This window comes from Corvus hawaiiensis, chromosome 4 (assembly GCF_020740725.1).
Source record: "Corvus hawaiiensis isolate bCorHaw1 chromosome 4, bCorHaw1.pri.cur, whole genome shotgun sequence".
NCBI classification, from domain to species: domain Eukaryota; kingdom Metazoa; phylum Chordata; class Aves; order Passeriformes; family Corvidae; genus Corvus; species Corvus hawaiiensis.
The window spans coordinates 77,126,985-77,196,346 of NC_063216.1; the positions used below are offsets into that span (position 1 = coordinate 77,126,985).

The following is a 69,362-nucleotide window of genomic DNA, read 5'->3' on the forward strand; positions in this document are numbered from 1 at the left end:
TTCACATTGATTTAAAATATAAAACACCACCTGAAGAGCTGAGCATTGACTAACAAACTATTGCAGGGTGTATCTACATAAATGACTACACTGAAAACCTCTGAGGGTTTCTTATGGCACCAAGAACTCTGAAGAAGTTAGTCCCAGGGATTAAAACATCCCAAAATGATAAAGCCATGTTGTTTTATTTTAAGGAAGGAGATGTTGGGGATCTTCCATTTGAAGTTCTGGCTAAAACAATCTTGCTTTGATCGCTGCTACCCCAAAATTGCAAACCTGCATGAGACTGTGGAGTAGAAACTCTCCTGCAATGGGCTGTGAAGCCAAACCATGGCAATTCCCTCAGTTAATCAATACACAAAGTGCTGCTGTGGTTCTGATCTCAGGCAAAGCCTCATACGCTCCCCTCATCACAGAGCCCTGCCAGATCAAACCCAGGAATTCAATAGGAAACCCACTCAAGCACGGCAGAGCTGCACTTCTGAGACAAAACAACGTTAGTGCTGAACTGTTTGATGGTGGCAGCCCCACTAAGCAACAAATACGCTCCTGTCCTGGGAACAGGCCCTAAAAATAGTAATAAAAATCTAATTTGAGGGAGGCTGGGAGGATCCAATTGGAAACAAGGAGTTGGTTTGCAATGGACCAGTGCTTGGATGCCTCACTTCTGCAGGCTGGATCCCAACAGCAGAAACCATGACCTTGTTCCTCGTCTTTGCCCCAAGGACACACAGCCAGAAGCTTGGAGGTGAGCGATTGTAATGGCCCTCAGGAGGAGAGCCTGAAAGAGAAAACTATTTTCATTTGCATTGCTCCAAATCTGGTGAGATATGAAGAAACTTCCTTTCTCAAATTATATGAAAGAGAATGGAACTGTTTGTCCAACTGGATTAAGGCTGGAAGCTCAATGACATATCAGGATGGTGACTTACGCAGGTGAATCTGGGAAAGTATTTTCCTCCTTTGACTCTGTTTTTCCTCCTTTTCCTTGGTATTTGATATCCAGATTTTTTTTTCATGAGGACAGGGACATAAATAAATCTCATCTTCTCCTCTCTTTCGATGCCATGTGGCCCTCCCCACCTGTTCCCAGGTGTATCCCTTGGGAGCATGGTCTGCAGCTCTGTTGTCCCTTCCAAGATGTCTTTACACCGCAGCAACTTCCTTCTCAGCCTTGCCCTGCCACCAATTGACACCCCAGCTGATGAAATGCCTGAATATTTTGGTTTGTGCCCACTCTGAGGCCTCTTCACTCCACTTTCCTGTCACCTGGACACGCTTCACCTCTTTGGATGCCGTTCTGCCCCGTGTGCTGCTGTCCCTGCCCATCCCTGCATCCCCCCCTGCCCACACGTGCACGCTGCTACAGTGGCAATGAGATGGAGATTACAGCCACTAATTGCACACAAACAAGTGATTAGGGGGACAATCGCAAAGCACACCCCACCCTTGCACTAATTCTTCATTCCCTGCATGGAGTAATGCCCTTTTGTTTCCCTGGATAAGTCCCTAATGATGTTAGGGGGCATCCAAAGAACACGGTGGCACCAGGGTGAGCTCATTAATGAGATTAGCCGAGTTTTAATTTAGATGAAAAGCAGGCAAGGCAGGGAACAAGGCCTGTTATTATTTTGCATTATAAAAGATGGGTTTGGGAAGCAGGGAGGTATGGAGGCAGCTGGATGAGGGCTAGGCTGGGGACCTTGTGGAGGGAATGGCAGCAGATGCCCTGGTAAGTCATTCTGTATTTCTATCCTAGACTCGTTGACCATCATATACCTTTAGGCTGAGGTGAGACAGTACGTTTCTACTTTATTTCTTTTGAGTAGAGCTGTGATTTGACTTGGCTTCCCCGAGAAGTTACTGGGTGTGTGTGTGAAGCTGGTCTGGGTGCCCAGTGGGATGCTCCTGGTTTTGAGCTGAGAGAATTACTGGGGGATGTTTGTCTTCGTGGCTGGGCAGTGACCACTCTGTGCCTGCAGCCTTTTTTTTTTCCTCCCAAGGCTTTAGTGGTAATCCTGATCCCTGTGGCTGGTTTGGCAGAGGTGAGATAATGAGCTGTTGCCTCACCATGAGTTTAAAATGAGCCAGAGCCTCTCCCTGCTTTTTTCCCTAATGCAGCCAAATTTCTTCTCTTAAGCCAGCACCGAGGAGCATCTCCAGAGAGAGTCTAAATGCAGTATCGACAGAATCTGTTGTATTTCCTGCCATAAGTGAGGGTCTCTGAAGTGCCTGTGGCCAGGGAAGTTGCCTTTACCTGCAGCTTACCCACTCCAGGACCTCCATGCCAGGATATCTGAGGATGCACTGGCCAGCCAAACCTGGTGCACAGGGTCCTGGAGCAGGAAAGAAGCTGTGACTCTTCAGGACTCTTCCTTTAAGAAGTATGCCTTTAATGAAGAAGGCAAGTTCATCTGCTTTCCTCTCTCTGCTGAAACACAACTCAGCTTCCCAAAACAATCACTCATGACTCGTTTCCCATCTCCCCTCACTCTCCCTATGCTTCCTCATTAGCTGTGGGCATCCCTACCTCCACCACAGATCTGGGATGAGTTTATTAACCCACATTATCCCTTTGCTTTGCAGTACTGAGAGTCTGGACACCAAGGGAAAAGTCTAACCTGTGCCAAGCTATTCCCATTTGGCAGCTTTCTGAACAGTTCACGGTACTTAGAGCAAAGAAAAAGAAATAAACACTTTGTAGGTGTAGAGTGGAACATTTGAGAGATCCACTGGAAGCAAAACTCCTGGAAAATGCAGGAGAAAGAGAGAGACAGACATATCAAGCAATACTTTAGCTGTACTTGCAAACTGTGGATGCCACCAGAAAATGGAAGGCAGGAGGTGACTCTATTTCTGTCAATTGCTGGTTGTGAATTACTGGAGACTTTTAATGGTCTGCAGTTAGCCCAGGCAGAAGAGGCCAACTACAAAACATCAAGAGAGAAATCTGAAGAGCCCTTCACTCTTGTGCAAAAAATGAAACCTGGGAGGGAGAGATGAAGTGTTGCCTCTTTTTCCTGACACGAGAAAGGACAAAGAAGAACAGTAAAATAGGGGAAAGATGGTGATTTCCTCTAAATATGAACAAGTTCTGTCCCCTTTGACTCGGCAAGGCTACAGGAACCACAGCATTTCCTCAATAACCCTGGACCACAGAGACAGGCCAGTCCTTTGGGGCTGACATTAATTTTAAATAAGCCTCTGTCTCCGTGCCTCTCGCCTTACAGACACATTGCTGTTTACAAACTCGATTTCTTTTCTTTTTGAGCTTTTATTTTTACAGGAATGGGGCTGTGGGAAGGGGTATCCAGTGTGCTGGGAGGTGTTTGTCTCCACTGGCAGGGAGGGCTGAAAAGGGCGAGTCAGATAACAGGGTCACTGTGGATCTGGAGACAAAGGCATGAAGTGCAGTGCATTGATTTTTGTGTCTGTGCTTGTTAATGGCACCTCCATGAGCATGATGACTCTGGCCTTTGCTCGTGCCATCTCACCAATGATATAATATTGCTTGCCTGGTATAAGGAATAAGATCCTCTGTGAGAGTTATTGATGAAGAAATGAAGTTCCAAGGAGGTTCAGCAGTGTTTCTGATGACCCTTTAACCTCCCCCCCCACCTCAAAACACTATGTTGGAAAAGCCATAAAGGATTTTTCTATATTTTTGATAGAAGAGATGAGAAACGCACAGGGCCCGTGCCTTAGCTCCAAAATCATCCACCTGCAGAATGGCAGGGAATAAATATAATTTGTAGCTCTCATCTTGATACAGATCCATCCTCTCCTATAATGGAGACCTTTCTCTAGCAGAGCTGGTTAAATCTGAACTAAATCTCAGCAGGGAAATTTCAGCCACTTCCTGTTTCTCTTCCTGCTGCAGCTCCCAAATAAAAATATTGAAGACACATGCTCGACTTGCTCTTCACTGCTCCACAAATGGGATTTGGGAAGAGGAATGGAAAGCTGTTGGGGCAAGAGCTTGGTAGGAATAAATATCTGTTGGGATGGAGAGCCTGGCACAAAGATTTCCGGGGAAGATGATGCTCAGTGACTGTGGTACCTGGATCATGGAAGGTTCCTCTGTCACACGTCCCCCTCTGGACTGGCTGCAGGCTGGAGTAGATGTGAGACAACACCAGAGTGCAGAGGGGTCAGAATAACACCTGAGACTCTCTGGACATGACAGAGGAACCAGAGCACAGAAAAAACCCACCTTTGAGCTTTAAACAAATGCCAGTTTTGAGGTGACAGCTCCAGCTGAGTCATGTTTATGGGCTTGAACACCACTCAGAGACCAGAAGTGATTGGAAAGGCCCGAAAGACTCAGTTGGACTCTTCCAAAACACATGGAAAACCCCTGCTTTGACATCAGATGTCAAACTGACATTCAACCTGACCTGCCAGACCTGAAATACTCTTCTTGGAAGCCAATGCATTTTTTGGATCTCACAAGAAGAGGAAGAAGAATGACAACCACAGCATTGTAGAAATGCTTGGAGAAGTTTACAGAAGATCAGGGTAACCCAAGTTCTTGTTAATAGATCCCTCAGGGTGGACTAGAGGGAAAAAACACTGAATAAGCAGTGTTTGTAAATATATTAATGTAGGGCTTATTTTAGAACAATTTGCTTACAGAGGAAAGCAAGTGTGTGGCCATTTTGGCTGTTATTATCTACAGTAATATGAACTATAAAAGCCTAAAAATATCACTTAAGAAAAATGCATAAGAAAGAGAAGGAAAAGATGAGAGTAGAAAGATCCCACCACGTGCAGGCTCTGTAATGAGCCTTGGTTGTTGCAATTTCAATGTCTGTTGGTCAAAGTTGTCACTAGAGACTGAATCAACCAGATATTGATGGAAATCCCCAGAACACAACCTCTGCTGGGTTTATATTCACTCAGGTTCAGGTGGGATCACCCAGGTACCTCCCCTGGGGCAGGGAGTTTCCCACTGGATGATGGAAACTTGTGGGTCAGGGACACCTGGATGATGGAATGTTGTGGATCAGAGGACGCTTTGGGAAGCTTTGACACCTTCAAAGGCAACACAGCTGCCTCTTGCATCAGCCCAGTTGGCTCCACTGTGTCCCATCATGGCCCATCAGCAGCATCAGCACCTTCAGGCTCTGCGTGGATGTCCTGGCACTGCCCGGGCACGGGAGTTATCACAGCTGAGTTCACTTGATAAGGACAAAGAGACAAAGTTCCCTCCTCCCAGGGTTTGCCTCTTTCCTTATCTGGTCCAACACCAGCTGCAGCCTGAGCTGGGCTGTGCTCACCCCTAGGTGGGTGCTTTGCACCTCGGCAGCTTCCCCTGAATGTTTGAGCCACCAGCATCCCAGTGTCTCTTCCAGTGTCACATTCTTCTCCCTAGACCTGGGAGGACTGGACAATAGTATGACATTTATCTTATCCCAGGTTCCCTCCACGCTTCAAATTCTGTTTGTAGGTGTATTTGGGGAGGGGTGGCTTCGGTGGTCGCAGATGAGCAGCGGCTTCTTTGCAGTTTGCTACAGTGGGCAACAGCCCTTCCATGATTTTAGCAACGTGTAAGCCATGAACCATTTCAGTCTCACAAGAGATGGACTTTTCCAAAACTCATGGAGAACCTCAGGTGAATTGGCACCCATTCGACTTGGCCAGCCAGTCCTAAAATACACTTCTTGGCAGCCAGAGCATTTTTTGGATCACACATTAAGGGGAAGAAGAATCTGTGCTGCCAGGGGATGATGTGGGGAGTGCTCACACCCCCTGGCCACTTGCTGATGGTAATGGTGCAGGAGAGAAACAAAGCAAGAAGAAAAATCAAGCACATGTATCTCCCTATCAGTATGTGCTTGTTATTGTCATCATTGGCTTTCTTGTATTTCAAGACTTGTTCTTTTGTCCTGAAGTTCCCTGTGATTCAGGGATAATCCTTGCATTACAAGAAAAAAAACCCTGCTTTTTTTTTTTTTTTCAAATTGACAGAGATTTTTAGGCTTTATCCATGATTCATGGTCTGTCCTGCCCTGTCTCTAGAAGCCAGAAAATATTTGTCCTAGCATAGCCTAATGGTGAAAATCTAGGATGCAAATAAAAGAAGCCCATGTTATCACTTTGAATCTTTATTTAGTCAATTTTAAGGCAGTCTTTTGATGTTGAGGGACATGGCCCTTAGTTTGGGATGCTGGCCAGGCTGTTGGAGTTGGCAGATGGCCTGTTGGCTCTGCTGGCTGCAGACTGACCTGCCACACCAGGTCAGGAACAGCGAAACACACCCAGGCTGCCTGATGTGGTTTGGGAAAATTCAGCAGGCAACACTGCTGGGGTTTTAAGAGACAGAGAAAAGGGATAAAGACAGCAGGGAGAAGATGCTTCTGTTGAAGATACCTTCATAGCAGCTCTGCTTTAATAGCATTAATTGATGTTTGACTTCAGTGAGAGCAGAAAGATAGAGATAAATGAATGAGCTGTAGAAAGAATGATCCTTGCTGGAGCTGCCTGGTAGGGAGAGACAGGGAAAGCACGAAGGTTAAAAGTCTAATGACAAGCATCCTTAATGATTGCTTCTCCTGTATTCCCTCTGGGTAACATTTCCTGAGTCTAAATTGTCTTAAAACCACTCTAACGTGGCTGAAACATTTCTAAATATAATTCAGCTCAACTAATGCTAAAGAATATAATGGAATTTCAGGAAAGAAAATCAAGCACAGTAAGTTTTTTAACCATTACGTGTCTTTCAGAGCAGGCCAAATGGTGCATGAATTTGGGTAAATAAAGGAGAAAAAAATCTTTTTTTCATGTTAGCTGGAGTGGAAGTTCACCTGTCTGCAGCAGCACACAGGCTCCCTGCAGACCGTGTCTCCATGGATCCATGGAGAGCATGAACTCCTGTGCTGTGGCAATAACAAAAACCTCGCCTATAATCCTGGGGAAAAAAATCAAGGCAGCTTGCTGAAGCAACACTGAGAGTTGCCACAGATGGTGATTTTTCAGTGCTGGGCAAACAGATCTGTCTGTTGGTAGCCACAGGTGTACAGGGGAGGCGGCATCACCCCTTCTCCAACAGCCCGAGCTCACCGGCTGCTCCAAAGTGATGTGGAGAGGCTGCAGAAAATGGCTTAAAAGCACAATTAACTTTCTGTAACAATAGCCTCTTTATTCTTCATTATGAAAAGGCCTGAAAGGGAATTTGTTTTCCAAGATAGATGTGAAATGAAGCTCTATCAGAACAAGTAACCTTGCAAGCCAGACACAATAGGCAGTACCTACCCACCGCTTCCTCCCTGGCCCTCCCCAGGCAGTGCACAGCAGCTTGCTGTAAGCCTGGTTTTGTCTGCTCCCCCTGCTTATAAATTACACTCATTAATAATATTTTCGTTTCTTGGAAAAGCAATAAAATAGTAAATGTGCCTCTGCAGTTGCTGCCCTGCTCAGGGCCAGGCTCCGGCGTCTCCCGGGCAAGAAGGTCAGAGCGGTGGGATGGATTCACACTGCTGGGTGAGAGGCTCTTTGAGCTGCCACCTTCAGGTAATGCTGCTCTCTCCCTTCCCTGATCTTCCCAAGTCCAGGCCCAAAGACGATCTGTAACTTAAAGAGACTCACAAATAGCACAGACTTAGGGTGTGAGTACAAAATCCACCTGATGGACCTATTTGTGCATTTTTACTGCAGTATTTGAGCAGTTAATGCAGGGAGTGGCCAAATTTTGAGCTTTGGCTCAATTTTTCTGTAGCAGATGTGAGAGAAGACACCTGAGACAGCTTCCCTTGTCCTTGAGGGACTTCAGACCCCAATCTCTCTAAGCATTGCTACTCAGGTCTGTTTGCACTATCCTACCAACAAATGTGAGGGTGATGCAGCTGCTTTCGGTATCATGGAAATGTTTTCCTTATTTCCCTTTGGAAAGCCTAGAAGTGAGACCAAAACTGGAATGAGAAGGATACAGGAGAATAAGAATTGGGATTGCTAATTTTTATGTGGGTTTCAGAACCAGGAAATAAAATTCACTGCAAACATATGGGGAAAAAACCAACAAAACCTTCCCCAAAATTAACCAACTCCCAAATAATGTCAGTCAAGAAAAGCTGATAACAGAAAGTTGGCAGAGAACCCTTAGGCACAAAATCCAGTGGGGGAGTCTCCAAGCACCAAAACTGGGTGCTGGGTGCTATTTGCAGAGTAACCAAAGGCTGTGGGTGCCTCACAGAAAGGCTTTTCTTAGGAATTAAGGTAGGCAAAGCAGGAGGAAAGGATTTGTTTTCCCAAGCTTTGTCAGAGAGTCGATAGCAGAACAGAGATGTGAGCTGTGCTTCCTGCTGGCAGCAGGACACTGGACACACCTCCCTGGGGAGTAGGAGGGGCTGGTGGCAGGTGACCCAACTCCAGACAGTCCAAGTAAGGGGCTCAGTGGAATTTAAAGGGAAGGACATGGTAAAGATGCTGTGTTCCCCCAAGTCAAATTGATCAGGAAAAGGTTTTTGGGGAACTTGTTGCTCTTACAAGGCAGGAAAGGGTCACACCTTTTGACTGCAGCATAACAGGACTTGGCTGCTGACTCCCTGATGTCTGAAGATCTTTTCAAGGTCTGACCTGTCTAGAGATCAGTAAAAAATAAGGTTTGCTCAGATCTGAGGCTGCTCTCTCCAAGTGTGCTCCATCCCCCAAAGGCAGTGGTGCTGAAATGAGAGATGCAGCTCCAGGCACATCTGGGGACACAGCTGGAGCTCTGTAGCCAAGGACAGCCCAGGGCTGGGGCAGCCAGATGAGGATGAGCAGGAGAACAGGACAGAGTTCACTGGAGCAGTTCCTAAAGCAGCCAGCTGAACAGGGTCAGAGCATTGCTCTGTTTACAGCACTGGTTTTGACCGAAATCTGCTGAGCACTGCCACGTTCCGTATCTTGAGGGATAACACAGGCTAAGAGCATCCCCTCAGCTGGGATGGGCAAGGCTGCCTGATTCTGGTGTGGGGAAAACCAGTTCAGTTATATGGATGAGAGCTGTGCTCCCTGGCCCAGGAGATGATCCCTGGCCTGTTTTATTTGGGAGCACAGCCCCAGTGTGACAATGTCTGTGCACCAGCCCTGGCAAGTCAGCAATCAGGTCACTCTGCCTGCGTGACTGCTCAGCTCAAATCACTGCTGGCTGCCCAGGGCATGCATTCCTAGAGCAAGGAGGACTTATTAAATCCTCCCAAAGCCCATGGGTACTCAGATCCATCTTCTCTGGGCACAGAAATAAATCCCTGCTCCCTCCTGCGGGTAATTACTTGCCTGCTCAGGCTCCTTGTACATGCATGTGCAGTCGTGATTTGCATGTGGCCAAGGCTGTCAGTCCTCCCTGTGACTGTGCAGGTAGAGCCAGCAGGGAAACACTGGCTGTGGCTGTCTCCAGGCTGGGTTCCAGCTTCTCCAGAGGTGGCTGCTCTCTGTCAAGGCTCAGGAACAGCCTCAGGGCAAGAGGTGATGCAGGCAAGAGGGTAGGACTGAGCAGGTGATCCCCAGCCAAGAGGTAAAAGCATCTGCAGGAATTTAAATGGGAAGGGGGATCTCAGAGGATAGAGGGGAGAAAAGAGCAGGTAAAAAAGCATGGGGAGCAACAAGATTTATTCAGCTGAGGCTGTGGCGGGATTCAGGCAGGATCCTCACGTATTACCATATCTAGAACCCTGGTTAGTGGATATTTATAGTTTCTTCCTTAAACCTGAGCTAAACTAAATAAGGAATTATAAAGGTGTGTGGATTTACCTAAACTACGTGCCCTGTGGAAAAAATTATGATTTCTACTCACCTTGTAAAGATCATGGGCTTTCTTACAAATTGTTTCTGTAGTGACCACAGCAAACCAAGAGCTGTCCCTAGAGCCAGCCCTGCAGGACCCCATCCCTGCAGGGTGTGATGGGGAAGCTGTCCTGGTTTCAGGGATTGATATCTGAAGCAGGAGGGCCCCACCAACACCTTTGCAATCTGCGTCAAGGCAGGGAGAATTGCTGTCATGTTCAAGCTGTCTTGGAGATAAACTGAGTGGGTTTATTATAAACCTCCTGTATGACAGAAATATTGCAAAAAGCATCTCTCCTCTCTGAAGAACAGGCACACATAACTTGGTGGGGCAGTTCTTCTTTCCAGGACCTCAGGGCTGCCACAGGTCTTCCCAGTGCTCCAACCTTATCCTGGCCTGGTGGGAGATGTTCCTTGGGCAGCTTGTGGACACCCCACATCCTGCTTTTCTCTTTGCTGCTCCAAAGTGGGCTGAGGTGCTCACTGGGCTTCACCATTTCTGTTTGCTGGGCTCAGTGTGAGTGCTCACCCAGCTTCAGGACCAACAACCAATCTGTTTACTGTCCCACCACCTCCCAAATTTCCCAAGTGGAAATGACCACAAAAAACTTTCCCTGTTTCAGATATCAAGCGTGAGCCAGAAAGGATCTGCCTGGGGACAGGACGGAGAAGAACAACTGTGAAGTTTACAGGGAAAAGCATCCAAGACAAGTTGTCCCAGCTGCTCCCGCCACCCCTCTGCAGAGCCAGGTGATGTTTCTCGTGAGGTGACCCAAGCTGCAGTTTCACAGGCACTATGAACAGGCTCGCCAGGCTCCCTCCTGCTACGGCAACATATGGTGGTGGGAGGGTGATTGCCTGGTACAATGTGATTTTCAATGAAATGTCTTGCAGACAGAAGAGTTCCAGGTGACTAGAAGTAAGCAATCATCGTGCCAATCTCTCAGCAAAAAAGGGTCACGCGTTGAGTACGGCAACTTGAGGGAATAAGGCAGCTTTTTATAGCGAGTAATATCTCTTCTGACAGTGCAAGTGAACTGCTTCAAACCACACTTGGCTGGGAATGTGCAAAGATGAATGGCTTTGTCTCTCAGTAAGTATTACCAGGAGCACTAGGAAGGATGAGAAATGGTCTGTAAAGTAAGCAATAGCTAAAAATCCTCTTCTTTCCTGACCTTATTGTAAAGAAACCTTTAGCAGTGCGGGGAGGAAAAAAAAGAAGTGTAACGAGGTGTCCCTGAGGGGAAAGAAAAATCCACCCTACAGGGAAACCTGGAAGCTTTTAGTAAGGAGTCATAAGGATTAGGTGTGATGAGCTGGAGTATCACAGTCCACACTGGCAGCAGCCTCATCTTTCCCTCCTGTAAACCTCATGCTTTGGTGGTGGACTGAGGCTTGGCTGGGTCTGGGAGCACGGTGTGAAAGGTGTTTGTCCTTCCAGGAAGAGACAGCTGGAGACAACTGCCTAAATAAATAAAACAGGTACAGGGGGTCTTTTATCCCCCCCCTTTTTTTTTTTTCAAGCCTGTTCAAGGTTACACTGAGAAACTGAAGCCATGTGGGGAAGTGACCACAGATTCCTGCAGCTTCACAGTCTAACTCATTGCTGGTCATTGTGTCTTAGCATGGTTCAGAACCGGGAGATGGGGAGGTTTTCCTGGTCTTTCATAACCTGGAGTTCAAACTAATGGTGCCTTCAGGATTTCAGGGAAGTGTTGGCTTCTTCGCAGTTCTGGGAAGACTGGAGAGAGAGGCATGTGAAAATGCTTGTTTAAATTGGGATGGGTTTATTTCAGGGAATGATGCACTCTGCCTTGTGTCTTCCCAGGGGCGACTTTGCAAGGATTGGAAAGCATGAGAGGATCCACCTTTACTCTACAAAATGCTTTGTTCCCAGACTGGTGCCTTTCATGAAATCAGGACTGGGAGCCATGTTTCTCCACAGCATTCAGGTGCCTTGAGTGCCAAACCCATTGTTCTTCCTCAGCCCCAACACCTGCACAGTAATTAACCCCGCTGAGTCCCCACCTGTAACCAGCCCTCTTTGGAAAGCCATCAACCCCTCTCCCAATAACATTTTCCTTTTGCGTGTGGGACTGTCACAAGACCTCTCCCTCGCATTAAAGTGTTTGTATTCCCAGTACTTTTGGAGCGTTTTCCAGGGGCAAGCCCTTCTAGCAGACCTAATGTACATTACTAATGTACAGAGTTTACTAATTATTGTCTTAATGCAAACTGGCTGACTCAGTCTGCTTGTAGGGGGAAAAAAATCTTTGGTGATGTTATTTTTCTGGATTAAGCAAGAGGGGAAAAAGGTGTGAGAGAGAGGAATTAGAGACACCTCCAAACAAAAGTCGTGTGTCTTGCACCGTGGCTGCCTGAGCATATGGTCTTTTATGGGATTCCAGGCCCTGTCAACTCAGAAAGCAAATGTTCCCTCTCTGCTTAGGCTGAGAGTGAGTCTGCTCATCTCTGACTCTGTCACCGAGGCATCTGGCAGGAGTGATGAACTCTCTATCTCCTTGTGTTAAACCTGAGGTTATTGGTTGTTTTGGTTCTGTTATTACTTGTTTTTCCCTAGGGGGAAGAAAGGAGCAGGGATATAACTAAAAGAAGTGATAACCAGATGTTTGGTATTTCCATTCCAGCTCAGGCTTTGCTCAGATGGAGTTTCCCTGCTGGTTTAATCAGGGAAACAGTCCCTTCCACCCTCATATCCAGAACCAGCTCCAGCAGTTGTGGGTCTGCTTGTTTCCTTCTCCACAAGTGCATCCCAGATGTGCCCGTGTTCTGCACACAGAGGCAGAACATCTGTGCTGGAACAAGGAAGGAGAAATGATGATGTTGTTGGGTTGTCTTGCATGCTGAGATCCTTTCAAATGTATGGGGCAAGGGGAATTTTGTGGGTCTAAATTAGGGGCTGAAGGACTTGGAAGGGCAGGAATCACTCACGGTTCTCAAACCTGATCAAGCAGATCCTTTTCCTTTTTGTCAAGACAGTGAGCATAGGACATGATGCTCTTCTTGCTCCATCCCAGTGCTTGGATGATGAGGATGATGCTGAAAGTCGTGGTCTGAAATCCAGAAATCAGGGATGTGGCAGCTGTCAGGGGGATGTGCAGAGCTGCAGTCATGAAAATTGGCACATGAAGGGTCAGCCAGAATTCATGGCTGTGCATTATTGCCTCCCATAGAGGTGTGGCCAAACTCCTTCTTGTCACTTCCACACAGGTTCCAACCACTCTCTTTTAATCCTTCATTATCTGAGCCACACATCACCAAAACTTCCTGCAAGCTCCTGGTATTATAAATTATACAGATTATTATTATAAATTTCTACTCCACATGAACAAAGCCCGGGTGGACTTTGAAGAGTTAATGATACATTTTTCTTTGGCATAATTGATGTTTACTCCTTTTTTTAGCTTGAGATCCAAAAATACCTAGAAGGCATACGGGACTTTAGGATCTCCTTTATACCCTTAATTCCTGAAGATCATTGCAATCAAGGAGACTTTAAATCCCCAGATAAGTCTCAGAAAAGGGATGATGAATAGATAAGAAGCAGCAGTGTATTGCAATAATATTCATCCATAAATCTACCAGGGTACTTAGAGTGAAGAGCTTGCAAAATAAAAGTGAGGTGGGAGGAGGGGTGGGCATTCGGCCCAACACAAAAGTGTGAGCAGTGCCCTGTGGATGAATCTCACTTTTCTCATTAAAAACAAGCAGTCCCATGACACCAGAAGGGGAGTTCGGTTTCCAGAAGAACTGTGTGACTTCATTTGGAGTGAACCAAACACTTCTTTATCAGCCTCTCCTCTGCCCGATTGCTCCTTCTCCTCCAAACCTGTAAGATGCTTCATGATATTTGGATAAATTCAGCCAGGGTGTTTCACAGCTCTTTGAAAGGAAGATGCAGAGACAACTGAGAAATCATCCCTTAAAAAATCAGAGATTTAAGGCTGCCCTGCCTCTTTTTCACCACCTCCCTTTAAGGGAGTTTGGAAACACGGGTTTAGGGGAGCTTAGGAACATTGGTTGTCTTCCAGGAGGGAGGAAAACAGGCAACACTCTCAAACCCAAGCACCTCACATTAAGGCATTAGGCATTTCCTTGGTCCCTCTGAAGCTCCTGGGTGGGAAATTAGGACCAGGCCTGGGGGAGCGTGTGCTGCCCATGGGGTCTGATTTTCAGAGATGCTACAGAATGGAGAACAAGAATACCTTCTTTATTTTGCCTCCTGGAGCTCTCAGACCCAGACAAAGAGATTTTGCAGCAGTAGATTTGTCTCTTGGCTGTATCTTCCTTGACTTTGTGAGGCCACTCTTTAGGGAGAAAGGCTGAGTTTCCTCGGGGATCACACAGCACTGACTACAGTGAGATGCCGTCATATTTCTCTGCTATAATCTGGGATTTCAGGCACAGGAAAAGTGGTGCCACCCTACTGTTTTGCCTGATAAAATACTGGAGTCAGAAGTCAGCTCATTGCAAAATAAATCAGTAAGGAAACCCAACAGGAGAGTTTGGCTCATTGCGATTCCATGGTTTGTTTTCCTGTCTTATATTGGAAAGCCTGGTTTTCCCAAGGGCAGAGACTTACTTGCTTCAGCAAAATCTGTAGGACACTGTGTGTATAAAGTCCAAATCAGCTCTGTCTGTCTATCCCATTAACACCTTTCTTTTCCACTGTTTTTGGTGAAACAAAAATGACCTTTCAAATCAAAGACTTCTGAAGCCTATTGTGGAAAGCTTTTACATTTCAAAATTATTTCAGCTTCATAATAAGGACTGTTTTTTCCTTCCTCAATCTTCTGCTTCCTGCTCAGCACAAGGAGTAATGTTGTCTCAACTTCTCACACCCTTTCAAAATTTTTTATTGTATTAGGTTTTTCCTTTCCAAGTCTTCCCTCAAACCCTTCCTGGTGTTGGAAACAGTTAAATTTAAAAAAAATCCCAACCAACCAAACAAGAAAGTGAAATTAAAGTTTGCTAATTGAGAACTTCTGCAAAAATGGAGATGTTTAAAAACTTTAAGTGTTGCAAAATATAAAATTCAAGAAAGAACATGAAGAAAAGCTAAAGCAAACAAACAAAATGCTTAAATTGTTTTAAGTGGTTTTTAAGATCAGATGTTTCCCACTACCAACACTGAAAACAATGGAAAGACGTCTGAACTTTTCTTCTGGTAATTACATTCTTATCATCAATGTGGGGCACTGAAAAATATTCTGGCACTGCCTTCCTGGTCTATAATGGGAAGCATTAACTCAGCATAAACTCCATCAAGTTGTCTGAATTCACCAAAACCTTCTCAATATAATCTGGAGGGACCAACTTTCCCCTGGGTAAAACCTTCATCCTTCTATTTCCCAAATTCCTGTGAATGTGTCTGCAAAGGTGGCAAAGAATCTCTTAGAAAAGTTAAGAAAACAAACTGAAACTAAAGAAGGACCCCACTGGCACTGATGGACATGTGCACTGTTACCACCCTGTAATTTATAATTTACAGGTTTCTGTGAATTTGACACGATTCTAGAACTGTTGTTGTAAGCTAGAGGGGGAGAAAATGGCTGAATCCAAACTGAAATAATTATTTGTGGGAGTCAGAAAATGAGCGTGTCAGTTGTTTGAAGAGAGTATCAGAAGCATGAAATATAGATCACCAACGCTCTGTAGCTGTGAGCGAGTTGTCCCTGCAGTGTTCTGTCAGACTGCTGCAGAATATCCTTGAAATCTTTTCTTTCCAAGAGGCAACAACAGCTTCAAAACCTTTACTGGCATGTCCAAGCTCAGGATGCAAACCTTTGCCTGAGGAAGTTGCTTCCCAGAGAGGTTGTGGATGGTCCATCTGTGGAAGTGTCCAAGACCAGGCTGGATGGGGCTTAGTGGATAGTGGGAGGTGTCCCTGCTCATGGGAGGGGGTGGGACTGGATGATCTTTGAGGTCCCTTTCAACCTAAAATATTCAGTAATTCCATGATTCTCAGCAAGGATCAGAGGTAGGGAAGGTAGAGAAGTTGGCTTGGACTGCAGGTATGCATGGAAAGCCCAGGATATAATTTTCAACCTTTTCAATTCCTCTGTTTTTGGATTGAGATGCAGCTCTGTCTCCTTTTCTTTAGACTCCCAGTGTGTGGGAAGCAGGTATGGGCTTGTGCCCAGGGCATGTTGACACCATCGCTCCCACTCCCAGGTCACTGAGTCACTTTAATGCTACCTGGGCAATTTCATAACATTTTGCCACCTAAATCCGTGGGATCCTTGACTTTTTCACACGGAGCTGAGAGGTGCCATTCTGGTGAGGGTTGGGCTGGAAACCAAACATGGGCAGATGAGCTTTGCTGGCCTTGTCTGGGAACACTCTCCTTAGTTCTTCTTCTGGAGGCAGAGTGATCTTCACAGCAGCTGACCTTAAAAAAGGGAGCCTTGCTGGGGAATTTTCAACTTTATTAATCACTGCAATAGCATAAATGCCATGGCCTGGTTTTCAGCAGTGATGATAGGAAGTCTCTGTAGGTGGCACTTTTCTCAGGGAAATGAGGATGCTGCCTGTTCTCTCTGTCTGTCTCTGTCCCAGGCTGCTTTCTGAAGGGTTCTTTACATGAGGATTCATTGCTCTGTGCTCAAATGAATATTTAGGTCAGGCTTCTGCTAATAAACCAGAAAGACTTTCTTGTTTCCCAGCTGTTAATTTAAAAGGTAACACCAGCAAAGACCATTGAAAGAAGATGTGAAATTTATTCCCTCAGGCTGGTTGGGAGAAATTTGGTGACTGGATTTGAGGGGGGTAAAATATTTCACACAAGAACTTAAGGGAACGGAAGAAGATTCCCAGTCACTGCATTCTTCTTTCAGACATGACCCCTGATTCAGAATGAAGAGAAGAAATTTTAACCACTGTGAGCCATGAGCTGTGAGCCTTCCTGCTGAGCCATTTAAAGAGATGCCTCTGCTGATGCCTTTTATTTCTGCAAATTCCCAACCATTCCAAAATGCTGTTTCATTTCTAGAAGATCTCTAAACCTAAAGTTATCTTCCAGTCCTTACCAGGGGGAGATGCTCTCAAGCCACAAGAGACAACCACTCCATAACCCAAACCCCAAGCCATTGATTTCTTCAAGAGTTATCACAGAAGAATCCCAGCACTTAACAGAGATTAGGAACTAATGAGGAAAAAAATATCAATCACAATGCAAGTCAAAACACGTTACTTTCGTTTTCCAAAGAACTGAGAAAAAGATTAACTTTCCGGCAGAACTTTCACTTTCTTTGTGTCAAAGGAAAGCTCCTGACCCAAAAGTCTATTGACGTCTTCCTCTTTGTTGGCAAACCAGAGATCATCACTTTAGGGAGCCCATGCCGCTGAAACGAATATAACAAATTCCCATTAAATCAAATGGAGTCTCTCCATGGCTTTGGACAGCAAACTAACTGCTGGAGCTTGATCTTAAACCTCAATAATGTTTCCAAAATGAGCTTCCATGGCAGGGCTCTGTCAGCAGGGCTGCAGCTGTGGAGAGCTGGGGGCTGAGTTAATCACCAAGGAGGGATTCAAAGAGCCATCAGGAGCAGAGATTTTTGTCTCCTGGGTCGGCACAGGCGGTCTCACAGTGAGGACCCATTAGTGATGCAGCAAGACATTGATAATGACTCTGAGCCCTCCTGCAAAGCTGTAAAGCACTGGTAAATGTTTGTGTGTGGCAAAATCTTGTACCTCAGAGGAGAAATTAAGGGTTTTTCTTTCTGCTTTCTGCAAAGAGAGGTGAAATGAGCTTCTGTTGCATTCAGTGGTCAAAACTGAGAAGTGGCTGTCCTGATGTGAAATCATATCTCAGATGTTGCACGTGTGAGAGGTTCTGGCAAGTTCAGGTGTGTTTGAACCAACTGAATCAAATGTGCAGAAAAGTCCTGGTTGAGACTGTGGGAGCTGCTCTTCACACACAAAGTGAAAGAGGAGCACAGCCCTAAGACTGAAGTGGAACTCAGGCAGGCAAGAAAGGTTTATAGATAAAGAGGAAAGGAAAATCACTTTGCCTTTTTTGTATTAATGGAGACCTGAGGTTCAGCTTTCTAAGCTCTTAAAGAAACCTGAAATTTGATTCTCAAAGCAGTTGAATCCATACCACCTGTGAGACAAACCCTCCTGGTCATAAATATGGAGTAATTTGAAAAACTTTCCTTCACGTGATTTGTTCAGGGACAGTGATATTTGTGCAGCATCAGACCTCATGAATTCTTTTACTTCCTTACTGAAGTGAAAGGATTCACAAGTGAAGTGGCTCCTACTCAGTTCTGTCCATAAACCAAAGGAGGATTCCATGAGATTTCCCATTATCATTGTCAAGTGGTCTCAGAACGGCACACAGGTATTGGGATTGCTAATTTGCCATTGTTAAATCCACTGATGCCATAAAGATTTTTTGCCTTTTCTTTCATACCCGTTATACCTTTTTTACAACTTCTGTATTCTTTGTGCTTTTTGCCTACATGCTTGGACTTGTTTGTCAAGCTAAGAGACCAAACATTTTAGAAGCTTCGTAGCTTAGGGATCAGTGTGCCCCAGACCCCAAGGTCCTCTCCAGAACACATTCTGTAAACTAAGATAGAACCATCCAGGGGAAGGCTCCCTGGGGAGGGGGGCTCATTCAAACTTCTAAATGGGGAATCTTTGATAGATATGCTAATTAGTAAAACCTATAATGATATACCAGATCTTTTGGGGGGGCATATATTCGGTGGGGTGCATTTCGATGCATATGACCTGGACGTGTGCACCTAAGGATCCTTAAAATAGATACCAAGGTAAAATCCCTTTTCTCCTTCTACCCGTGTTTGACTCTTGATTTTAAGACCAGGAAAAGACATCACCACCAGCCTACTGCAAACCTATAAAGTACAAGTCTCAGAATCTGGTTGTTCTCCAGATGCACTGGTCAGGCCAGATCTGGGCTGGAATTGTCATGTTCTGTAATTAACAGCTCATTAAGGGACTGAACCCACCCAGAGAAAACCAGCTGCTCTTTCTACACCATGCATTAACCCCAACCCTAAAGACAGTTATGGCATTAAAGTTCCTTGGCTCACAAGGAGCAATGACCAGATTTTCCCTTTACACTGAGAAAAGACTTGGAAGAATGGAATTGTGTGAGACTGGCATAAACAGCATCTGATGGAGCTGAACCTCAACCCGTGATGGGTGTTTGAGGTTGACCCTTGTTGATTTGCAGGGCTGGGATGGTCTGGCTGATGGCTACCTGTCTTTATTTCCATTTATTGCATTCTTCTAGCAGAGTTGCAACTCCTTTTCCTGATGAGGAAGAATCCTGGCGTAGCTCTGAGAATTTGCCCGAGTGGTTGTAAAATTTTGCATTTCCTGATGAATTTTGAAAAACCCTGTCAATCCCTGTCCTTTCCTCTTGTTTCTGATTCTCACTTCACAATAAATGCAGGATGAAACCAGAGGAAGCAGCAGCTTCTGGAGTGGCTTAGAAACCTTTAACCAAGAGGAAAGGTTAATGGAGTAGAGTTAATGCAGTGGAGTTTATTTTTAATAGAAAAGAAGAGACTTTGAGATGACTTGGCAGAAATCTTCAGCCTTAGGAAGGAAAAAGATGATAGTAGGTAGTTTTCTCTCTGATGTCATGGTTAATAAACTCAGGATATAATTTAAAGCTGAGATTATTTGGGAGATGTGCCACGTCAGGCAAAGGGAAGGAGATATAAGCAGTGGGTTTCTAATAACTCAAAACCTCCTCCACTCTTGGGTTAACAGTCCTCTGGATTCTCAGGTTTATTTGTTATCCAGTAAAATCCACAAACACTGACCTTGGTTCTTCACATAGCTGCATTAATAAATTGTTGAAGAAAGACAACTCTGTAATTATGCCAGAGAACCTTTCTGCAGGTAGGTGAGTACTTGGTGCTCAAGATGAAACAAGGTAGCACACATTAACATTTCTGTGGATATATTATGCTTTTATGTTTTCCTGTGGCTTAGATTCTTTTCCTTGGTAAATAGCAGGAATGTGGAACACCTCGAAACATGGACAGCATCAGTCGTTGGTTTGTAAACATTTACAGAGAGCTTGGATGGCAGAGACTGAATAAGCACAAAGCTTTTTCTTGACCCAGTGAATGAATTTGTAACTTCTGGAATCTTTTTTTTTTTTAAATGTACCCTCCATTCAATCAATTTGCAATTAACTCCAGCCCTGACACTTCTGGCTGTTTGAGCCAGCAGTACATCTGTGTGCTGGAACCCAGTCTGCTGGGCAGCAACCACGTAAAAATTTGCTGCTTTTTGAAAGATAATTTGGGAGAATATTGGTGCCTCTTCATGGCTTGGAATGGATGAAAATCATGTCCTGTCTCAGGGACCTCATTCCCTGAGCTATCCCCCTGGAAGCTGGGTGGGAAAACCTCTCCTGAAGTGCATTAGCAGTTTCCTCAACACTTAATGTGAGCTCTGTGGGTCTGAAGTCGGGCCTGGTGGCATCACTGTGCTTCAAGCCACGCTGCTCATTAGGTAATCTCAAGAGATGACGCAAAGCTTTGGAAGCTAAATTACCCCTTAATTAAGAGAACTTAAAGAAATGTAAGAGCTCTTAGCTGCTCTTACCACTCAAGCCATGATTAAAATGCTGCATCTAGCACTCGATAACCCTGTGCAGTGAGGTGGGTTGGTGCCAGCTGGCTGGGAAGCAGCTTTGTGGAGGAGGAGCTGGGGGTTTTGGCAGCACACGAGTCAGCAGTGCATCCTCGTGGCAAACTGTGCTCAGGGAAGTGTTCACCAGGAGGTTGAGAGAAGGGACTCCTCACCTCTGAAGCAGCAGTCGTGACACCACTTCTGGAATGCCATGTCCTGTTCTGCACTTCCCAAAACAACAAAGCCTGGAGCATTCAGGAGTGAGCCCTGCAAAGTGTCACCAAGAGGTTCAGGATCCTGGAGCACATGGTGTGGCAATGGCTGAGAGCTGGGTGTGCTCAGCATGCACAAGAGAAGGCTTGGTGGCATCATGTTGCCATCTGCAATATCCAGTGTGGCCCTGGAAGAACCAGAGGTGATGCACATGGGAAACTCTTATTGGATGTAATGGCAAAACAAAGTCACCCTGTGACTGTTGAATCACTGAAATGGGCTTCCCAGAGAGGTTGTTGGCTCTCCATCCTTGGAGACATTCAAAACTCAGGTAGACAAGCTCTGAGCAATCTGATCTATTTGGCCCTGCTTGAGCATGGGCTCTTTTCCAGCCTGTTTATATTATATTATATTATATTATATTATATTATATTATTCTTTAAAATCGACTGCTGTCTCATGCAGCAGATTTCTCTTTTTATCAGCTGACAGAGCTCTCCGGTGAGGTTATCCTAACCTGCATCAGGGAAATTGAATGGACTTAATCAGTATATCTTTACTAAAAATGTATTTTTGTCTGCAACAAGCCAAGCAATGAGAGAATTGATTCTTCCCAGAGAGGTTGTAACCTTCAGCAGAGTGTGAATAAAGAAAATCTGGGGGAAGCGATCTCTGGATCTAGAAGACAACTGCTCTCGATAGACTCGGATATTTAATTTTTTTTCACTCTCTTAAATCAGGCCAGCTCTTGCCTGGGGCTCTTTTTGAGTCGTAGCATACAAATTGCTTTGGGGGCAACCATACCATGGAATTTCTGTCATGAGGAACACACAGAATGATAATAAAGGCAGTGACTGGAGGCAGGGAGATTTTGAGTCCGTGGCTCCCAGGCTTCGAGCAGGGTCTCCAAGCTTGCAGCAGCCTGGCACTGCAGAAGGAGCAGACAGACACTGAGCTATCAGATTGAAAACTGTGCTGTTCCATGAGTGATACGAGCATAAGATGGGCTGTGGAGGGTCAGACAAAGCTTCCTGCCTCCAGAAATGGCTAACAGCAGATGCCTGGGGCACAGTGCAAGCATGCAGCAGCACGGAGCGATGCCTCTCCAATATGTTCTGCATGTCTCCAGCAGGTGGATTAAGGGGATCGAGAATTGCTGTAATCTTTGTCTTTAGAAGCCCTTGATTTCACTTCTCCTCTGTGAGTTGCTTTTTGCAGTTCCTGGGAGTACCTGGGCTTTGCTACAGGCCATGTGGATGACCTTTGCTTCTGGTCAGCCCCAAAATGCCACAGGACAATGCTGTGGAGTTCACGAATCTTTACCTTCTCTTCATCTTCTTCGTGCTGATCCAGCAATACTCAGGAGGTTGTATTTACTGGAGTTTGATCCAAGCACCAAGCTGGAGATTGTGGAATCACAGAATGGTTTGGGTTGGGAGGGACTTTGGAGATCATCTCGTTCCAATTCCAGTTCCAAGAGACACCTTCCACTACCCCAGGTTGTTCCAAGCCCCGTCCAACCTGGCCTTGGACACTTCCAGGGATGTAGCATGAATGTTCTTGAGGGTTCATGGAGGTTCCATGGTTCATGAAGGTCCACCTGAGGTTGCTCCTGAGGCCAGCAAGGAGGCTGGAAGGTGCCTTCAACCCCATTTTGAGCTATGGCACCACCTGGGGGCTGAGAAAAATTGTAAATCACGGAGGGAACAAGTGAAAGTGACCTGTCAAGAGTTGCTAAAATTTGGGCTGACATCAGCGCTTCTGGAGCTAAGATACCATCCTCTAGGGAGAGGAAAATAGGGAAGGCAAGGCTGAGAGAGGTCTTGGAAGCTGGATCTGACTTCACTGCAGTGAATAGGCCACTGCCACTGTTGTGGTTATTCCTCTCAACATTTTTTTTTTGCCCCTGCTGCTGTTTAAAATGACGGGAAAGGGACTTGCCAGCTCCTGTTCCCAGTGTGAATGCACTTGCTGTCTTATTCCGTGTTTCCAGAGCAAGTGCATAATGATGGACCAGGGTTCAGCTCACTGAGAGTTTGTTACAGAGTTGGAGCCATTATTATGAAATTACCAAATAAAACATACATTTTCATTCCCACTGGTAATAAAAATTATCGAGGTACCTCTCCTGGGACAATTATAATGAGATAATGCAGAACTCCTGACTGATTCCAGGGGCTGTAAAAAAAAATAAAATCAAAGAGCATTCAACAAGACATTAGTATATGCCTTGGCTCCAATCACTTCCCTGTCTCATGGGGTAATGAAGTTATCAAATTAGTTTTAAAAAGGTGAAACTTCCATTTTTCAGCCCATCTGACAGGTTCTCCCCTGAATAATGTGATTACAATGAGGTGCACAGGACAGCATGAGCCTTTATTGCTTTTGGTCTAGACACTACAGGACATTAAGAAATTTTGCCCTCTTGTCTCCACGGTGTAATGTTTATACTCAGAGTGTCCAGGCCAATCAAGTGATAAAGAACAGGGGTTTAGGTTTTAGGGGTATTTTTTTCCCTTCTGCACACCCCAAACATAAATACAACCGTATGTTCCAGCCTGCATTTGCAGAAATGAAGCATAAATGGCCTACTGGGTTATATAGCTCATCTGTTTCCCATTACTGCTCTGCAGCAAATTACATTCTTTCCAAAGAGCGATGCCGGCATGGACAGCCTAACAGCCTCCTTTCCCGGGGATCCAGGATGGAGGTCATGAAACATATTCAGTGCTGCTCTAACAGCCAGTTTGTCAGCCTGGCATGAGCAGAAACCCTGCCCTGAGATGCTCTGGTGGCATTGGAGAGAGCAAAACGCTCTGAGAAGATGCTTCAACCATCTCTGGAACAGCTCCCTGCCTTTATTGAGCATTGAGAGTTAACAGGACACCAGCGCTCCTGATTCAGGCACTCCAGTCACGTTCCAAAGGCAGGGCTTTGCCCCAGGGCTGAAGCCTCCCACAGTGTTGAGTAAGAGGAATATTTTTCATTTTTCAAGCTTTGCCGTCTCTCCATTTGCTGGGAAGTGAACCCCAAACTTTCAGGAGCAAGAGCATCATCTCCTGCGGTTCCCAACTGAACGGCTCAGTGACCTCCGCGAGAGCAGGAGCACATCCTGCATCCTGCACAGGTCAGGCTCAGCGGGGAGTGATTTACATACCCCTGGAGCAGCGAACAGAGGCACTCGGAGCCCCTTTGGGGAGCAGGGATGGTCCCACTGCCTGGCCCGAGCCGGCTGGGATAGCCCAGGTAACACCCCTCTCTGAAAAATGGAAATGGGCAGCAAAGCTGAGCAGCCTCTGCGTCCTCCCGAGCGACCTGTCAATACATCAGCGCTGGGCACCCCCCCGCCGTGATTCCAGCCACAGAGCTGTCTAATTTCCTTTGTAAAAGAGCCCCACAGGCAACAAATGCACACGCAGAACAACTTCTGTATTTACCTTGACACTACATGAGTCACAGCGCTAGCCTCTTGCCGAGCAGCCGTATACATTATCGTCACTTTGGCATCTTGGTTGCTGCTCTCTCCTATTCTCCTTCTGCTCAGCAGAGCAGAGAGGTTGTTTAGGGTCCCCCCCAGCCCCCTCATGCCTGCACTGCTTCCCTGAAAACCATTACCCAGAATTCCAGCTTTCCTTGAAGCAGCACTGAACAAGCTGTGCTGTGTTTTCCCCCTCCAGGCTTTTTTTTTTTTTTTTTTTTTTTCCCTTTTAGCAATTCTTGCAGGAAGGAGTAATTTATCCAGAATTAAAACATCTGGTTATCGTGCTCCCCGGGTAAGTCAGCATTGAAATAAGAGGGAAACAAAGTGCCTGGCTGTCTCCATCATGGGAGAGGAGGAACATGACCCGTGTCTCCATAGAGCCACAAGGTGACAGCTGACTGTGGAGCTCTGTGGAGTGGCCAGGCTTTGGGAGCAGAGGCAGGAGACACACACACACAGCTTGCTGAGGCTAAAAGTAGAAGGAGAAAGTGATAATTTTTTTGAACCTTGCATTTCTTAAGGATCATCCAGTTGCACCCCTGCCAGGGGCAGGGACACCTTCCACTATCCCAGGTTGCTCCAAAACCCATCCAACCTGGCCTTGGACACTTCCAGGGATCCAGGGGCAGCTTCTCTGGGAACCCTGTGCCAGAGCTTCACCACCCTCACAGTAAAGACTTTTATTCCTAATGTCCAATCGAAACCAACTCTTGTTCATTTTGAAGCTTTTCCCCCTTGTTCTGTCACTCCAGGCTCTGGTAAATAGTCTCCATCCTTCTTGACAACTTGTTTCTCTTCTCCAGACTGAACAAACCCAATTCTCTCAGTCTAATTCTGTAATTCAGCTGCATGGACAGAGTACCTGGAGAAGTGCCGAGATGCTGATGGGGGGTGGACTTTACAGTGAAATCACCTTTCCAAGTCTCCCCAGATTCTGTTTCTCCCCTTTGCTCAGGAACCCAGACATGGGAGAAGCCAGCACTGCCTCATTCTCCCTCCCTGAGGATTTCCCAGCTTCAGTCAGGTGGGGCAGGAAGAACCACCACTTCCCAGTGAAAACAGTTCCTTTTGCACCAATTTTCCTTTGCAGGTGATGACCAATTCTCCCCATGACTTTGCACAAATACTGCCACTAGTGCAGAGGGGCCTCTCCAGAAGGATTAAGAGGAAAAGCCATGACCTGGGAGCCGGGGCAGAGGAATTAGGGCAGCTCTGGTGAATGTGTGATTTCCATTAATTGTTAATGCAAACCTTTGAAACTATCACTGTTGTGAGCGGTGCAGGATGCTTGGATCACCCAGGAATGGCTTTTGTTACGGATACAACAGCCATCCCGAAAGGCAGCCATGAGGAAAGGCAGAGATTCAGTGATGACACGCACAGGTGACAACACCCCTGGATTTGGGAGTTGCTGTGCTGTCAATGGCTGTGGGGACAGTGGGTCTCCTGGGACCACCATCAGCCAAGTCCTGAGCTTTCCCTGTGCTCCATCTGGATTTCCTGGTGCTCTGCTCCCTCCTTTGAGAGCTCTCATGCTTTTCCTAACATCACATGTAAGCATTGCTCTGACCCCAAAACCTGTGTCCACCCCATGAAGGTTCCAGTACTGCAGAGCACTGGGAGCCAGTCTGGACCAGGAACCTGTCCCGAGCAAGACATGTTTTCTGATAAATGATACAGAACTGCTGGAATTTGAGCTCTGTATAGAAGGTGAAGTATTTCAGGTCTTGAAATGGTGCTGCCTTCAATAACGTCTTGAGTGTGGATGGTTGTGACAAAGCTCCAGCAGCTCCTTCTTCTGGCACTGCGTGGTGTCTTTGTCAGGGACAAAGCAGGATGGCACAGCAGAGACATAAATTTACAAATACTACGGTGTGATGTCAAGTGAGGGGGTGTGTCCAGAGGGGAGCTCAGCTCCTCCACCTGAAATCCAAGGATGTGCCTGTTGGATGTGTTTGGTACAGACTGGGATGGTGCTGCCGCATCTGGTGCTGGCCAGTGGAGTAACCTTGAGCAAGTCACTGCACCCCTCCACTCCTTCCCTCTCCTCCCAGCTTTGCTCTGATTAGTTAGGGAAGGAACTTTCCATTCCAGAATGTGCACCCAGTGTTTATCACGCCGGCGCATCCTCAGGCTACTGCGTACAAATAATGAAGAGCAATAATAACTGCTTGCCAATCAGCACAGGATCAGGTTGGCTGTTTCCAAATCAGTTGGAAATTGTTCTTCTCTTGCTTTGAATAATGTGATGGGAATATGTAGGAAGAAGTCTTGTTTCTTTTTTTTTTTTAATTTTGTTTTTTTGGCTAGCAGCTAAAACACCCTTTATCAGCATTCCAAAATATGATTAATGCTAATCTTGACCTTTCCAATATTCCATGCCAGGCAGTTGATGAGGCTTCTGTGTTGTAAAGAATCAAACAGAAGGTGTTTCTATCCACAATGAAGTGTTCTTTATTAATGAATGATTTGCTTACCAGGAAATCCAAGAATTCCTTTGCACTGTCTTTTTTTCTTACAAACCTGAGGGAGTTTAATCATTTGGAGTGGATTGGAAGCATAAATATATTTATGAATTCCTCATCTCTTTCCCCCCTTTCTCTAAAGTCAGAACACGAAGTCTATTAGCTTATTACTTTAGGTCAGAGATTTTTTTTTTTTCTTTACCCTTCCACGGAAAACACCTGGGTTATCAAGGAAATGAATGTATCAGATCAATCACCATTGTGATATCTGGTGTCAGCTGTTTCTGAGACTCCCCACAACAAGCAAAGAGTACATCTGCAAAATGTGAAGCAGTAAAGGCTGTAGTTGTCCAGCTTCCAAAAAGGAAAATGTAGAATAGTTTTCTAGACTTGAGTCAGGTGTAGGGATCTGAACCTGGACCCTGCAGCATGGTGACAAATTTCCCATTATCTTCTTCTGTGAGTAAAGCAGAAAATCCTAAACAGCTTCCCAGACTCTCATAAATGACATGAAAATGCTTCAGCCATTGCTCTGAAAACCTGCCAGAACCTGAGGTTTTGTCAGGTCCTTCCAGAAGTTTCAAGTCCAAGGTCAGAGAACAGTGGAATGAAGATTATGGAGGGCAAAGTGCTTAATAGCCAGAAATTGAGGGATCATTGGATATTTTGCCTAATTAATTCACAAATGCAGCATATTAAGGTGACCAAAATCTTCTGCTACCAAAAGGGTCACATGGATTCATTAAGTTCTTTGAGAGTCACAGATAGGGGGTATGAAAGAACTGTAAAATATATTTCTTATTTGTCATTATTCGTAATTCAGGCCACTTATCTGCAATCACATTTCTCCTGACTACTTGTGTTCCCTGTGATGGGGGTGTCTCAGGCCATTAGTGACTAACCCTCTGAATAATTAGGCTGTGAAAATCTAATGGCAGGATTTATTATTTTTATTATTATTTGCTACTTTCCACTCTGTTTTGATAATTCCATTTGGTGTTGGTCTGTTTTCATGGAGAACAATGCTCATTCATATAAAATCTTTTTTTTGTTGTTGTTCAAAATGCCTTTCATCATGTGATTTAACAGACCATGAAACATCTGAACGTTGGTTTTCAGATTTTCAACCCAGTGCCAATATTTTGATGACATTAATACGTTCCTTGCATCACCCCTGGAATACTTATATGAAGTCACCCTATTATCTTCTCCTTTTTCAGCTGTCCTTTGTGTCCTTTCCTCATGGTCCTCCTGTGATGCATAACAATTTCTGTGCTAGAGGTTTCACTGACGGGCTTCTTCCACCCTAAATGTCACTCTTGGACACACCTATGGTGAGAATTCCTACTGGTTCCACGAGAAACTCCTGGCTCCACCCCACCCTGCATAAAGATGCTGATTTTTCTGTCTGATTTACTTGTCGTCAGTGACCATCAGCTGGCCAGGACCCTCACAGCCTCCTGCAGTCCTTTGCATTTCATTTAAAACCAGATTTATTTCACCAGGCCCTGCTGCATGTCACCCTCAGCATCCCATGGGACAGGTGATGAGGAGAGCAGGGGGCTCCTGCTCAGGGAACAAATCCTACTGTAGGACTCTCTTACAGCTGTCAACGTGGGCAGTGCTGCAGTCATGGAATCATGGAATCGTGGAATGGTTTGGGTTGGGAGGGACCTCAAAAGTCATCTCCTCCCACCCCCTGCCGTGGGCAGGGACATATTCCACCATCCCAGGCTGCTCCAAGGCCTGTCCAACCTGGCCAGGGCCTCACCACCCTCCCAGGGAAGAGTTTCTTCCTAATATCTAATCTGAATCTCTCCTCTTTTAGCTTAAAACCATTTCCCCTTCTCCTATCACTGAGGAAAAAGTCACTCTACCTCTGTTTTACAAGCCATCTTAAAGTACTGGAAGGATGAAATGAGCTCTCCTCCTCTCCTCTCCTCTCCTCTCCTCTCCTCTCCTCTCCTCTCCTCTCCTCTCCTCTCCTCTCCTCTCCTCTCCTCTCCTCTCCTCTCCTCTCCTCTCCTCTCCTCTCCTCTCCTCTCCTCTCCTCTCCTCTCCTCTCCTCTCCTCTCCTCTCCTCTCCTCTCCTCTCCTCTCCTCTCCTCTCCTCTCCTCTCCTCTCCTCTCCTCTCCTCTCCTCTCCTCTCCTCTCCTCTCCTCTCCTCTCCTCTCCTCTCCTCTCCTCTCCTCTCCTCTCCTCTCCTCTCCTCTCCTCTCCTCTCCCATCCCATTCCTCCTGACAAACACTAAAGGATTTGAAGACCAGATTTGCTCTGTCTCTACACCTTAATTTTAAAACCAGTCCCTTGCATTTTCCATTCCCCTCACGAATCCCTGACTCTGTTGCTTTCTGCATTCCCTGCACTCGAGCAAACTCTGCTCATTTATCTGCAACTTGCTGAAAAAACTCATTTTTTTTCCCCCACCACAAAAAGCTGTTGTCAAAAACTTCAAATCATCTCATCCATCAAGTGCCATGTGCAGGGGACGAGTGTGTGACATGTCCAGCTGACAGATCCATGCTCCTGCTGAGGTAGCTCCAAGGTTAGCTGGGCTCCTTGGGGTTTGTCTGGACCAATACTGAGCACAGACACAAACCACATGCTCCCCCAGGGCACTTCCACACTTCCCTTTTTCTTAATTTGGGGAACTAAATTATGGCACAGCAAAAATGCTTTGGTAGCTGTGAAAAAAAAAAAAAAAAAAAAGGCCATTTCACCAGAGCTCTTGCCCTGAAGCAACTTTGAAACCCTCACCCTGGGATTTGTGAGGGAAATGCATTCCTTCTGACAGCCCAGTCCATGCCTCAATACCTTCTCCTCACCCCATTTGTTGTATGAATTTATTTCTCCCCACAAAAGAAGGTTGAAACAGCTGGGCTCTCTTTGCTTTCCTGTTTTTGCGTGTTCTGCTGGCTCATCTGAGAGCTAAATCATTGCGTTTTTGAGCCAGTTTTGCCTGTGAGAGTCTAAGTGCCTCTATTTTGGGAGGCGAATGTGTCGGTGGGAGGAGGGGACACCACATTTTCCATGGGCTGTTCTGCCTCGAAAGCCAAGAGGTGAAACCAGAATTCATTCCCAAAGCTGCCACTGGTTTGTCAGACTGCCTTGGCAAAGCCACTTCACCTCCTGGAATCTCCTGGGATGCTGATGCTCCACGCTGGCAGACAGGGAAGGATCTGCTGGTGAAGGTCTGAGGGGACTGGGAGCCAACACAGCCTCGAGCATGGAGCTCTCACATGGCAGATTTAGCATCTTGCATGGCCTTGTCCCATCTGTGCCGACAGCTGGGGCTGGGAGGAGCTGGAATGTATTTCCCTGCAGAGCTGTGGCTCTTCTTGGAAGAAGCAGAAGCAGGGAATGGTGGTTGTGGCAGCTGGAGAGGTTAATCCCCACAAATCTCTTTTAACTCTGCTGATCTGCTTCCTAGAGGAGAGAACTTAAAGGATGCCCCTGGATCCCTGGAAGTGTCCAAGGCCAGGCTGGACGGGGCTTGGAGCAACCTGGGATAGTGGAAGGTGTCCCTACCCATGGCAGGGGGTTGGAATGAGATGATCTTTAAGGTCCCTTCCAACCCAAACCATTCTGTGATTCCATACCAAAATTACAATGATGTGCACACCTCCCTGAGCTTTGTGAGTGGCACCTCAAAAATTAGGATGTGCCCAAATCACCTTGGAAAGAAAATTACCTCTGCCCCAGTTAAAAGCAGCCCATTCTGCCATCCTGTGCCCTGACTCCTCCAGCAGAGACAGATTTCATTCCACATTTCTCTCTGTGGCCATTTGCTGTGCCAAGAAAACGGGAGTGGTTAATGGCCAGGAGAGATGGGAACTTCAGGTGGGTTTCAGGGAAGAGCTGTGTAATTTCCAAACTCATTTAACAGCATGGAAACACAGGCTGAATATCTCGACTTTCAATGTCATTTTGAGCAATCTACAGAGCACAGTTTTCTCCTTCAAGGCACTGAGCCTTTTTTAGAGGATGTAATTCCACAATGAAGAGCAGAGTCGGGAGGGTGGAGCTGGCCATGAGCAGAATCTGAGTGAAAAGAGGCTGGGCTGGAGGTGGAAGTTGAACTTCCAGGGCTGAACTCACAAGCTGTGAGCACAAGGTGGTAAATAAGGAGGTGGCTGAGCATCAAGGATGCTCAGGAAAGGAAGGTAAGGTTTGCTGACATCTTTCCTGACTCATCTCTAACAAGATCCTGCTTCCATAAGCTGCACCCATAGCTGATGCCTATAAATACAACTCCAGAATGAGGCAGGCTCCCACAATAAATGAAGGAAAAAGCCATGTGGGAGACTTTCTCTCTTTGACTTTCTCATTTCTGAGTAATCATTTGGCCGTGCTTCATTGGGACAGAAGTTGTATCTTTATTACTCCTTATTATATCTTTATTTTTAGCCCTCATCACTTTTTGGAAATGGGCACAGCTGTTGTGTCCTTGTGGGATGATTTTAACACCAAAAGCTTTGTCCAGGTCAGTCCCATTTTCCTTGGAAAAGTGTAATTCTCCATCTAATTTTGTCTCCCTCTCAGTCTCCCAATCTGTTTGTTTAAACCATAATCATTGATTTGGAAGAGGTTATGTAGGCTTTTATTTAATTTTGGAATCACACCATTCTAAAAAAAATTAGTAGGCTGGGATTTTTAAAATTATTTTTTTTCATTCTCATTTCCTCTAGCTATTTGCTTTGAACTGGCCGGGCCTGGAGAATTTCAGCCGAAAGGTGATGAAAAATGAAAGCAGAAATGTAATACTGAAATGTTTAAATAATGTCAACCACAGCTGTCACCAGTTGTTCTCTGGGGAAGCAGTGAAGAGGGGGGCCCTGTCAAACAACCTGACCGTACTTTATGGGGTAAGAGATGCATTTTGGAGACTTCTGAGTCTGTGGAAGTTTTATCAGTTTGATTTTGGAGAGCTCACGGATGCAACAATGATTTTTTTTTTTTTTTTAAATGAATGATTTTTTCCTGGGAAACATGTTTATATTTTCACCTCTTCCTGCTGCAAATGTGTAATAAGTGGGAAGCAGTCTGCTGGGGGTCCTGTTCTTTCTTTGCTCTCATTCAGATTTTGTTGAAACCCTCCTACCCTGTTGAAAACGGCCTCTTTCCTCTCAAGAACATTCCCAAACATACGGCACTTTCAGCACAGACTGCGGAAAAAAATGAAAGCGTGCCTCACATTTCAAGAATATTTAGTTTTATTGCCCAAATCTCATTCTGCTCCAGGAAATGCAATTCCCATGTTTGCCCTTTCCCTCACCAGCTCGCCCGTGGTCCCGTCTGCAGCATCTGCTCTGCCAATCCTCCCACCAGGATGACTTGCCTTCGCTCCACAAATTTCTTCCTTGGGGATTATTTATTTTCAGCGCTGATCTAAAGCTCTCTGGAAAGGATGGGAAGATTGGAGGGACTTTGGAGCAAGGAATGACTCTTCAAAGCACTGTAGGAAGCAGTTTGCAGGACAGAAGCTGTTTTTTGGGAGCACCCGCCCTTGCAGGCGTTGCTCACATCCATTCCAGCCCCTTGAGGGAGCCGTCCTGGCAGGAAGAAGAGATAACAGAATCAGACCCAATGGTTTATTTGGCATGAACTGATTTTGTTGCACGAGCCGAATGCCAGGAGAGGGAGGAAAGGGCACGTTGCAGCACCTTGTGCCTGCAGAAGCAAACCTGAAGTATTCCCACATGCTCTAGATACAAGATTCCCCTCTCCATCTGCTTCGAGAGCTGAATTGATGCTGTCCCCGATGACTTCATTCCCAAAAAATCAGTGGGTTGCTTCTGCCACAAGTCATGTGGGCAGGAGAGGGCTGGGAGGAGGAGAAGGAGGGGTTTTACATCATGAAGATAACAAAATCATGCCCGTAGTGTGCTGTGATTTATTGCTCTCACTAGTCTCATGGCCTCAATAATTTTGGTATCCTTGCACAGCTTCTGCTCTGGATTCTTGAGTCTTACCCTGTTTTGTGCTGCTGCAGCAACTCAGCCCTTCACAGCCTCCAGGAGAAGTCAAGAGGGGTCTCATGTCTGAGGTTTACTCCACAGTTTCAATGTCCCCAAGTTATTTGCAGCATCCTCCATCATCTGGTGTCCTGGGGAGGGCTGGCCAGGTGTGGATTTGAGTTACAAAATCGTGTCTGTGCTCCGATACCAGCACTGAGAGCAGCCAACAGAGCCAGCTGTGGGTTTGGAGGCGTGGGAGCAAGCAGAGGGAGCAGGGTGTTGCAGTGGGGATACTGCAACACGCATATATCAAACCAGGAGTCCCGTGGAAAGGAAATATATATGGACAGACAGATTCTTGATAGCTGTTTCAGAGAGATGTTTATTTCTCCAGCCGCATGGCCGGGGCTCTGCCGAGGAACTGTTCCAGTCACGGGACCAAGGGTCCTTCTGCCCGCGCAGGGAACACAAACCAACCAATGGGAACGAGGCTGAGCAGGGGCAGGGAAGCCCCGTGTCTGTGCCCTCAGGGCCCCTCTCCCAGGGCTACACGGCAGGGGAGGGACCCCAACACCTCACCCGTTTTATTTTAATAAAAGGAGAATGAAAACAACTGGATAAACATAACAAGAACAGTTTCAAGACAAAACAAGCCACCCTCCTGAGTCTTTAAATGTCCAAACAGATTCTCTGGAACATCTTAGGGCTGACAGAAGGGAGACAGAACTCTGAGCATGCTTTGTGGGGAAACTGAGGCAGGAGAGGGTTTAACTTCTTCCCTCCCCCTTTTCATCCCCCACTCGGCATTGGAAAGGGATTTTTGGGGAAACAATTGGCAAAAGCATGGTTTTGTGAGGGAAACCATGGGTGAAAAAACGGATTGGGAATACACTGGGGGTAATAGGACATAGGGTAAAAGGGAAAGGTGGGATTAGGAAAGGGAAACTGTAGGGGGGGCTTACAATGGAGATATTGTCTAACATGACTACGATTTTTTGCATATATACTGCCTTTTACAGGAACACCATCAGGCCCAGTGACCTGCGATGCTTGTAACCCTTTTCTCCCTAGTACAATATTAAATTCCACCACCTCTCCATCTCCCAAGCTTGGGATGCATTTTTCAGGGTTATTCTTTTTAATAGCAGTTCTATGCACGAATATGTCTTGCTGGTTGTCACACCTTGTTATAAAACCATAATTTTGCTTAACATTATACCATTTTACTATCCCTAAGGTCTTAGTTGCTATGATCTTTTCCTTTTTCCGAGTGGCTGCTGTTTTCTGTCTCGCTGCGTCTTTGCTGTCTCTTTCGGTCGCTCCCGTGTTGGAATTGTCGGAGCTGCTGGTGCCTGCGCGCTCTTCCCGGGGTCGCGTTCGGGGCCGCACGGGCCGGGCCGGGCCGTGCCGCTCAGTTCTCCGTGCGTCGCCTCCTCTGGTCGCAGCTTCGTTGCCGATGCCGGGCGCTGCACCCACGTCTCGGCCGGGCCCCCGAGCGATGACCCCCCCGCGCCCTGCTCCAGCGCGCGTCTCGGCTGGGCACGGCACCGTTCCACCGCCACCGCCGCCAGCCGCCGCCCACGCGCCGCCCCTCTCAGTCGGGCGTTCACGGGGCTCGCTCCACCACGCGCTGCACAGGACCGGGCGGGCACTGCCGGGTCCCGCCGCTCCCACCGCGCCTCGCTCCGCCGCCGACACTGCGGCTCGCGTGGCTCCGCCCGCGCGCGGGAACTGCCTCGCTGCTGCTCGCAGAGCGCTCGGCGCACGTGGCCTGGGCCGCACGGTCCCTGCGCCACGCTTCCCTTCACCAGGACACAGCTGACATTGCTCAACAGTCTCGGTAACTAAATAATATTCACGAAAATATTCTTCCATCGGCATATATTTTGACTCCAGTATTAACTGTGTCCAAACGGTTTTCCAAAAGCCCTTGGTAAGAATTAAATCCCAAGAAACATAGAAAAAGTTCTTAAACAACCATGCCAGGAAGTGTTTCAGTTCTTTTTGAGCTTGAATCAAGCTAAAATTTACAAATCGTTGTTCAAGAATCATTTTAAGTTTAAGATAAATGTCCATATGCGGCTCTGAGAGCCAAGAGTCTTCCCACCGTTCCTCCATAGTTTAGATATGGAATAGCAAAGCAAAACCAAGAAGAGGAATCCAAAGTTTCCAGGGTTTACTCACACAAATCAGTCGCTTAGGGATCGGGGATCGTTCTGCTCACAAATCTCCACCATTTGTTGCAGTGGGGATACTGCAACACGCATATATCAAACCAGGAGTCCCGTGGAAAGGAAATATATATATGGACAGACAGATTCTTGCTAGCTGTTTCAGAGAGATGTTTATTTCTCCAGCCGCATGGCCGGAGCTCTGCTGAGGAACTGTTCCAGTCACGGGACCAAGGGTCCTTCTGCCCGCGCAGGGAACACAAACCAACCAATGGGAACGAGGCTGAGCAGGGACAGGGAAACGCCGTGTCTGTGCCCTCAGGGCCCCTCTCCCAGGGCTACACGGCAGGGGAGGGACCCCAACAGCAGGGAAGGGTGGCATCACCAGGATGTCATCCTCAGGATGCAGCAGGAATCACCAGGATGCCTGCCCCAAACTCCTGAGGCAGTGGTGCTTTTCTCTAAGCCTTTTTTCGGCATCTTTTGCTCAGTTTATTGCCCAGGGAAATCCTGACTTTCCCAGAGTCTTGCAATCCCATTCCCACCCAGGCTTAAAGCTCTGGGACACCTCTTTCTTCTCTGTCCCAGTCACCACAGAGCTCAAGAGCTGCAAAAGGATGGGTCAGGGAGATTATTTTGCTTTAAAAAGCCTCATTTTATCTCAGCTTTTTCTTGCAGGGAAGGATCCACAGTTGTGCCAACAGGGAATTTCTGCTCCAGGAGAGCCAGCAGTCTCACAAACCCACTCAGCTGTGATGATGGAGATTCAGGGCATGAACCAGCAGAACCCTTTGGTAATTCCTGCAGAAATGAAGAGTTCTAGCTGGAGACCAATCCCCAGGACATTCTTTCTAGGATGGAAAAATTTCTTTGCTCTGTAACTGGCACAGCAGGGACATAACATTCGGCTTTGCAAACGCCAGGAGAACACTGGTGGGGGGAAGGAGAGCTTTTCTCTCACCTGCATTTCAGGAACAAAACTTGAAGAGTCTGAATTCATCCCTACATAAAATATTTTGAATTCCTACAGAATTTAAAATAGCTTTCCAACCAGCTGTACCAAATCACAGGCTGGCTGAGGTTGGAAGGGGCCTCTGGAAGTCACCTGGTCCAACCTCCCTGCTCATACGTGGCCACCCAGAGCCAGCTGCACAGAACCATGACCAGACATCTTCTGATCATCTCCAGGGATGGAGATTCCAGAGATTCCACATTCCCAGTTCCATCTCAGGGAAAGAAAGACTCAAGCCTTGCAGTTCACTCTGAAAGATCCTCAGCCCTGTCAGCTGTTTGTGGATGCAGGGCTTGACACTGCACAGGTCTTTAATTCCAAAGGTGTGAAATATTGCCTCGGGTCAATTTGGAAAGCATTTTTCTTCTAGAATTCAGCCTTGAAACACACAAATCTCATCAACAAGAAGCAGAATGAATCTTTAAAATTGGCCAGCGTGGAGGACCTGCTGCCTTAAATTCTCTTTTAACCTTTGCAGTTCTTCTGTTCTTTAAATTGCTGCTACAGCTACTTAATTTCCCTCCCCAACATTTTGGTTGTTTATTGTTATTGCTATTGCTATTGTTTTCATTGTTGTTATTATTATTATTATTGTTATTGTTATTATTATCTTGTTTCTTTTCCTGTCACAGGACTGCAGAAGCCCTGGTGATGCCATGGCCATGTCACAGGAGGCAGCAGCTTCCTACAAGGACACTGACCTAAGGATAAGGAAACAGCTCCTGTTCATATCCCACCATGGTCCTACAGGCATCTGGAAGCTCCCCACAACCACCCGTGGAGATCTTCATCCCCCCCCTTAACTGTGTGTGAAACTTATGACAGAATCAGAAAGTCACAAAAATAAAAAAATTCTTGAAATTCTGATTCACGAGTCCCTTAAATAGTTCTTGTGCTTTGTGTTGTGGTTTTTTTGAGGGAAATCTTTGGGGGATTTTCATTTTTGTCCTTGTTTTCTTATTATATTTACCATGGAAACAGGAAATCATGGAATGGTTTGGGTTGGAAGGGACCTTAAAGATCATCTCATTCCAACCCCTGTCATGGGCAGGGACACCTTCCACTATCCCAGGTTGCTCCAAGCCCCATCCAACCTGGCCTTGGACACTTCCAGGGATCCAGGGGCAGCCCCAGCTTCTCTGATCAACCCATGCCAGGGCCTCCCCACCCTCACAGGGAAGAATTTCTTTCTAATATCCGATTTATGTATCTTTATCTTTTTAAACAAAGCATTACTACAGTAGGTACTTACAGGGACAGTTCTCACCCCCTTCCCAGATGCTCCCACCACTGCCCTGGCCCCTTCCTTGTTCCAGGGTAAACATTCAAGCAGCCACAGGGAGTCTGATCAAAACCAAATCCACCTTAAAAAAAACCTCTTGTCCTTTCCCCCTGCAATCTGGAGCAGTTCCCTGAGCAAGGGCTGTAGTTTGAGGCCGAGTTATTGTGTTATTATTGCTGCTACAATTGCTACTTTTATTTTTCTATTAGGGTTATTATTTCTGCTATACCCACCTGGCTTTCAGCGAGGAAATCTCTGACAGTGCTGTTTTTTTTCAAAAACTCATACAAGGATACTTTTACCTCTGGAAACAGCCAACAGCTTGGGTGCAGCTCAGTGAAATTTGCAGGTGGAGAAAACTCATGGCATTTTCTCCCCCATTGTGGCTTTCCTCCAACAGAAAGGGCAAGTTGCTCCTAATTTTCTTTATTAGCACTGGGCTGTTGGAATGTGTCTCTCCCTCTATCAGCTCATTGCAACACCTAGAAGAGCCAGGCACTCTCCCCAGGGAAGCCAGCTCCATTTAAAATGGGAATTACAAGCATTTTGGTGCTGAAGTCAGTTGTTTGAAACTATCTGCAGTCTTGCTGCAGTGCTGCTGTATCCTAATTCCATCTGTCAAAGCCCAGGAGAGTTGAGGCGATGAGCGCGGCATTGTGAAACAGCATCGAGCTCGGGCAGGCAAGGGAATTCCACATCCAGGAGAAAATTAGGGAATCTGAAGCTGTCACCACTGGAAATAATGCTCCCTGTTTAATGAAGGCAGGGACTGCTGAAATCCTGTGCTTAAAGATGTGAGCAGCAGAGCTGCGGAAAACGTTCTGTGTTCTGCCTTCAAAAGCCTGTCTTAGGTGTCCTCTGCAGAGCTGTGCTTTCCCCTCAGCTTAAAAGCCAGAAAATTCCCCTTGTCTTCCTCAGCACAATCTTTATTGGGATGATTGCAGTGCAGTAATTCCGGCTCTAAAACCTTCTCCCTCCAATTCTCCGTGTGTGAGCCAGCTCAGGTTAGTGGAGGTGGGGATTTTTGCTTTATCACACCTGTCCACCCTGGATTGGGCCAACTGAGAACATTCAGATCCCGTTTAAGATTTCCTGCCCTTCCAAACTTCTCCCAGTTGTCTTTAACTTGGCTTCCTAAACCCTCCTAGAGGCATCCCCAAACTCCTCAGCCCCTCTGATCTCCGTCCTCTTCCTCCTCTGCAAAGCACACTAAATACCCTGTTTCCCAAGTTCAGAAGGGCTGAATTATTCATGGCAGAGGGATGAATGGAGCTCTTTTTGTCTGTCCCTGAAGGGATTCTGATTTTTAGTGAATGCTTATTGTTGTTCATAACTCCTCTCCAGCTAGTTTGGAGAAACAGCTTCAAACCAGGGGGTTGTTTCCAAATGCTTTCTTGCTGTTCCACCCAGGGCTGGTGGTGGAAAAGTGCTTTTGGTACCAAGTGGGTGGCTGAAAGTTCAGAGAGGGAAGAAGAAATCTGGGAAGCAAGGGAGAAACAGGGAATTCTAATTTGCTTTTCACACTGCCTCCCTTCTTTTTATGCATATGTGGATATTTGCTGGGAAAATGAGCATTCCTTGAAAGTTGCATCCTTTTGTGGGAATGTTCCCAAACAGCAAATGACGACGGATATGGACACTGTCACCCAGAGGAGCTGTTTGGAATTCAGAGGGGTCTGTGTGAAAATGGCAAATCTCATCAAAAATGCTTCACCTTTCTTGCTCCTCATCTCCTGCTCCTCCTCTGAGAGCAACCATTCACCTCCACACTGTTTCCTCTCACTGGGAAACCTGGAGGGGGCTGTGGAGATCAGAACACAGCTTTGGATGTGAGGACAAACATCTGGAGCCAAGCTGCAGCTCAGGCATGGCCTGGACTTCTTCAGAATCAAGGTCAACATCTGGATTTGCATCATGTCCTGTGAAATATGGGGCTTAGGCTGCAACTGTTGGATCAGATTCATTATGTTGGATCATTTTGTGTTCAAGAAAGGACTGGATTTGGCACTCAGTGCCATGATCTGGTTGTCAAGGTGGTGATCACAGGTTGGACTCGATCATCTCAGAAGTCTTTTCCAACCTAAATGGTTCTGTAACTTTAAATTCAGAGAGGTTTTGCTCCTTGCTCTGCTTTCCTAAATTGCATCTTGTGAGAGACCTTGAAGAAAACTCTACGGATCACCCAAAGTGGTGCTTGGAGTGCTATTCCCAGGTTAAGAGGAATAATCTGCCTTCACTGCTCTCACTTCAGCTTGGCTCTCTCAAATGCGTTTCAAGGGATTTCAGGGTCTCTTGCAGAGCACTGCACAGTGCACAGTGAGATGACAACATGTAATTATCTGCTGGAAATGTGTCGGTTCCCACATCCATGGGGAACAGACAGAGCCAGGCAAGGTGGACAACTGTGTCACTCCAGCTCTCCCCAAGCATCACCTTGCCTGATGCTTTGGGAAAAAGGCACCACTTCGGCAGTGACGGGGGAAATTCTGTTTGTAAACAGAGTGTAAACCTTCAAGGGGAATGGTGATGGAGTGGGTTAAGCATTGCAGGCTCCTCAGCAGAGGAGAACATTTATCAGGGCAAGAACAAGCACAGACAGACAAAGTGGGAGTTTATAAAGGAGTCACATCCAATCTCTGAGGGGAAGAGGGAAATTGCAGAGCCATGCTTGTGTCCAGCTGGACATCACAGGTAGAGAGCTCAGTGAACATTTCTGCAGCGCAGACTCAGGGGAAGGATGGTCCAGTGATTTGGGCATGCTCGGGGGACTGGGAATTTATTCTTCCTTCATCGAGCTGATGCCTTAAGAGGCCTCCTAGAAAACAGAGACTGGACAGGAGTAAGGGAATAAAAGAGGTATTTATTCAAAAGGCCTTCAAAGGTACACCCTGGGGAGCCCGAAGCTTTTCTCAAAAATGGACCCCAAGATGGACCCCAGGTCATGAGTTCTTCACTCTTTTATAGGGCTGGTTCATTTGCATTGCAGGGTTAATTCTCCAATTAAAGCTTCAGTTTTCCCCTCAGCTTGCCCCTCCCTTAGCGGCTCTTTGGTTTATATTTTTGCCTAGGACGGTCTGGGTGTCCTTGGAGAGCAGGGCTGCAGAGGCTTTGTTATGTCTGCCCAGCATGACAGCAGAAATCAACAGGCTACAAGAAACTTCAGAGTCACACACCAAGCAGCACAGAATTTGAAAAATATAAAGGTTAAAACCTAAGGCATCTTTTCAAGTCCTCATCTTCACTTGCATTCCCAAGAACTCTATGCAGCTGGGAAAGCAGGAGAGAAGCAAAACCTCCACATTATCCTCCAAACTGCAGCTGAAATCCCTCCTGCAGAACCTCTTCCCTTGGTGGACGCTGAGTGATGGACAGGTGGATTATTCACATGCCAGGTGCCATTCCCCGTGTGGAGACTGAGGGAAAAGCAGCCCCTTCTTTTGCTTTTCAAACTGAGCTGAGCTGACCTGGAAGCTACTGAGAGCAAATAAATATGGAGCATGGCTGTCTGTCCTTCCTACATGCTCACAGCTACTGGACTATTGCCATTACCTTAAGAAATAATTATTATCTCCCACCTGCATAAATCAATACTGGCCTCAACACCAACGTGGGCCACATCATCTGAGCTATTTCAAGTTCTCTTGAGAGAAGGAGGGACAAAAAGCAAAAATCAGGGAAATCCAGCTTTATTTATTAGGCTACAGCACTGCCACAGGCATGGCCGTAAGATCTCCATGTGAGGAAATCCGCGTCCAGAGCTGGGAGTGATGGACCAAACTCTGAGGAATCTTTGTGATTCAGGACCAGCTGAGCCTGTGAAACTCTGGTGTCCTTTGTTTTAAAATTCAGCTCCCAGATAAATCTAATGAAGATCTTGATGTTGAGAAAGAGTAACATAATTCTTATGATAATGAGAGATGTGGCAGGGTACCTGTAACTGGTAACATTTACAACATTCCCTTCGAGGAAATGTGCAGTGGGATGGTTCACATCTGGTCTCTGTAAGCCCAGAAGGAATTAAGGAGGGTCAAGGACTGAAGATGCCTGCAGGATCTGTGTGTGGCTTCCCTGCTTGCAAGAAAAGTCCAGAGCTTAAATGCAAGGAGGAATGAGGTTGGGAACCTCAGCTGAGCCAATTGAGCTTGCTGGAACTTGAATTTCTTTGGTGCATCAAAGACTTGCAGCAACCAGTGTATCAGTCTTCATCAACTTAAAAATGGGGGGGGGGGGGGAAGCATTAAAGAGTCACCTTTAAGCTAATATTCACCTCTTTAGAGGGTACCAGAGTGTGGGTTTTTTTCCTCAGTGTGCAACCATCACTGTCTGCTGGGGTGTCAGAAAAGAAACATCTCTGAGGTTTCAGTGCAGGAGGTTTTTCTCTTTATTGTGCTGCAACTCTCCTTAAGGGTCCTTTTCTGGGGAGTTCTGGATGGGTGTCCTCTGGTAACAAGTGCCAGCCCTAAGCCAGGCATCACCCCACAACAAGGTTTACTTCCATCTTATCCACGGAGCAGACTCACCTTGGGAGGCACCACACTTTCTGCTCAATCAGATTAAAGGGAAAAGGGCATTTCTGGACTTTCTGGAGAGAACCCTTGGTTGGTGCCATTCACCCAGGGCTCCCCTTCGATGAGGAGTTTGTGTATTTCCCTCACAGCTGCAGTTTGCACCATTCCAGAGCTCTCCAACAGGAATGCAGGTGCATCTCCAGATCCTTCCTTACCTGCTCTTCCCTCTCCTTTACATCTTTGCTTTATTTCCTGCACTCTGGGGGAAGTTTAGGCTGGGACTGGGATGCTGTGATCAATGTTAGGTCCAATTTGCTGTGAATAATCAGGCAGGACTCACAACTCAGAGCCACTCTGTGTTTGACCCTACGTTCCCATCCCAAATGAATGGGAATGCTGCTCTGTCTGAGTGCTCACATCCCCCAGGAAGGGTTTACTTGACTCTCTCACTCACTGCTCTGCCATAAACACATTGGAGAGTGCTTTGAGTAAGAATCCGTAAATCCTCTTCCTTCCATCCCTCTGCTCAAGACACCTGAATATTTTCCCCTGCCTCACATATTCTCTACATCTGGTCTTAAAATCAAGAGTCAAACACGGTTAGAAGGAAAAAAGGGATTTTACCTTGGTATTTATTTTAAGGATCCTTAGGTGCACTATGTCCAGGTCAAATGCACCTCAATGCACACCACAATGCCCACCCCCAAAAGATCTGGTATAACATTATAGGTCTTACTAATTAGCATATCTATCAAAAATTCCCCAATTAGAGGCTTGAATGAGCCCCCCCCCCCCACCCCCCAAGGAGCCTTCCCCTGGATGGTTCTATCTCAGTTTACAGAATGTGTTCTGGAGAGGACCTTGGGGTCTGGAGCACACTATCCTCTACCTACGAAGCTTCTAAGATGTTTGGTCTCCTGGCCGAACAAACAAGTCCAAGCATGTAGGCAAAAAGCACAAAGAATACCGAAGTTGTAAAAAGGTATAACAGGGGTATAAAAGAAAAGGCAAAAAATCATCATGGCATTATCTGCAGATCTCTGCTTTGCCTGAAGGACTGCACAAATAATTTAAATGGCTGGCTTATTGTTAAAGGCATGTTCCTGATTTCCGCGGCGCTGAGGCGGAGTGAATCGTCCCAGCTCCATTGATTTCAGAATTAGAGTGTCAAGGATCCAGCCTACACCTTATTGAAATCAATACCAGTGATCAGGACCACACAGAAACTGCTCATAAGCTGTTATCTTGATATCAACCCCAGTTAACTGGCAATGACAACAAGTTCCATTGAATCAGATGGGCCATTAAATTTCGACACTCAAACCCTGACCTGAAATTCGAGTCAAACATTAGCGGGAGAGAGACCCTGGCTCTGACTCTGACCCTCCTCATGCTGGACTGGTGTTACCAGAGGTTTTAATTACGCAGGGTTTCCTTTGGAGCTGCTTTATTAGCTCACTGCTTTTGTGGGTTTTCTTTTTTAATGGAGCGTGGCTGGAGGAGAGCAAAAAAAAGCTGCTCACCTGCCTCTCCAGCGAAACCTCGGCCTCCCCAGGGCAGGCAGAGTAACAGTGCACACCAATAAAATCATCACACACCCAGCTGGAAAGTGATAAGACAAAATCAAGCTGCCTGCAATAACAAAGACAGAGCCTTTGGATGGCGAGCAAACAGGGAGGGTGTCATAATGAACATTTTATTACTGTGTTTCTCAAACCTCGCGGTGGTGGGGATTTAATTCCCTGCCACGCTGGTGCTGTACCTGGAGCAGAGAGGGGAGGAGGGAGTTTGTAGCTACCCTGGGTATCCCTGGATTGGCAATCAGAGCCTCCTGGGGCTGGAGGCAGGAAGGGTGCTCTCACTTTGGCCACGCCAAGCAATTAAAGTGTTGGGCAGCTCAAGAAGTTCCTGTGGGCAGCTGAGCCCTCCTGCCCGTGTCCTCACACCCCCCTGGGCTGCAAAGTAAAACGTGTTTGATTAAAGGCAGATTGTTTATTGATTAATAATCCTTTTTAACTCGGGTGCTTCTGTTGATTGGGAATGGGCAGCAATCTGAGCGAACGTGTTCCAAGTCCTGGTGGATGCACATGGAGGAATAAAGCTCAGTCAGGAAGGCAAGCAAGAGCTTTTGAGGTGTTTTTTCAGCGAAGGGGGAGTTAAGGACATGTGAACAGCTCGTGGGAGAGGCTCATTCTGCAAAACTGGGGAAGGGGAGGGTTGCAGGGACAGGCCATTACTGCTGACAGGTGAAAATGCAGGCACTGGAGTGCTTGTGATTATGTCCCTGTGCCCTTTATGTACACACACATACAGCTCACCCTTCACACCAGGGGTTTTGAAGCACAGCTATGCAGAAAGCCATGAAATAATTGAGGTGGCAGCTGAGCTCTGAAGGTCACCTGGTCCAATCCCCACCCCATTCAAAGCAAAGACAACCTCAGAATTAGATCCAACTCCAAAGTTAGACCGTGTAGATTGAGGTCATGAGCCCATGTCCAAGGTGTCATCCCACTTAGAAAAAGACATCTAGGGCAGGATTTTATCCCAGGGTAGTGGGAGCAGCTTTGCTGCACTTTTCCCATCATCTCTGTGATGGTCAACATGGCCTTGAAATCAACAGGCATCTCCAAGCGGTCTTAATGAAACACATTTCAAAGGCTCTTTACACCTCAGCGCCATAAAAGAGGCCGAGGCCAAGTAAAAATTACTCTTGTCCCCTGATTCACAGCTCAGGCTTATTTCTCACAGGAAGAAGCAGGAAGATATCATTTATGGGGAAGAAAAGGGGGAAAAAATCGACTTTTGTTCGGCATGTGCCAACAGGCAATGATAAGGTACAGCTAAAGTGGCAGCCTGTGCTCCATGGGGGTGAACTACTACTCAGATAAGATGGAGGCAAGAGATCTTCGTTGGGCTAAGGCAAAAAATCCTGGTTTAAGGTTATTACACAGGAAGCGCCCTGCTGCATGAAATCTATGGGAAATTGCATATTTTGTCACATTTAGTTATTGAATCCCAATTTCATCCTAGCACGAGGAAAATATACATCACCCTCCCTTGTAGCTCTTATTAGATTTCACAGCCTTTCAATATTAAAATGCCAGCCCGGGGAGCTGTGTTTCTCTTTCCATTTTCTCCCTCTTCCCCCTCCTCCTCTCCCCTCTGCGACACTGCAGTGCTGGAGGTGTGGTGCAGGAGCCCTGGTGCCACAGAATGAGTTGGAATTACCAGCTCTGGGCATAAAGATCCCTCCAGCTTTGTCCCTAGCACTCATTTATCCTCTAAAAATACGTGGACAGGCCCAGAAGTGCCCATGCCCATGCTAGACCAGTCTAGGGTTGCATCCCCTCTCTTTTTTCAGGGATTCCCCAAATCTGCATGTTTTGCAGTGGTTTAGTTCCTGCTGAAACATACAGGAGCTTTAAGAAGGATAAGCTCACCCTGTCCTCCCCTTCCACTCGGATTTATCTTCCCAGCAACACCCTTAATGCATTGGAGTTGGTTGATGAACCAACGTCCTCATACAAGAGGAGGATAAATTGCCCGGCAGCCCAAATCCTGTCCCTCCTCTGGCCTGAGGGCTGGAATGGATCCTTTTGCAGTGGGGTGGCACTGGAGGACCATTCTGGATTGCAGCTGGAAGGATCCTGTGGCCAGAGAAGACCTGAGATTTTAGGACTTTTTGAATGGATTAAGTCATATTCCCAAAGTTCATCCAAAAACCAAATTAATTTTTATGCATCCCCCAGTCAGACTCCATGACCCATCTTTTCCACTTTCCTACAAGTGAAAGAAGGGAAACCTTGCTCTGGTTACAACCAGAAGTGTTCCTTCGCCATCCCCAGCCTTGTAAATCTTCCCCTGTTCTGCAGGGACTGGCTCTGGAGTGAGTGGGTGTTGAGGGTGTCATAGAAGGGCTGTGAGTGCTGTTCCATAAAGTTATCAATCTCTCTCTAATATAAACCAAACTGCAGCTGCTGTGGGGAAAAATGTGCTGATTTCTCTTATATTAAAAAAGAAAAATACCCTCTTCTGTCTATAAACAGATTGAAGGAAACAAATTATTTCCCCCAGTTAAATATTTTAAAGAGCAATCCAGGCTTTGGTTATCACCTAAAGTAGGGAGGAGAAAGCAGTTTCAGGCTAAAGGAGTGGATTGCTTTCACAGTCTGCAGGATGCACCTTGCATATCTGACCTGAGTGCTCTCTACCTGTGATGCTTTCCTGGCTCCTGGGAGGAGGAAAACCAGGGTGAACTCAGGTCAGGTCAGGTCAGGATAAACCCCAGCAATCTGATCTGAATTTGTAACAGGCCACAGGAGAAATAAATCCCACTACTCCATAGCAGAAATGGGAAAAGTACTGGAGTGCTCGAGGCTCAGTTCAGATAAAAGTCGCAGCTAATTATCCAAACAAAATATTCATATCTTTGAATCAGCATAAAACGGGGCTGGAAACTTGAAGGGAGCAGCCTCTCCTGTGATGTCTCAGTTTAAGATTTTGGTCCCTAACCCTCGGCAGGAAGGACAGAATTAAGAGAACTCCAAGTGAAAAGTGGCCAGGACTCAGGGAAGACCTTGCCGAGGGCCAGAGGAGCAGCTCGTTTTTCTAAGCACTTCTAAGGAAAAACCTCCTCCCTTCAAAGAGAGGAAAATAATATTGCACCACCCCAAAAGCTTCCACCAGCACTGCTGGACCTTTCCTGATCTGTTCCCAACCTTCTTAGGTGTGTTCCTTCCCAAATCAGAGCACTGCCAGGTGAGACACAGAGGCACAGGTGTGACATGTGCTGCCTCACACAGCCCAGGAAGGATGAGAGCCACATTCCCTTAGTGCTCTTGGATGAACAGCCTTAAAAAGAAATAAATTAAAAGAAGTACTAAAACCCCTTCTGCCTCTGAAGCACTCCCTCTGAATAAAAATAACAGTGCTGAAGCAGCACTTTCCATCCTTAAATCCCTGTGTGCTTTTCCAAAGGAAGGTCAGTGCCATTGCCCCTGTTCACAGGTGTGGGAAAGGAGCTGCTGCTTTTCATAAAGGGTTTTCCACCCTGTTGCAGTGGGGATCCTGCAACACGCATATATCAAACCAGGAGTCCCGTGGAAAGGAAATATATATGGACAGATAGATTCTTGATAGCTGTTTCAGAGATGTTTATTTCTCCAGCCGCATGGCCGGAGCTCTGCCGAGGAACTGTTCCAGTCACGGGACCAAGGGTCCTTCTGCCCGCGCAGGGAACACAAACCAACCAATGGGAACGAGGCTGAGCAGGGGCAGGAAACCCCGTGTCTGTGCCCTCAGGGCCCCTCTCCCAGGGCTACACGGCAGGGGAGGGACCCCAACACCTCACCCGTTTTATTTTAATAAAAGGAGAATGAAAACAACTGGATAAACATAACAAGAACAGTTTCAAAACAAAACAAGCCACCCTCCTGAGTCTTTAAATGTCCAAACAGATTCTGTGGAACATCTTAGGGCTGACAGAAGGGAGACAGAACTCTGAGCATGCTTTGTGGGGAAACTGAGGCAGGAGAGGGTTTAACTTCTTCCCTCCCCCTTTTCATCCCCCACTCGGCATTGGAAAGGGATTTTTGGGGAAACAATTGGCAAAAGCATGGTTTTGTGAGGGAAACCATGGATGAAAAAACGGATTGGGAATACACTGGGGGTAATAGGACATAGGGTAAAAGGGAAAGGTGGGATTAGGAAAGGGAAACTGTAGGGGGGGCTTACAATGGAGATACTGTCTAACATGACTACGATTTTTTGCATATATACTGCCTTTTACAGGAACACCATCAGGCCCAGTGACCTGCGATGCTTGTAACCCTTTTCTCCCTAGTACAATATTAAATTCCACCACCTCTCCATCTCCCAAGCTTGGGATGCATTTTTCAGGGTTATTCTTTTTAATAGCAGTTCTATGCACGAATATGTCTTGCTGGTTGTCACACCTTGTTATAAAACCATAATTTTGCTTAACATTATACCATTTTACTATCCCTAAGGTCTTAGTTGCTATGATCTTTTCCTTTTTCCGAGTGGCTGCTGTTTTCTGTCTCGCTGCGTCTTTGCTCTCTCCTTCGGTCGCTCCCGTGTTGGAATTGTCGGGGCTGCTGGTGCCTGCGCGCTCTTCCCGGGGTCGCGTTCGGGGCTGCGCGGGCCGGGCCGGGCCGTGCCGCTCAGTTCTCCGTGCGTCGCCTCCTCTGGTCGCAGCTTCGCTGCCGCTGCCGGGCGCTGCACCCACGTCTCGGCCGGGCCCCCGAGCGATGACTCCCCCGCGCCCCGCTCCAGCCCGCGTCTCGGCTGGGCGCGGCTCCGTTCCACCGCCACCGCCTCCAGCCGCCGCCCGTGTGCCGCCCCTCTTGGCCGGGCGTTCACGGGGCTCGCTCCACCACGCGCTGCACGGGACCATTCGGGCACCGCCGGGTCCCGCTGCTCCCCGCTCCGCTGCCGACACTGCGGCTCGCGTGGCTCCGCCCGCGCGCGGGAACTGCCTCGCTGCTGCTCGCAGAGCGCTCGGTGCACGTGGCCTGGGCCGCACGGTCCCTGCGCCACGCTTCCCTTCACCAGGACACAGCTGACATTGCTCAACAGTCTCAGTAACTAAATAATATTCACGAAAATATTCTTCCATCGGCATATATTTTGACTCCAATATTAACTGTGTCCAAATGGTTTTCCAAAAGCCCTTGGTAAGAATTAAATCCCAAGAAACATAGAAAAAGTTCTTAAACAACCATGCCAGGAAGTGTTTCAGTTCTTTTTGAGCTTGAATCAAGCTAAAATTTACAAATCGTTGTTCAAGAATCATTTTAAGTTTAAGATAAATGTCCATATGCGGCTCTGAGAGCCAAGAGTCTTCCCACGGTTCCTCCATAGTTTAGATATGGAATAGCAAAGCAAAACCAAGAAGAGGAATCCAAAGTTTCCAGGGTTTACTCACACAAATCAGTCGCTTAGGGATCGGGGATCGTTCTGCTCTCAAATCTCCACCATTTGTTGCAGTGGGGATACTGCAACACGCATATATCAAACCAGGAGTCCCGTGGAAAGGAAATATATATGGACAGACAGATTCTTGCTAGCTGTTTCAGAGAGATGTTTATTTCTCCAGCCGCATGGCCGGGGCTCTGCTGAGGAACTGTTCCAGTCACGGGACCAAGGGTCCTTCTGCCCGCGCAGGGAACACAAACCAACCAATGGGAACGAGGCTGAGCAGGGGCAGGAAACCCCGTGTCTGTGCCCTCAGGGCCCCTCTCCCAGGGCTACACGGCAGGGGAGGGACCCCAACACCACCCCACAGCACGGCCCTGTGTAATGAGCCACTGGCCTTGCCTTTTTCTAGAGGTTGAACCCAGTCCTGGGGGTTTCTGTGGGGGCTTCGATGCCCCTTCTTGTCCTCCCTGCTTTAAGGAGAGCAGGGTTGTGTTCCCTCATCCTGGAGGCCAGACTGGCCTGCATTTGCTGTGTTCCCCTCCTTGATCCAGCCAAAATCCCACAGCACTTCGCTACAGTGAGGATGGAGCAAAGAGTGAAGGAAGTGGAGGCTTCATGAAATTAAGATTTTGCTCTTCCTTGTGCCCTTTTTGAGATGGCATCTAAACAAAACTGCTCAGTTGTTGCCTGGCAGCACCTGAGTCCAGGTGAAAACCAGACAATGGGGCCAAGCCCACCGTCTTCTCACCTGCCCCATCCCTGCTACACTCCTTGTTTCTTTTGGAAGCGTTGTGTTCATCCTACAGATTTGTCTAACGCCTCTATCCCTGGCTTTCTCTTTCTTTTCAGTTCCTTCAGACACCTTCCACTATCCCAGGTTTTTCAGAGCCCCATCCAGCCTGGCCTTGAACATTTCCAAGGATGGTGCATCCATAATTTCCCTGGGCAATCTGTGCCAGCCATGCAGTTATTGCTGGAGGTCTGATTCAAGTCATTCTTACTTATGAAGAAACAAATCCCCCCCCTCTCCAGATTTACATTAATATGAATAGAATCAGGACCACATGGGCCATTTTTAGAGCATTAAAACAAATCTTTTTTAGCAGTCTGCTAATGGCTATAGACTGTAACTCACACCCTGTCTGCTGACTAATTTTGCATGGCATCAAAGATTTTTGCAGGCAGAAATATGGCCAAAATAACACTTCAGTGGATCAATACCACTGAAATATAAGGCTATCCAGTTGCTAAAGAGGTCTGTTTAGTTTCTCTGTCAGATGCTGATCCTGGGTAGGATCAGTTGGTTTTCCTTACAAGCATTAATACATTGTGTGTGGAGGACTCCTACCCCAGGGGCAGGAGTGCTGTTCCTGATAGGGAAGTGGAGAAAGGGCTGCAAAACATGTGCAGAGCATTCAAGGAATTAAAATCTGTAGTAGTTAAATGTCTTAACTTTGTGGCACTACTTCATTTCAGCAGGTGTTTATATCATGGAATTGTTAAGGATGGAAAAAAACACTGAGATCATCAACCCAGCACCACCATCACATTCACCATTAAACAATGCCCTCAAGTGCCACATCCCCAGGTTTCTTGAACACTTCCAGGGGTGGTGGCACCACCACTTCCCCAGGCAGTCTGTTCCAATACTTGGTAACACTTCAGTGAAGAAATTTTTCCTAATATCTAACCTGAACCTCTCATGGCACAGCTTGAGGCTGTTTCCTCTTGTCCTGCCACAGAAAATAGATGGACATCTGTTCCCTTGATGATGGCCTGGAAATAAAGAACAGAGACTTTTCAGCATTGGTCAGACTGTGTGGATACAAAATTCTACCTCATTCAGGGAGAATATACAACACACATGGGAAAGAATTTAAGGAAGTGTAAAGCTGTGAAGGGATGGAGGAGGCTGAACTCCTCCTGTCTCTGTCATTTTTAATAGGTTTTTGAATTAGCATTGTGCCTGTGATGAAATAAATGTACTTCAAGTGCTTTGCCTCAGCCTGTCTTGCAGTAATTACCCCAGAGAAATTAGGACTCCTTGTTTCCTCTCAAAAAATAATTCATGGGGCTTTTCTTGAAGAAAAATCCCCCAACAACTTTTCTGGATGATACTGTTGGATACTATTAATTAAAAGGGGTCAAACAAAGTTGAGAACTTGGCTGGTGAACCTCAGAGGATCAAAGAGTTAGCACTGTGGCCTTTGAAAATGCCCTGTCCCTTAATTCAGGCTGTACCAATAGTTAGGAAAAGCATTAGGGGGCACTGGAAGCACTTTTGTAACTTATCTGCATGTTTTGTTTAATTAACAGCTGGTTAAGCAAGTGTTAAGCCACCTAAAAGCCTTTCAAACCCTGCAGTGCTTATCTTCCCAGCACCTGCAGCTTTCTTCCTGCCAGTGCAAACCTGCTCCTTTTCATTTCCCTGCATCAATTGCAGAGAGAATATAGAAGGCAAAAAGGGAGATATTCACTGAGGTGTCCAGGTGCCAGACTCCAAACTGATGAAAGCAGACACGGCTCCACACAATCAGGCCGTGGCTGTTGTTTCCAGGAGGTATCAACTTCGAGGCCTGAACCTCTGTGGGTTTCTCCAAAGCCTTGTGCATCTCTGTGGGGAATGAGGCCATCCAGGAAAGAGATTAAACAACCCGACACAGTCTCTGTCCTCAGAGTGCCAGCCAACGTCCAGCTAATGAGCTTGGGGAAGGATTTTACTGTCTGGGAAAATGGTTTCATGAGTGTCAACTCCAAAGTCCATGTAGAAGGAAATATCCAGTCAACAGAGTCACTCATGGGGACATGATAGAGGCTCTGGTACAGGTTGTCCATGAAACTGTGGCTGCCCCAGCCCTGGAAGTGTCCAAGGCCAAGCTGGGTGGGGCTTGGAGCAACCTGGGATTGTGGAAGGTGTCCCTGCCCATGGCAGGGGCTGGGACTGGATTAACTTTAAAGGTTCTTTCCAATCCAAACCACTCTGTGATCCTGTGGGTCTATGACTAAAGGCTTTAGTATCCCTGGTGCTGAGGGTAACAGAACATATTTTCCCTTCTAGACTGAAAATCATCTAACATCATTCCCAGAAAACAATAATCTAACACATAATCCCCAGTTTCTGGAAATGAAGGAAGGACAAACATAAAATTTTTTGGGTTTTTTTTTGGGGGGAGGAAGTTTTCTGTTGCTTTTTTTTTTTTTTAATTTGTCAAATTTGAAAATGTTGTCAGCAATTTGCAAATTCCCCACCTGTTCTGTGCATACATGAAAATAGCCTGAGTTCCTGCTCCTTCCTAAGTGACTTTTAATGTATAGCAAGAATGCACAGTGTTGACAGCTCTCTAATTTTAGCACAAGTCTCATTATCCTTTTTTTTTTTTAAGCGAAGGCCACCTATCCCAAAATAAAAGATGTGTTGGTTTTGGTTGGGTTTTTGTTGGGGGTTTTTTGGTGAAAATATGCATGAAAAAGTCTCTACTTTTTTTTTTCCTTTTTGTTTTAGTCAAGAAATTTCAAGTACATCAAGAAACTCTATTTAAAGATCCACCACCTTTACGGGGATCACAAGATTACTCGTGATTCTTGTCTTCTGTTTGGAAAAGAAGGCAAGAATGTTCTGAGACTTCATGCAGTAGGGCAAAAAATGCTTGGAATACCATTTCCAGCAAACCAAAGTACGGAAAGCTCAGTTTTTTTAGATATGGGGGTTTTTTTGGAAGGAGTCTGCTCCATACCTTTTGTACGTGTTGGATTTGGAAATCATGAAATCACAGAATGGTTTGGGTTGGAAGGGACCGTAAAAATCATCCAGTTCCACCCTCTGCCGTGGGCAGGGACACCTCTGCTATCCCAGGTTGCTCCAAGCCCTGTCCAGCCTGGCCTGGAACACTTCCAGGGATCCAGGGGCAGGCACACCAATGGTGACAAGGAAGAACCAGATGTACTTGTTATGACAGGGTAATGATACCAAAGTTGTGGCAAGGTAGCAATTGCCTCCAGGTGAAGGTAGGAATTTTGTCTGCTTGAAGTTGTGACAATCAGCAAAAATAAAGGAAAAAAATCAAAACAGAACAATGACAAGGCTTTGTATCTAGGTCAGCTGTGGGGGGACATTTCCATTGCTCTGTTCCTTGGTAGATGTGCTTCTCTTTAGGTCTGAAAACTGCTATGAAAAGTTCTTTGGGTACCTAAAAGAGCAGGTATGATGGACACAGAGTGATGTCTTTGAGGCCTTAAATTCAGCTGGAATTCTGTGCTAAGCACTCCTGTCCTTTCAAGGACTGAGACTCAAATCCCCGGTAAATGTGAAGCTGTGATGGTGCCCTCATGGCTAAACTGGGAGTACTGGAGTTAAACCCTCCTTCAGAAAGCCCAGATTAGCTTAATTACCACAGAGCTCCAAATGCAACTCATCACACTGAGTTCCTGCATTCTTTGAGCCTTGACTGGCAAGTTTATTTGCTGATGTGCATAAATATCCCTAAAAGGGATGAATTCTTCTGTTCTCCATTTTCCTTACTGATGTTTCCCCAAGCTTCTGTCCCACCAAAGTTTCTCCACTTTGGTTGCTTTGTTGCCTCTTCTTTCCCTCCAGACCCTGGGTCTCTTTCTCCTACTGACATAAAATCTCCCCTTAAACCATTGCCTGCACTCTTCCACCTGTGCTTACATCCCCTTTCTCTCTTTCTTGGAGTGGAAATCATGGACTCTGTGTATGGACAGCTTAATTCTGTGAGGGAGACTTGACTCCAACCCCAGTGAAAAAAAAGAGATCAATATAAAGTATATTGACAGTATAAAGACATCAGTTTACAGTATCTCCATGAGATTGCCTAAAGAGTTTAAGAACCTGGAAGACCCAATATTGCAAGAATTGTACACAAAATTTGCATTCTGTTTGGATGGAAGTCGTGGCTTTCAAGTCCATTTTCCCCAAGAGCTCTGGAGAGGTAGAACCCAGCGGTTTTGACTGACCCCGTACAATGAGAAGAACTGTGAAATTTAGATCCAAAATTCGAAGCTGGTTTAGTTCAGGTTTTATGATTCCTGTCCTTGCCATGCTGGTCTGGACGGATTAAGAGAATTACCCATGCTCCTCTTATTTACATGGACGAGTTGGTTTGTGATCCCCCACAGAGCTCATTTCAAAACCCCCTTGCGCTTGGCGAAGGAAGAAACTTCAGTAACCATCAGCTGTGGCATTGATCCTTCAGAAAAATTAACCAACTGAACTGAGACATACTGTGAAATCAGTGATGCTCAGCAGCCACTAACTCCATTTGGAACTCACTAGTGTTAATGCATTTAAAGTATTGATCCTTCCTCGTGTGCTTTGCAGCCCCAGCTCCCTTTTGGCATTGCGAACACAAAGGCAGCTCTCTCCAAAGCCAGGATGAGCAAGCAAAACCCTTCAACTCCGAAAACAAACTCATTATTCAAAATGCTTGTTGGGCTCGCTGCAGCAATTGGATTGATTGGGGGGAAAGAAAAAAGAAAATGAAAGCTCTGAGGCAGATAAAAATCGGATTATTCCAGAGCATGGGAAAGGAACAGGCAGAGGAAACAACCTGATGTCTGAAGGAAGCAAATCTTCCATTGAGTCCTCATAATTTTTTGCTTTATTACTGCATGATTGTGATACTGTTGGGTTTTTACTTGCATGTAGCACATGAGATTGAGAAAGAGCACTCAGAGCTGAGGCTGTGCTAGGAGCTGGATATTCAAAACCACAAGGACCACAGGATTTGCACAACAGCATTTCTAGCACTTTTGCAGGTAGTTTTGGGGCGGACATTGCCCTTTTCCCATGCTGGGCTCCTAAAGGGGAGGCTTAGCTTTTAACTGATTACTGAACCAAAGTAGCCTGATTTTTTAGGTGGTTTTAATTTTTTTTAATTTTTTTTGCTTTTGCAGCAATAAATGAGCCTTCAAATGAAAACTGCAGCTGAAAGCAGAGGAGCTGCAGTTTGCAGCCCACTCTCTGTGCTCTCCAGCATTCCCTGGGCTTTGCAGTGAGTTTGCTTACACAGTGCTTTCCCTTGCCCTATTTAAGTGCCTCTGCAGTGTTCTCATGCTGAATTAGGTTACTCTGTAGAAAAGGATACTGCAAATCCCCTTCTCTGCTTCAGCTGCTCCCCTTTCCCTGCATGACAATCTGAGTGCTCTCTATCTTTCTCCAGTTTTTGGAAAATTGCAACCCCATTGTGGGGGCTTCTACAAAGCAGAATTGGCTTCCCCCTAGGATTAGTTTCACTCCAGAAGTGACTGGTTCTCCAGCTTCTCCACAGACTCCAAGCCTTCTCCACTTCCAGTTCTTAAATTGTTTTTAATTCCTTTATCCATGTATCCCGTGCACTCCCAGGCTGCAGCTCTCAGCAGTGATTGCACTTAGTTTATGGTCTCTGTCTTTAAATGTCACATCTGGGCATCTTCACACGCACACATCTCACTCTTTAAAATATGCAGGTGTCTTATCCTGACCTTCATTAGTGCTGTGACAGATTCCAGCCATCCTGCTTGTTAGTCTATCATTTAGCTGCCTGTCAGCCACTCTCTGCAGCTCCCCGTTCCTTCTGACTCAGAGATGCAATAATTGGCTGCTTTGTTTTTCAGGCATCTTCAGCATTACTTGAACCTACTAAACTCAGCCAGGATGAAAACCCAGCTGTTTCCAGGCTGTTTGTAGAGGCCCCATTATTTTCAGTGACACAGAATAGATTGGGATGTCTGGAGGTGTGCAGGGCTCAGACCCTGCACAAAGACAACTTCATTTACCTTCAACAATGTCTGCTGGTCTCCAGGAAACACACAGCAATGCTGCAAAACTTCTCTGGCAAGAGCCAGGTAGCTCCTGATCCCTTTTCCAGCATAAACCACAATGTGGCAGCTCTAAGTGGTATCTTAAATAGAGACACACTCCCCAGCCACTGTGGAAAGACTCCAAAAAGGTCCTTTCTTCTAATTCTTCTGACTGTACAAAAAACATCGGACTTTTTTTTTCTATTCTTCAGCAATTGTGGTGTTTACACAAACTGTTCTCTGATAAAAAAACTTGTTCTGGTTCCTTTTTCTTTTTTTTTTTTTTCTTATGTCCTTTCACCAGCATGTTCTGCTGTCTGGTTTTGTTGGGAATAAATAGGATCAGCTGTGTCATAGCATACCTGCAGTCCTACTCCCTTACGGATTTGCCAACACTGTGATGGGACAGAGGCTCCAGCACCTCTCTCAGGGTTGGACAAGTGGGCTGAGCAAACCAGAGGAGCAAAAGCTCAATGGAGAAGGGAGAGGACAGGATGTTTCCTCCTGCCCCTTCTCCCTCCACCTTGGAGAAAGATGCTGGTTGGTGTGAGAATGCCCAAGGCTGTGCCCAGCACTGATAAACCCTGTTCTTTCAGTGTCTTTTTCCACTTTTTTTGCTGATTTCCCTTCCCCTGCCCACTGACCAGACAGCATTCCTGACCTTTAGAGGACAGGGAGGTTGCTGTGGGTTAGTCTGTCCCTGAGCATCAGCAAAGCAGGAAGAGAAGCCCTGCTAGAGATTGTGCTGTGTGAGGGCTTGTGTGTTTTAGATAGAGAGAACAAGCCTAATTTATTATGAAACAGAAGTTAGCTTTACATTTTCATAATTAGGGAGGATGCTAATGTTGCATGATTGGAAAATGTCACCCTGCACAACTAATTTGAGGCCTAATTGAAGTTCAGCATCATCTGCAGCTCCTCCAGCAATAACTTTTTCGTAAGGTGCTGCAGAAATGCAGAGAGAGTGGTTAGCAGGGAGTCATTTATCACCTCATTTCCCAGCAGATAGAGGGATCTGGGAGGAAATGACCAGAAAGAAGCAATCCCAAAGCCCGGATCATCAGGCTGGCAGAACAAAGCACTCCATATAAGCACAAACGACAGGGTTAATTATCCCAGGGCTGCTGCAGAGGACAAGACATTTCTCGGGCATTCTGTCCAGCAGTTGCTGAAGAAAGTTGGATTGGGTGTGTCACTGTATCACAACACGGTGTCCGAGGTATGGAGGGGCCTGCCCTTATCTGAAGTACACTGGGGGTTGCTTTGTGTCTTGAACACAGAGGAGACAGGGGCCACAAAGAAGACACAAAAAAAGGCCACTGCAAGAGTTACATCTTCTCTTTGCCATCCAGAGCCTGTGTTACTGTGTGGAAAAGCCAAGCCTTGCTCTGGTTTCAAGTGCTGTCACACCACTCAGGCTTAGTCAGGCTTGATGCAACAAAGAAAAGCTGTGACTTTAACTCTTCTCAGACATCCAAGGTTTATCCTTTCAGTACTTAAAGGGGGCTTAACAAAATGAGGAAGAGAGACTTTTTACATGAGCAGGTAGTGATAGGGTAAAGGGGAATGGTTTTAAACTAAAAGATGAGAGATTTAGAGATTAGGAAGAAATTCGTCCCTGTGAGGATGGTGAGGACCTGGCAAAGGTTGCCCAGAGAAGCTGTGGCTGCCCCTGGATCCCTAGAAATGTCCAAGGCCAGGTTGGACAGGGCTTGGAGCAGCCTGGGATAGTGGAAGGTGTCCCTGCCCATGGCACTGGAGCTCCACAGGTTGTTCCTCCTAACTGGCTGTCTCCAAGAGTAGTTACAGACATATGAATAATGCATGAGGACAAGGCGAGGGTTTGTGGAGTTTCCTCCCTGGTACTTTCCCTGCCTCCAGCCATTTGAGACTCAGAGACTTCCATATGTTCTCCCTGAATTTAATGACACTGACTGGATTTTTCTTTGAACTTCTCTGCTCTTCCCTGAACCCTCATTAACACTGAGCACTGACTATATATCCGTGGCAAGAAATTCCACAACTTGGTTGCACTTTCTCTGGGACCCCCAAGTTCCTGCACTGGAAAAGGCCACGAGCAACCATTGTCCACCCATCCTTTCCTTGACACTCATGATTTTATGTACTCCACCTCATGCCTTCCCAGTCATCTCTGTAGCATCCTAGATTATACTCTTACTCCTTATGGAGAGCTCATCCCAGCTCTTTGAATGCCCCTGTATTTGTTTTTCCCTGAGCCCCATGACTCCCTCTCCTCTTTTCCTCTTTGATTAATAGGTTTCTATTGATGTCTGGTGGTCTGGGAGCACTAAGGAGAGGAATCCTAGCCGGTCTCATGAATATGAAAGCTTCTACATGTCCCCCTGTAACAAACAACCACTGGGAGAGTGTCCTGGGTTGCAGTGTATTCTATTACCATCCTCAGGAGCTGCTGAAACCAGGTGGGGCAGTGTTTCCTTGCCTCCTCCCCCCAGACTATCTTTCTGTTAATTGCCCATCATTGTCCTGCCGCCTGACTCAGAGATAACTCCCTCTGGACCATCTTCTGTTAATGAGCCTAATCAACACTTGGCCTCATGACTCATTACCCCATTGTGAGATGCTCCCCCCAGAGGGAGGAACCAAGCATCCCATCGTGGATATAATCTGGGACTCTGACCACCAGAGACAACCCTTCCCACTGGATTTCCAGAGGACAGGAGCTACACAGCCACCATTGGACTTCCTGAGGAAGAGCAGACTCTTTTACTACAGGATCACTGCTTCAGAGGACTTGCAGCCACCATTCTACCAGACTGCTACCACCACCCTGCCTAACAGGGTGTCAGGTTGTACCTTGACTCTGTCAGTTTGACAGTGTTTTCTTTTACTTTTTTTCTTCCTTTTCTTTAATTTCCATTAAATTGTTATTCTGACTTGGTGCCTCCCACTGGTTTGTTTTCAAACTAGTACAGAGAGCTCAGGTGTTTGCACTGATAATCCCAAATTAAGATAATCCTGCTTGGGCAGGATTAACAGGCTACAGCCACGAGGAAACAAATGAGAAGATTTGACAGAAGGAAGAGAGGGAAGGCTGCCTATTGAGCTGGACTTCATCCCACTCTCATCCTGATCTAAGATCCTAAAGAGATGGAGAAACAAGGACCTAAAGGCTGGGCTCTGCTGGCTCTGTGACTCATGGATATGGTTGAGAAAAAAATCATTCTGGCTCCCATCCAGGCTCCTCTTCCCCAGCCAAATCTCCATGAAGAAGAGGATGCTGTTGCTGTAAGCTGGATTCCCCAGTGTCCCCACAACATCTCCAACTCTGCTCAGATCATTGAGGGACACCAGAACTATGAGACCTCACATGCTCCTCCTGATCTCCTCCATCCCAGTGTCATCTAGGTCGTCTCACCTGCTGGGGATGGGCCAGCAGCTTCTGGAGTCCTTGGCACCCCCAGCTGCAGGTGGCTCCCTGCCAGCCCCATCTGGAGGAGAAGCCCTGAGATTTTAGGGTGACTCTGGCTGACACAAACACACAGTGAAATTTTATGTCACACCCCCACACAAACACAGGTACCTGTTTCACTGTGTGGCCTCCTCCAAACCCCAAACACATTTAACATCTCTCTTCCCACAGGATACCCAGAGCAAGCCCTGTGCACAGGTGCCCTCTGAGAGATTTAACACCAGCAGGGTTATAATGAGACACACACCCCCCTCAGTTTAATGTCCCAGTGCCACCCAACAGGGGAATCACACCAGCTCTGCAAAGCCCCCTGCACTACATTAGCGGAGAGTTAATTCACTGGAGGCAGCTATAATCTGATTTCAGCCTTACAAGCCAACATTATTATTCTTTTCCTTTCTATTCTTTCACGCTTAAACTGATCCGCTGTCATCCTTTGTCTCTCTCCATCTCCAGCCTGTATCGCTTTCAGGGCAGCCTGTCTCCATTAGATTTTCCAGCTCCTAATATTCAATTTAATTTTAAAGCTTGTCCATTCTCCCTCCCTTTCCCTCCTTCCCCTTCCCCTCCTGCCCTGCAAATCCCCCACCCCTCCCCGATGACACAGCTTTCTTCCTGATTTCCTCCCTGTGATTTCTCCTCCCTTTCTTCATTATCAGCATGTCAGATTAGGATCTGACAAGAAAGTAGAATCAACTGTTCATCCAGGGCTTTACAGCATAAGCAGGATTAGTTACCCTGATCTAAAGGACATTTTCATTTTTCTGGAACTGGAATACATCTAAAGATTCCCATCATCCAACCAAGGATGTGGGCTCCTGGCCTTTTCCACTGGGAAATGGGCAGTCCATCAAAAATTGCTCCTTGGTGCTGTAAGGCTCTCAGGGACATGGAGGGGAGAGAGAGAGGAAACGTGGAGGATGAAATCCCAAGGCTTGATGGAAGCAGATACCTGGAGTGGGAGATGTTTGGACCTACAGCAGCCTCACCACAGATCAGTCTCATCCCAGGGGATATTTTGCTGTTCAAAATCACCTGAGGAACACCAGCAAACCCCAGCCCATGAACATTCCTGCTCCCTCCTGCCAAGGAAGGGATGCCATAGACAAACCCACCTCAATCACGCAGTAAAAGACCTGCTCCAGGTTGGAGAGAGTGAACTGATTAACACATTCTAATGATGAGGCTGATTTCCATACAACAGCACAGATTTTCACGATGAGACCCCTTGGCCTCCAAAGTCCTGGGCTGTAAAAATCTCTGTGTTAATGCAAACTCTCTGGCTGATTGACTCACACAGCTCACACCAGTAGTGCTCCATCTCAAGCCATAAACCTTTAAAATTGGAAAGGGAGCAGTGGGGAGGGAAATGCAGAACACGAATAAAGGCAAAGAGGGTTGAAGTTTCCTCGTGGCTGGAAGGACTGAGGGAGTGAGGGCTCCTGGGTATCCAAAGTGAGGGAGACAACAGAGATAACCAAGGTGAAGTGATTGTGTTCCTTGTGGGCTGAGGGCACAGATTCATCCCTGCCGTTCTGGCCCACACAGAGAATTCAGGTGTGAAGAACCCCAGGGTACAAAAACATGAATTAGGAGTAGCAAGATTTTACCTTCCTGTGCAGAGTTTCCCTTCTGCTCTCAGTTCGGCGTCTGAGCTAGATCGCCAAATGTACATAATTAAGGGATATCTTCTCCCCAGTCACACAGGGGTTGTCCCAGCACCCGGGGATCTGGGCTGTCAATGCAGGACACAGCTGCTGGCTGTGGCCATTGGCAGAAGGTTCAAACAAAAGTGTTGGTAGACTCCAAGACAGAGGGAAAATAATTTGTTCCCCCATAACAAGGCATCCTCCTAATAACTAAGAGATTAATTGAAAGTCTGAAACATAGGATGTTAGATCCCTCCTGAGAGTTTTTTATTTTACATCAGCTGTTACAACTTCAGATGTTCGGGTTATCCTCATAAATGTCCGAGCCATCCCTGCGTCTGGCTGAGTTCCTGGCCTCATTGACATCTTATGGAAATGAGTCCCTCAGTCTAATTACACTTTGGAAGACAAGAGATTTCCTTTGCATTGAGTATCTGTCTCATTTCTGTCGTCTGAGACAGAGAGAGCCATTCTCAGCCTACCTCCCTCATTTTACGTGCATCCTCTTGTCTCTGCCCTTTCCTCCCCTTTCCAATATACCAAAGTGTAATTTCATTGGCTTTATTTGCAGAAGACATTTCTCAGGAAGTTAATCCTTCTTATTTTTCCTCAAAACCTCCCCTGTGTCCTTTGACAGATGTGGTGACCTTCCAGGTAAATCGTGGCTGCAGTGATTCATGTGACTGCAATGCCACATGTTCTGTGGTGTTCACCAATTCTTTCCATGTGCCATAAGGAAATGCCATAAATAAATGCCATAAGCATATTCCATAAAAATATGGTATAAGGAAGGACTTGGTCAGTAAAAATATGGCATAAAATATGCAATGCAATATCTGGTTAATTTTTGGAATACAGCTGTCCAAGGAGATGGAGCCTCTGCTGGGCTGACTCAGGGTCCCTTCTTGGTATAATATAGTTAAATGAGAGGTCAAAAAAGTCAGTGAAAAGTCTATTTTTAATTTTTTTCCATGATTTATTCTGGGACAGTGGATTTTTCAGCTGCCTGAGGTCCCTGAAAGAGTTCCTGATGTTGCCAGGATTATTGAGAGAATCTGGTGGGTGAGGAACTCTATAGAAGATGCTCTGAACTTCTTAGGGTAAGAACAGGTGAATATGGGATGTGAATGGGTCTGAAGTGTGTATGGAAAAGGGATGGCTCCTTGACCCAAAAAGTGTCCAAACAGCCCCTAGGAAATTTAGGGACCGACTGTGACAGTGCCACTCCCCCGTGCTCTGTATTTCTTTCCTTTAGGCAAGATTTCTTTTAATGGGGATGATTTAGCTTAAGCTGAAAACTGAGCTAAACAGGCTACAAGACACTGGAGAGAGATCAAGGGGAGTTAAAAATAAGTGAGAGAAGGGAAATGCACGAGGAAGAGAGGGAGCAGCATGAAAGGGGGGCTCAGGTGAGAGTCTAACCCACATTGTCCACGTAAAAGGGGAAGCCTGCAGAAACTCTGTTACTGTTCATGTGATTTCTCCCAGAGCATGGAAGTGAGAAGCAGAGGAATATCTCCCCCATGTTATGCCTCTAATTTTCTGTCTGGAGCTACCAATTTCAGAGTCATTAAGGGAGCAATTTCCAAGGCACCTTTGTCTGAAGTGCTTTTTTGAGGCCAGGTCTCCAAACCTGCAGGGTGAGGATGGCTCTGCCACCCTCTCCGATGGCCATGGGACACTGAGTGTCCACTCTGAGCCAGCAGATCCCACTCTGGAGGCCAATAACAAAGATGAGGTTTTAGTCCACAGCACTTTGGAGTAACCAAACAGAGGCAATTTCATGACCCCCAGTTGTGGCTGCCCATCCCTGGAAATGTTCAAGGCCAGGCTGGATGGGGCTTGGAGCCACCTGGTCTAGTGGGAGTTTGCCCATGGCAGGAGGTTGGAATTAGATGACCTTTAGGGTCCCTCATAACAAAAAAAGTCCTTCCTTATCTCTATTCTGATATAACCTAATCTAGAATCCTACAAACTACCTTAAAACCCCAAAGCAAACCCATCTACCACTTAGAAACAAACAAATAAATAAACGACCAATAAACCCAACTCAACCTACAGCCCACAGGGGTGAGATCTAGAAGTTTTATCTCTCCATTTCCTTCCAAATCAGTGACTTGGGCAGACCTGAAGAGCTGGGTGAATTTTGATTGACCTGACACCTGCACTTACGGATAAGAAGCTCCCAGAGCAGCTCAAGAGGTGAAGAGACAGTGCCAGGACTATTTAAAGCAGTGGTTTTAAATTTAATTTCCTAGCTGGGGGAGTAGGGGGAGGGATAGAAGGCAACAGCTGTCTCATTATGCCACAGAGGGTTCCTTAAGTGAAAACTGAATAGATTAGTCATGGAGAAAATTAAGGCAAGGTCTTTAAGCCATCAGTATCTCCCAATTTGAGTGCAGGAGGGAAGGGAGTTGGTATTTGACTTCAATCTCTGCGTCTGGGGTTCAAACTTTATTTTTAAATCTCTCTTGAAGCCAGATGTGAAATATTTTCTTTCTCCCTTTATTTTTTTTTTTTTAAGTTTTCTGGTCCAGCAATGATCTTTTTCCATCAGTTCCCAGGCCAGCGTGTAGGATGGGAGAAACTTGCAGAAGACTGCATTGTGTTTTTAGTCAATGATTTGAGTTTTCCTTTCAAGTAGAAAGTCAGGATCAGTTCTGCCTCCCACCAACGGATTATATCATGGCCAATGTCTGCAGATCCATCCCATCACTTCAACAGGAAGACCTGCAGGTGTCAGGACAGACATGAATGTGGTTTGGAGGTATTTTTGGTGCTTTCGAGGCTCCCCTGAGCATTTGCATCTCACCACCAGCACTCTGGGGAAATGAGCATTGAATGGTCAGTTTCTGAGCACTGGTTTGAGGTGGTCTCTGATGTCCTTCAGGGAAATACAGGATGGGTAAGGTTGGAAAGGATCAGTGGGGTCATCAGCTCCAAGCTCCTTTCCTCATGCTAGCTGTGCTCCAGACTCCAGCCAGGTCTCCAACTCTTTCTTTCTCTTTCTCTTTCTCTTTCTCTTTCTCTTTCTCTTTCTCTTTCTCTTTCTCTTTCTCTTTCTCTTTCTCTTTCTCTTTCTTTTTCTCTTTCTTTTTCTCTTTCTCTTCTTTCTCTTCCTGCTCCTCCTTGGCATCTCCCTGAAGTATTTGACACAGCAAGATGAAATGTGGTAGAGAGGGACCCCCAAACTGACCTCTGTCACGACCCCCAAACTGACCTCTGACCCACGAGGATCATTACACTGTCATAGGAGGAAATTAGGTTGGTTGGATGTGATTTGTTCCTCGGAAATTGAGGCCGGATGCTACTTATCCCCTTGCCATTTTCTAGGTGCTAAGAGACAGACTGCTTGACTCTTCACTCCAAGATTTCTCTGAGCACTGAAGTCGGGCTGATTTGTCCCTAATTCCCCAGACTCTCCTTTCCTTTTACTCCCTTTCAGGAGGATGATGTATTTGCTAGGTGATGATAGCTTTACATTTCTACCAGATCTTGAGGTTCAAATTGACAGAGGGTTGTTCTGCAGTGCTGAAGGTCCTTCCCGTGGCATGTGGGCAGGTCATCAAAGATTCGGTGATTTTAGTTGCCCCATCCTAGAGCTAAGTGGGGCAGCTCTGCCCCAAGCTGAGGGGCTCTGCCTGGTACAGTTTCCCAGGAGAAGCTCTGGGAATCCCAGTCCTTGCTTGCTTGTGTTTAAATCAAACCAACTCATTATCAGGCAAAGCTAAAAGGCAGGCAGGGAAATAAAAATGTGCTCAAACTCCCTTTATTCTTTTTCTTTGTTTATTTTTTTTTTTGTTGTCCAACCTAAGTATCACCTCTGTTGAGACTTTAATTATTTTTTTTCCTTTAATAACAAGCCACTGCATTGTTGTCTCCCCGCACCCTCATTGTTGTGCCTCTGAAAACACAATTAGAGTATACGTTGCTAATTTAGTTTTGAAGAGTGTATTGTGGGGAATTAAAAAATAAAGGCGAGGGGGGACCTTGTGTTCTCTGCCGTTGCTGCAAACAAAAGCGAGCAGGGTTCAGACAATTGGCTGGCTGGGATGGCTCTTGTTTCCTGCCTGAAGAGAATGAGCAGGACACAGAACAAAGCCCGGGCTCAACATCTCATGGAGTACGCTCCGATGGCCAAAATGGAAGGGTTGCTGTGTGTGAATAGCACGAAACAAAGGAAATTTTAATTGCAAACATTGATCATCCCCTTTGGTTTCTGGCACAGATTGCTGTGGCTTCGTCACTTGGAAGCTTTGCTCGCTGCAGCTTTGCAAATATTTTTCAGGGGCCTCCGTCATGTGACCTTGTCAAAGTGACAGAAAATTGCTTTCTTTTTTTCCCCCCCAAACAATAATTATCCAGATTTTTTTAAACTTCTTTTTCTATTTTAAGGTTGCAGCAAAACCCTGTTAGCTGCAAGGCTGCCACAGTTTCACTCTCATCTGACCAAGCTGCAGGAAACTGGGACTCCTGTGACCTCTGGCTAAAGAATAAGGTGGTCTCTGACTTTTTCTCTGCTCATAAATTCTATTTGGGTAGATAAAGGTAGCAAAAGGTCTGTGTTGTGGCCTCGCCACAGATCTGCTGGCTGGAAGCTCTCCTGGGAGGCCAGGAGAGAAATTACATCTGCCTCCTGGAAAACCTCTGCAAATACCAGGCTGCAGAGCAAACGGAGCAGCCTCCGCCTCCTCTGGGCACTTGGCTGAGGAGGGGGACGTGGTGCAGGGAGTGAAGGTGGGTAATGAGTATCTCTGGGTCTGCCGAGCACACAGAGCTGGGAAAAAACCCGATCCAGAGGCAGTTCTCTGATCCTGAGGCCAGCTGGCACTTCTTGCCTTGCATCCTCACTGCTGAGCTCTCCTCATCCCCACATCACAGTGTTTTTTTGTTGGGAATTGCCCTGGCATGGGGTAGCCCCTGAGCTGTGCTGGACTGGGGTTCAGGACAGTCCTGTCTGGACACAGAGCCATTGCCAAGGGTTTAGCATGTGGATGATGGAGGGTCAGTGCTTGGTTAGGTATAGCCAGAGCTTAGTTAGGCCAGCAATAACTTAATTGTGATGCTCGTCTCAGATGTGAAACTTTTCCTGGCTACTTTTACAGTGTGGACAGCAGGGAAGTTGTTGATGAGGTGCATCATGCCTTGGTTACAATATTTACTCATGCAGAGGCACCTGTGTGCTCCAGGACAAAGCTTAAGTGAAATAATGGACAGGGAATGTCAGGACTCGCTGTTCACGAGCTGTGGAGTGCTCCAACAGCTCCTTCCAGCAGGTCTCAAGGTTTCCTGACAGCAGCAGAGCTAAGCTTAAACCTCTCCTCCTGTGATGCTTTTTTTGATGCAGTGTCATTCTGACTTTCTGCCTTCCTTCTACCATAATAAAATGTGCCCTCTCCCTTCTCCTTCCCAAACCTTTCCTGTCCCTCTTTGAGCTCCGTCCTTTATTTTTTTTTTTTTCTAGACAGCCCTGGGGTACTTCTGCTGAAGATTCATCTGGCTTGAGGAGACATTTACCTGTGTCCAATGAAGCCTTGATCCTTTTACCATCACTGGAGGGAAGGAGGCACATTCAGGGTGATGCTATGATGATTTTTTGCCTTTTCTTTTATACCCCTGTTATACCTTTTTACAACTTCGGTATTCTTTGTGCTTTTTGCCTTCATTCTTGGACTTGTTTGTTCAGCTAGGAGACTGAACATCTTAGAAGCTTTATAGGTAGAGGATAGTGTGCCCCAGACCCTAAGGTGCTCTCCGGAACATATTCTGTAAACTCAGGTAGAGCCATCCAGGGGAAGGTTCTTTGGGGAGGGGGGGCTCATTCAAGCCTCTCATTGGGGAATTTTTGATAGATATGCTAATTAGTAACACCTCTAATGTTATACCCAATCTATCAGGGGTGTGCATTGTGGTGTGTATTTCAGTGCATTCAACCTGGACATGGTGCACCTAAGGATCCTTAAAATAAATACCAAGGTAAAATCCCTTTCCCCCTTCTAACCTGTTTGACTCTTGATTTTAAGACCAGGAAAAGGCATCACAGGGAACGATTAGTTCAAGTCCACATCTGAACCAGATCAAGGAAACTGTGCTAGGTGGCATGAAATCCTGCCTGGCAGGGTATCTGTGACCTCCTCAAAAGACAGATGTCGGGAGAGACAGCACTGGCAGAGTAACCTGAACTATCCCCTGCTCTGCATCTTTAGTCTGTTTGCCCTGGAAATTGTAGCTGGAGGTACAGGTGGGAGTGAGCTGGAAAAAGGCAGCCTGGCATGTTCTGCTGTGGCTTGTTTGTTATTTTAAAGTTTCCACCATTCTTTAATTTTTAAACATTTTTATGAGGTTTTCCCTCTGCAGATAACTGTCTCCCTCACATGGATCCCACTTCCTGGACCCAACACATCTCTGAAATGAGGAATGCTGGTCTGGAACTGCACTGGAGGCTTTGCTAATGTCAAAGTACATCTGAACTTAGCCACAAATATAGGTCTGGTTCCTGTCACAACTCCTGGGTGCCCCATCTTCCCACCCCACAAGAGCTTTCTGTCAGCTTCCTCCAGAGCCACAGGGAGCCTGTGCCAGTGCCATTCGTGGTGGAGGCTGAGGACATGCTGTGTGCAATGGTATAGAAGAGGAGAGTAGTGTAAGGAATTACACATTTAGTGTTGTGGTACTGGAGGAAGGAAAGTCCTCAGTCTCACACAATGTTTGATGTTATCTGAGGTGAAAACACAGGGTGAATAATTTCAGGCCAGTGTTCATTGTCTAAACCTAACCAGAATCTTGGCTCCATTTAGAAAACTTTGTAGCATGAAGGGTAAAAAGAGCAGCAAAAGTCAGACTGTTGATGCTCCAAGGGCTGGAGCAACTCTGCCCTGGAGCCAGGCTGGGAGAGCTGGGGGTGTTCACCTGGAGAAAACTCCAGGGAAATCTTAGGAGTCCCTTCCAGGGCCTAAAGGGGCTCCAGGACAGCTAGAGAGGGACTTGGAACAAGGGCCTGCACTGATACAACAAGGGGGAATGGCTTCACACTGAAAAAAAGCAGGTTTAAATTAGATATTATGAAGAAATTCTTCCCTGTGAGGGTGGTGAGGCCCTGGCACAGGTTGCTCAGAGAAGCTGTGGCTGCCCCTGGATCCCTGGAAGTGTCCAAGGCCAGGCTGGATGGAGTTTGGAGCAACATGGGATAGTGGAAGGTTTCCCTGCCATGGCAGGGGGTGGCACTGGATGGTCTTTAAGGTCCCTCCCAACCCAATTCCCTGTGATTCTCTGATTTCATTTGGCACTCTGGCCATGAAGAGCTGTCAGATTGGGATATGGACGCTCCCAGTATTCCCCCTCCTTCCCCAGGCCTCTCCATGCACAAGGTCACTCCAGATATCAGCACCAATAAAGATCCAGGCTCTGACAAAGCAAAGGCAACTTTACTGACATGCAGCAGACACAGGGCAGAGCGCCTGGCTCCTGTTAACCCTTGACACCTGCTTTTTGAGTGGTCCTGGTGGTTTGTGTATGGAAAACAGACCTGATCTGTCCTGGGAATCTCAGCAGCTCTCCAGGGTCTTCAGTGCAATCCTGGGGCTGTGTGTGGCCTTGGCTGTAATGCAGCATGGGAAAGTACAAATGCTACTGCAGGGAGATCATTTATAATAAAATTTAGAGTGTTTTGCAGTCATTTACACAGAGATCTGCCAAATATCTGGAGTTTGTCTCTGATTTTATTTGGAGTTTCTCTCTGTGTGCTTGTGTGTGTGCAGGCACAAGTTTTGGCTGGGAGATGCTGTTGCTTTAAATTCCTACCAGCATTTGCAGGTTTCCAGCCCTTCAGGGACAATTTCACAGAACAACTCCAGTTGCCTGTAAACATTTGAAGCCTTCATTCAGCCCAACTCAATTCCCAATGAGTTCTTATGCCTGGTATTCCTTACGGACTGGCTCTCCATAGCTCCCTCTGTAGCGCTTTCCTTAAGCTGTCTCAGTGGCTGAGTCTCCAACAAACAGGGAATTTAGGTAGGAAGTTTAAGCTTCCTGCATCTTGGCTTTCTTTCCCAAAGAGCCACAAGTGCAGCAAAATGCTCATCATTTTCCCCAACCATCCCCAACTTTGTGAAGGGGCTTTGAATTCTTTGAGTGCCTGAAGACATCACCTCACTCAACCATTCCTGTCCCAATAAAATGTAAATGGATTTGCTTTGATGCAAAAAAAACCCCACCCAACTCTGCTAATGGCTTTTTATTATGTTTGACTTAATGCTGGCATAAATTCTCCCAAATTTATTTCAAGTTTGCTTGAAAACCTCATTTGCCTAATTGTAATAATAAAACAACATCATATGCAGATGTCTCCTGTCTTTTTCAAACTCAATTTATTTTCAATTAGCAGTGATTCAGTGTTTGTTTTTTGGGGGGAGGCACGGGGATGGCTGTTGGGGAAAAGGTGTGTGCGTCAGGTGGCACCTCGGAGTTGTTAGAAAAACAGCAAATTCGGGCACAAGGGATTCACAGAACCCATCGCCCTGGTCTGGCTGTGCAAATCTGCGAGAGATCAAATCCAAAGCATGAAAAAATATGATCTGGGAGGCTGGGAAGTGCCAGGAGAGGAATGTACTGTCCAAAGCACTGTGCCATGGGCAGGTGCTGCCTACCAGCCTTGGGGAGGTCTGGACCACACTGCAAGTCATTTGGGAGGTGCAGCCATGCAAATTAGGGAAAATCCAGAGAACATGATGAAATTATGAGAGGAAATGACTCCACTTTACCCTGCTTCAGGCAACACTGAGAGCCCTGCTCTGCTCTTCATTTCCACAGCTGACCGAGGGCTGAGCAGCTCAGATCACAGTTAAACCCTGCAGGCACTGGTTTTGGGAAAATAAATGGCATCAGCTTCATTTAAGAGATGGGGAAACCGAGACACAGCAACTCTGCCCATGGCAGGGGCCAGGGGAGGTTGGAACTGGATGATCTCTAAGGTCTCTTTCAACCCAAACCATTCTGACTCTGGGATTGTATGAACTCTGCTTTGGCC

The 69,362-nt window shown here is 46.4% G+C and overlaps 1 long non-coding RNA gene across 1 annotated transcript; it reads left to right on the plus strand.

Moving 5' to 3' along the window:
• Positions 1-1,649: 1,649 nt before the first annotated feature.
• Positions 1,650-36,555, plus strand: LOC125324303. The gene is made up of 4 exons (XR_007202918.1): positions 1,650-1,732; positions 10,386-10,512; positions 31,259-31,435; positions 36,343-36,555. It is a non-coding gene; the product is annotated as an uncharacterized LOC125324303 (long non-coding RNA).
• The last annotated feature ends 32,807 nt before the right edge of the window (positions 36,556-69,362 follow it).